Source organism: Durio zibethinus, chromosome 16 (genome assembly GCF_047325235.1).
Source record: "Durio zibethinus cultivar Kanyao isolate XHJ-2024 chromosome 16, ASM4732523v1, whole genome shotgun sequence".
NCBI lineage: Eukaryota > Viridiplantae > Streptophyta > Magnoliopsida > Malvales > Malvaceae > Durio > Durio zibethinus.
Window position 1 is genome coordinate 146,875 of NC_143177.1, and position 60,948 is coordinate 207,822.

General features: G+C 30.2%; 2 protein-coding genes and 1 pseudogene across 2 annotated transcripts; 2 read left to right on the forward strand and 1 right to left on the reverse strand.

Annotated features, from left to right (window-relative positions):
- Window positions 1–13,909: 13,909 nt before the first annotated feature.
- On the reverse strand, window positions 13,910–17,821 carry LOC149514172 (S-adenosylmethionine decarboxylase proenzyme pseudogene; annotated as a pseudogene).
- Window positions 17,822–35,163: 17,342 nt separating this feature from the next.
- On the forward strand, window positions 35,164–39,207 carry LOC111293658 (putative receptor-like protein kinase At5g18500). The gene is made up of 8 exons (XM_022886507.2): window positions 35,164–35,419; window positions 36,110–36,755; window positions 36,863–36,967; window positions 37,157–37,279; window positions 37,364–37,534; window positions 37,729–37,858; window positions 38,176–38,388; window positions 38,613–39,207. The coding sequence occupies exons 1-8, from the start codon at window positions 35,323–35,325 to the stop codon at window positions 38,736–38,738; spliced, it is 1,611 nt and encodes a 536-aa protein (XP_022742242.1). The 5' UTR covers window positions 35,164–35,322; the 3' UTR covers window positions 38,739–39,207.
- A 10,530-nt stretch (window positions 39,208–49,737) lies between these two features.
- Window positions 49,738–60,175, forward strand: LOC111298605 (pleiotropic drug resistance protein 3-like). Its single transcript, XM_089745048.1, has 24 exons — window positions 49,738–50,155; window positions 50,531–50,654; window positions 51,079–51,161; window positions 51,639–51,723; window positions 52,390–52,549; window positions 52,678–52,754; window positions 53,411–53,464; window positions 53,566–53,656; window positions 53,798–54,099; window positions 54,179–54,460; window positions 54,564–54,877; window positions 55,174–55,334; window positions 55,431–55,534; window positions 55,777–55,930; window positions 56,022–56,156; window positions 56,297–56,370; window positions 56,466–56,798; window positions 56,905–57,195; window positions 57,360–57,443; window positions 57,571–57,704; window positions 58,047–58,274; window positions 58,599–58,770; window positions 59,369–59,623; window positions 59,832–60,175. Exons 1-24 carry the CDS (start codon window positions 49,752–49,754, stop codon window positions 60,096–60,098), a joined length of 4,368 nt encoding a protein of 1,455 aa, XP_089601174.1. The 5' UTR covers window positions 49,738–49,751; the 3' UTR covers window positions 60,099–60,175.
- The last annotated feature ends 773 nt before the right edge of the window (window positions 60,176–60,948 follow it).

Consider the following 60,948-nt stretch of genomic DNA (forward strand, 5'->3'; position numbering starts at 1 on the left):
AATAAAAATAGATTTAATAAAAATAAAGTAAAAATAATAACAATAACAAACTAAATTTTTGAAGAAATAATGAGGTGCCACGTAAACACCCTCACCCTCCTTCAAAATCTACAACTTTAAAATTATAGGTATATCTTTAGCAAGGTTCTTATCACTATTATGGTTATGCTAGTGGGAATGAAAATCTTAATTATAAACTAGATAAGGAAAGGTTGGAGAAGATACCCCATTAAACAAGATTATGTGCAAATTAAATGTCTAATAGTAAAGCATTTCTCAACAATCTTTTTTAAGGCAAAGAAATAATTAGTCATAACTAATTGAACCAATAAGAATCGATTTTATTTGATGAATTTGGGTTAATTTAGTTGATTATAAGGTTTAAGTCATTTTAATTTTTAATTCGAGAGGTTTAATCGATAGGTTTTTTATTTAATACTTGAATCAATCGAAAAAATAAAATATATTTTAATAATAAAAATAAAAATATATAATTAATATGTTTAACATTACCCAATTATTCATTTTACCTTATTGTGTGAAACCCTAGCCTCCAAATCTAAATCCTTATTCTTTTATTTTTGTCATAATCTTAACTATTTAATTTTCTCACTTCGGCAACCACCACCTAATCCCTCCGCTGAACCACCAGTGACCAACCTTTTGGCATTTCCCTTTTCATTTATTGCTTCTATTTCTCAATTTCTCAAGACATAATTTAACCAATCACAAATTTAAGAATCACTTTAACTCTTTGCACCATTATGTTTTGGTTTTGTTTTCCTCTTCCTCTAGTTAGTTCGACATCATTGAAAGGCAAAGCCAAATTAAACTTCTAATCCCGCACTAGAAGGTAAGCATCAAAACGTCAAAGGCAGCGATCTAAACAACTAATTTTATTGCACAATTTGTTTTATTTGTCACAACTTATACTCACCAATTCAATTCTTACATATGTTAAACAATATTTTATTCCATTACAATTCTACATGTACTTGTAATGTCATAAGAAAGATTTTATTTTTGTTGTAAAAATATAAAATCATTCTTAACAACCAAATCCCAACAATAAAAAAATTTTGGCTACTATTTACTTTTGTTGGAAGAGAGTTGGTTGTTAAAATGAAATCGATAAATGAATTATGACTTAGTGTTGAGTGAATAGCTATTTCATCTAATTGGGAGTTTGGGCATTTTGATGAAAAAGTCAATTGGGATAAATAACCAATCAAATCGTTGAATTAAATAGGTTTGGTTAATTGTTGGTTTAAGGTTCTATAATTGGCCAATTCAATTTGACTACCACCAAAGATTAAGTTGGTTAAATTAGTTTTCAAAAATTTTGAATAGATGAAAAACTAAAATGACCATTTGTATAGCCTTTTTGAATTAAACTAACATGGAACACTAAAAAATTTGGTGTTATAAACTAAAGAAAAAAAATTTAACTTCAACCATGCTTGTAATTGGATAGGAATCATTGCTAAGTGGGCAAGAAAAATTCTTAGCCACTAACTACAAATAAAACCACCAAAAGACAACAAGAATATAATTTAAGATTGGAGTATCCTCAGGTTTCCTTTAGCCTAACTTTTAATTATGAATATTCCTATTGAATAACTAAGAAAATTAAGGTTAATAATTGGATTGCATTTTTTAGGTTCATTTATAATAAAAGGAATCAAATCTATATATGCTATTAGCATAGAATCCAATACAAAATTAACTTGTATTTGTACATGATTAATTTCTCATATTAAGAAGCAATTAGGTAATAGTAGGCCAAGGCTTGTGTATCGAACCTAATACTAGATTTAGGATTCGTTAAAATCATGTGGATAATGGTCTATTGGCAAAGGATCGATGGAGGCAAAAGTAGAACATAACATTTTTTGTATGTACACACACACACACACACACACATATATAGATTAATTAAAATTTGATTATGATACACACCAATTAGAAAATGCAAAGCACATTGTCTAAAGTTGATGTTTGTTTACTTTGGAATAAAAAGTTGACAACACGTTTGACTTGATTATTTATACAAACACTGACACAAAACCTGTAATTTTTTTTAATGTTTTCTCAATATTTTTATGCTATGCTTTGTTGCTCCTCTCAATCTAATTGATTTTTTTTTACATACTCTGTCAGTTTGTAAATAAAAAGTAAATGCAAGTCATCTATTTTGGGTATATTTTTGTAACTATACATCCTATATATTCTTATAAACTAGCAGCATTACAAGACAACAACATAAATTCATCTATTATTTGTTTATCTAAAACCATGATTTTTGTTAGTTTTTTGAGGATGTGATATTTACATAAGTAATTCTCTTTTTTCTTGTGTAAATCTAGATGAAAAATAATTATTATGTGTGCAAAAGTAGCTGCTCATGTCAAATTAATCTTTACATAAAACTTATCTCAATAATATATAGCATGCTGCTGGAGGTTTCCATCTACAATAAGAAGGGTAATTATGGAAAACTTTTGGTCTTCATTTGTTGAGCCACTAGGAGAAATTTATTTTGTAATACGTCATGTTTTACACATTTTTCAAGCATTAATTGAAACTTAAAGGTACATAGATTGAACAAATAATATGTAATAATTATAGTTAAAATGTAACTACTAATTAAACATTTAAGATAAGGCTATTTTATGTTAATATTTTCTAATCCTTACTGTAGAAACAAATAATAAGCATCCTTTTTATGCATTTTTATCTCTCCTTCTCTCATATATATATATATATAATATAGTACTATAATCTACTTGTATATAGCTTGCTAGTTAGGAATAGTGTTAAGGATTTTATTTATGTAAAACTTCAAAAGATTCATTATCATAATCAAATTATATTAAGATTATCAATCTCCCCTTTAAACACACTTTTGAACACTTAAATCCTAGAGAGTTTTTCTATCTTGTTTCATGTCTTTTTTACATACTCTGTTAATTTGTAAATAGTAAGTAAATGTAGGTCATCTGCTTTAGATATATCTTTGCAACTACACATCTTATATATTCTTATAAACTAATAGTACTACAAGATAACAACATTAATCCATCTATTATTCGCCTATCTAAAATCATGATTTTTGTTAGTTTTTTGAGGATGTGATATTTACATAAATTGTTCTCTTTGTTTCTTGTGTAAATCTGGACGAAAAATAATTGTTGCATGTGCGAAAATAAATAACTACTCATGTCAAATTAATCTTTACTTAAGACTTATCTCAATATATATAATATGTAGCCCTAAGCTTCTATTTGAAATAAGAAGGCTAATTGTGGAAAACCCTTTGGTCTTCACTTATTGAGCCACCAAATAAAATTCATTTTATAGTACTTATTTTACATATTTTTCAAGTGTTGATTGAAAGTTTAAGGAATATAGATTGAACAAATAATAATAACTATAGTTAAAATGTAACTACTAATTAAACATTTAAGATAAGGTTGCTTTATGTTAATATTTTCTTACTCTTGTTGTAAAACATTGATAAATATCCCTCTAAACATTTATATATATATATATATATAATATAATACTATAGTCTGCATGCATGTAGCGTGCTAGCTAGGAAAAATGTTAAGGTTTTTTTTTACCTAAAACTTTAAAAGATTCATTATCATAATCATATTATATTAAGATTATCAATCTCCCCTTTAAACACACTTTTGAACACTTAAATCCTTTGAAGCTTTACAATCTTGTTTCAAAATTTCTTTCTCAAGTAGAGACTACAAGGATGAATAAAGTATTATTCATCCTTTGAAGATTAAATAGAGCCCTACAAATTAAGGACCACAAACTAGAAAATAAAAGTTTGATCAACACAACACAACACAATATCATTGAAGTGAGCAATAAGATTCAAAATCTATTGGAATCAATGGCTCATCACCTTAGAGCTAGATAGGTTCCAAAACAAATATGACATAGTAAAAACAATCAATAGAAAAAAGAATTTTATTTTGGTGTGCTCATAAAGTCATGCTATTTTTCTTCAACTATACGTATGTAGGTCATTACCCTATTCCCACAAAGCTGACTTATTGAGATGTATAATGTCAACATTTATATATCCAATGATCTTTCATTTTTTATCTGATGTGAGATTGAAGCACCTTAGTTACTCCCTCAAAATGCTTGACATGACATTCTCTCTCATCTGGTCTCGTAACACTCTTATCACAACTGCCATCCTGCCTACTTTTCTTTAGAAAGTTTGGCATGATCAGACTTTGTCACCATGCCTTATCTCAACACTTTGTTAAGTGACCAAATTGGCCCACCCTGCCTAACCTCATTAAGGTGCTTGGTGTGGAGTCAGATGAGTTAAAGGTTGGCTCTCATACCACTTGTCATGCGGTCATTACCCTTTTTCTGTAAAATGGGCTTATTAAAATGTGTAGCACCAATGCTTATATGCCTAGCAACCTTTCCTTCCATATTTGATGTAGGATTGAAGCACCTTGCCTACACCTTTAAAACACTTGACATGACAGATGCATCAAATAAAACTCTTAAAATTCATGGGCACCATTTTTCCTAAACCATCTTTTTGGCTTTAAGTAGTACTCACTTTTTACATCTAATGTTAAGTGGGAGGTGTGAGTGTATACCTTTAGTTAATACAAGGCATGAAAAAGCCACAATAAATAATCACTAATTTGCATGCCATAGTTATAAATAAAATCTTGATGATGATAATTGAAAAAGAAAAAGAAAAGCAATAATAATTTTATCCTTAGAAGCAATTCAACACAACCATAATTATTTGAGTGTGAGTCTTTCTCCTTTTTGTTATATATCCTATATATAAATTTTACAGATATACTTAATTAGGGAAACTCTACAAGTGCACAGACCATTCAAGTAATAATAAAGGTTGAAAAGCCTATATATCAATCCTATAATGATTAGTTAAAGACATTCCTAAGCTAAGTACTTATGATCCTCATATCCTTCTAAATTTGGTTTAATCAAACAAAAAAAATGCTATTAAACTAACTAAAAAATAATCAAATCAAATAAAATCAAACAAAACATGTAACATAAATATAGTATGGTGTAAAATAGTAACATGTAAACTAAGTAAAATAGATGCAAAAATAGTAGGTAAAATAAAATGCAATGAAGTAAACATGATTTAAAATGTAATTCTAATCTAAAGTTTGAAAATAATGAATGCAATAATCAAAAAAAACTTTTGCTAAATTTAAGTAGGAAGTTGTAAACTGAAAGGTAAAAGAAAATATTTAAAGGATAAAACTTTTGTTGAAAATTTAAATTTAAATCATATAAAATTTTATGATTATGAACTGTAAATTGAAAGAACATTGCAAGAACACTATGAGAATTCAATTGAAAAGCAAAAGCTAAGAAGAAATTGGAAGATTTAATAAAAAAGAATGAAAACCAAAACTATAAGAAATCTAGAAACTAAACTTCAAGCTAAAGATTTGAACCTAAATAAAGCAAAATCAATAGAATATAAGGTAAACCTTAAAAGAACATTAAGAAAACTAAGAAGAAACTAACTTGAAGAATGAAAATTGAAAGAAAATGCAAGAACTAATAAGAAAAAGCTAAAATAGAACCTGAGTTGTTATAGCATTTAATTGAGTCAAAAAAAGAAAAATTCAAATTTAAAAATGTCTAGAGAACATGAACTAAAACATAGCTAAATCAAGATTCAACAATGAATTTTCTACAAAATTTAATAAAAAAATCCTCAACAAATTAAAGAAAGAATAGTTCAATGAACTAACAAACTAAACAATACACTAAACTACAGAAAACATAATATGTTCAACAATTTGCATCCAAACACAACAAAATGTAATGAAATAAATTGAATCAAGTATGAATCAACAAGCAAACAAATAAAACAAAGGATTTAGAGTGAAAAGAAGGCAAACAACTCGCCAATGAAAGAGTAGTTCCACTCTAAACTTGCTGGATCAAAACTAGAACTGCACTATCACTGCATCTAGCTAGATATTCCAAGCTTGATTTGGAATGTTGTGGTGCGATTTTGAAGCTAAATTTTTAATGTTGTAATTAATTAAATTAGGAAACTATGCAAAAAAATGTCAACAAAAACAAGTGAGATTTGAATGAGATATCATAAAAAATCACAAGTAGGTTAAAACTAGTATATTAAAAAATAGATTGGAGTATCAACAAAAAATTAATAGATTTGAGCTAGAAATCAATTAATTTTGTAAGTTTAATTATCAAAATCATAAAGAACGCTAAAAAAATACTTGACAAAATGTAAAAGTGCAATGAAAATCAATAGAAAAACATGAAGATCAAGGGTTATTTGTTTGCTAAGAAAATAAAATGCAATAAAGGAAAGTGCTAAAATTAAAAAACAAGAAAAATAAATTCTTAAGCTAAAAGTCTCCCTAAAATGGCTGACTCCACTCATATTTATAGGCATGTGAGTGATGAATGGAATCTCAAAATATCTCTTCAAAAAATCTACAATGAGGTGAGCTTCTAGAGACTTATTTCTTATTTGCTTCTACACTTGGTGCATGGCTATTTGTATGCTTCTTTGTTCTTTCTCAATTGCATGCTTTCCTAATGCATTTTTTCACTTTCAAAAAGTCCAAGTTATAGCCAATGAAAGCATTTTGAATTGCCAACTCAACTCATCTTTTTGGTGCTTTTAATCTTAGCTGATTCCTTGCACTTTTGGTATTCAATTCATGCAACATGCACATCCAAGCATTTTTCATTCATCCTTCATATTTTTTTTTGGCTTTCTTTTTCACAAAAAAATTTCCAAACACTTTATTAATATATTTATCCCATAAAATAATATAATTTATTCTAAAAGAATGCAAGAAAAATTAAGGAAACTTTCTTAATGTCAAATTTGCTTATTGATAAAGGAAACTTCCTCAATGGCAACTTAATTGTTTTATTATTATTATTATTTTCTTTTCATATTTTCCCTTTTTTAGTTTTTTTTTCTTCTTCTTTTTTTTTAGTTAGATCACTTTTTAGAAAGGCAAACTAATATATACATGTGACACCATGTTTCATTTTTTTTACATGTTTTTTTTTGTTTTCCAATTTTTTAATTAGGTCATTCTTGCACCAAATAAAACTAGTAAATAAAAATTTGAAGAAAAATGTCAATGAAGATATATATGATAAACAATTCATATTCGATAAGTTTCAATTTATCCTAATCTAATAGTTGCGTTTTTTAATTTGAAAATAGGTTGAGTTTCTTTTCTCCATAAAGTAAGGTAAAGTTGGATACAATTTTAGGATATTTCATCCTAACCTAGGTATATATAAATATATATTTTATTATTCATTTAATTATATATATATGTATTATATTAATAAAATTATTATTTGATACTTTAATTTAATAAACCCATCTGCTATATTCATTTTGCAACATTTTCATTTCTTTTTTTCCCATCGTTTCCTTTGTTTTCTTTAAAAAAGTTTGACTTTTTTAAATTAAATAAATTTGTAAGAAAAAAAAATCAATGGATGTAAAGTTTACAAAACAACTCATATGCCATAATTTTCTATTCAGTCCAATCTAATATGCGTCGATTTTTATAAAATACAAGATTGAATCGAGGTTTTTCCATTTTAAAAATCGGTATTAGGCTAAAGGCGAGATTAAGGCCTTCCATCTTGGCCCGAGTACATATAACTATATTTTTTATTATTTATTTTCTTTTCTTTATTAATATATATTATTTTAATAAAGTTATTATTTAATATCTTAATTTAATAAAAATTTTATATTTATACATAATTAAGATTTAATCTATCCATCCATCATTATATAAATTTTATTTATTTTCACTTTTGTTTGACCTTCACTAAGGTATCCACATAACAAGTTGTGTTTATTTCTTTTTCTTTTTTTTAAAAACTTTTTTTCGCTTTTTTTCTCAATTTTTTTTGTTTTTCATTTAGATAAATTTGTTAAAAAAAATCTAATGGAGATGTTTACGTGAAACTTTAATTTGTTTTTTTTTTAATTATATAAATTTTGTAACAAAAAGAGTTGATGAGTAGGAATGACAAAATAATTCTTATTCGATGTGCTTCAATTCGACTTGATCCAATAACAAATTTTTTTCTTTTTTGTTTAATTTTTATTAGATGTATTTTTATAAAAAAAAATAATAATGTCAATGGAAGTGTCCACATAGTACCTCAATTTGTATATTTTCTTTTGTATTTTTTTGTATTTTTTAATTAGATTAATTTTACAACAAAATGACCCAATTGATAAGGATAACAAAACAATAAGAATCCAATAGGTTTTTACCCATTTAGATTCGATATGGGTATTTTTGTAAAAAATCAATATTGAGTCAAATTGGCTAGATTTTTTATAAAGAGTAGAGATTGGTCAAAAGCAGATTTAAAGTATTCTACCCTAAGCCATCCCATAATTTATATAAAATTATATATTTATTATCATTTAATTTATATTTATATATGTATTATATTAATAAAGTTATTATTTTATACTTTAATTAAAAATATTAACATTTCAAATTCAATTTAAATATTGTTACGACACCTTAATGATTTTTTTTGGCTTTTTCTTTTTTTACCTTTTTGTTTATTTTTCCTTATTCCTTTCTTTATCTTTTTTGTATTTTTTATTAATAAAGTTATTGTTTAATATTTTAATTTAAAAATTAATATTTTAAACTCAATTAGAATGTCCACATAATGCCCCAATGAATTTTTCTTCTTTTTTTGTCTTTTTTGTTTTTAATTTTTTCCTTTTTGTGTTTTTTTTATGCTTTTTTTTATTGAATTAATTTTGTTAAAAAAAAATGAGACCAATGGAGATGTGTATACAGTACCTCAATTTGACTTTTTTTCTTTTTATATTTTTATATTTTTAATTAGATAAATTTTACAATAAAAGAGTCGATTAATAAAAATACCAAAACAATCTGTATTCAATGAGTTTAATTGATTTGATAAAAGATGATTTTTTTTTTTGAAACGAGATTGAATTGTGATGAATCAAGTATTTTTTATAAGATATAAGATTGGGGCTAAAGTGTATTTAAGTTACTTTACCCCGACTTATTTCAAGGTATGTATAAAGTATATATTTTATTGTTAATTTAAATTTAAATTTATATATATTATATTAATAAAGTTATTATTTGATACTTTAATTTAAAAAGTTAATATTTTAAACTCAATGGGAGTGCTTATGTGGCACCCTCTATAAACTCTTTTTTTTTTTAATTTTAAAGAAAAATGAAATCAGATCATAAGCTTATTTATAGTGTTTTGACTAGATCTATTTCGATGTATATATAAAAGTATATATTTTATTATTTATTTAGTTTTATACATATATATGTATTATATTAATATAGTAATTTTTTAATCTTACTTTAAGAAATTTATTTTTTAAACTCAATATACGAGGTTAACATAACACGCTCTATTAGCTCTTTTTTTTTTTACTCATTTTTGGTTTTCTTTCCATTTTTTTATTTATCTTTTCCCACTTTTCCCTTTTTTTATTTACATTTTTAGATTAGTTTTACGAGAAAAAGAAGCCAATTAATATAATTCCTATTTGTTTTTTCTTTTATTTTATCTTTTTGTTTAAATTTGATAATTTTGCCAAAAAATACGATAAATATATATGACAAAATAAAACAAATTTGGACTCGAAGTTAGACCAGACATTTCAAAACACGATAGAATAATATGACACACGATATGAAAAAAACACAAAAGTGACATGAGTAAAAATTATAGCAAAAAACATATATGGATTTAACTGAAATCACAAAATATATTTAGTATTTTTCATGTTGACACAAATTGTGGTACTTAATTTTTGTGTAAAATAAGTTATGAATACACAAATTTTCACTATTTTACACTACACAAATATAGAATTATCAGGTTTGTTGGGAATAATGACTTAAATCCTATAAGAAATTTGTTTAAAATTGGTTAGATATTACTTGATGAATAAGAAGACTTATAAAATAAGAATTTTAAGAGAAAAGAGATTTTTGATAGGCAAGTTAGTATATTTATAAATAGTGAAAGTCTCTATAAGGTTAGGTATGAGAAAAAAAAATGTAAGAGGATCTACATAAATATAATACATGGGTACACAAAGGGTATGTATTTATTTGGGTTAAGAATACTTCATAGGACTAAAAGAGAATAAGAAAGTTAATGGGTATTTATTGTAAGTGAAATTGATTTGTTGATATATTTGTAATATTCTACAACTAGTTTTTTTTTCTTATTTAGAGATGTAAGTCGGTTAGGTTGAATTACATTAAATTGTTGTCTTTTTTTATTAATTTGATTGTTTACTTATACCTCTGCTGATTTGATTATTTAATTGAATTAGGATTTTTTGACCTAACAAAATTTACCTGTGATAACATGTGGCACCTTTTTAGTTATTAATTAAAAAAAACTTCTTAATTAATTGTGTCTTATCCCAATCAAATGTTGGTTATGTGAAATGTCCTAAGATGAAATAGCTTTTTTTGGTAAATGTAAGGGAAATGAGAGGAGGTTGCTTCCTACATATAAGAACCATTATTCTTCCTTTACTCATCATTCATCACAAGTTTCATTTTTACATCAATTATGTTATGGTATTATTTCAGCAACTGTTGGACTTTTTCTATAGAATTTTTTACCTTTTGTAATTCAAAGCCACTATTACTTTCTGTTTGTGGGGACTATCTTTAATTCTGCAATATTCTTTTTATACCCATACATGCATGACATTTGACACATCCACCTTAGATATATATATATATATATAGATATATACACATGCACGATATGAATATGATCTTCGTAAAAATTAAATGGGATTTTATATATATTAATATTGTGAAGTTAAAGCAAGGACAAGATCAATAAAAAACCCGGTGTGGTATTGGTTATCTACTATCCAATCTATTTCTTTGACTGTTACAAAGTATTTACTAAACAACATTTAGCTATGGATTTCACATAACAATAAAATTGACATCTCAAAATGAAAAACTAAAAAAGTCCACATAACTCAAGGATGAAAATTATGGTACATAATAATAAATAAATGATCTAACGACAACATGAAGTTTGGTTTTTTTAGGTTAATTTGGTTTGCGGTCCATTCTGTTTAATTTGACTTTTTACCCTTTTTTTCACTCCTTCATGCTTTACTTTGTTTAGATTTGGCAATTCATGTATTCATGTCGTGTAAAATATTAAAATTTACGTATTAGTATCATATTTTAGATAAAAATTGCATATCAAAATTTGTGTGGACACGAAGATATAAAATGTGTTTTCTTTAGTTTTGCTAAACTTATAGTTATTACTAAAATTTTAAAATCATGTCACCTAATGTCCTTTATTCATATTGTAATCATGTTATATCATCGTATCATATTTTAGATTGTCAAGTGTATGTGTCTCTTGTAATCAAACTATTTTTTTTTTATTTTTTTTCTAATTTTTAAGTTACTATTTGACTAATAAAAAAACTAATCACTAGTAATATAGGTAAGGAAAAAAGATTTTTTTTTTAATAAAACTTAGATTCATTAAATAAAGTTACAACTCTCTTGTACTACAGTATCATAAAACTTATCAGGAAATCCATCCAACTAGATAAGGTTTTTCTTTCTAGCTATGGCCATCTTTGCTAGCCTATGAGCCACCCATTTGCTTCTTTGTACGCATGAGAGATTCTCCACTCAGTGAACCTAAATAGCTCCACTTTGGTATCCTTCACTAAGTTTCCTATTATAGTTAGGTTTAGTACCATATTTTCTTTAAATTGTAAAGTTATCGCAAGTGCATCACCTCTATGATCACTCTATACATTCTTAAGTTTCTTGCAAACTTTGTCGCTTTGGCCAATGCCATGCATTTAATGACTTCTAGCTCTCTGATGCCATTCATGCTCATAGAGAAAGCTTCTTTTACCATGCCCAAATGGTTTGTTATGATAGCTCTAATTCTTGTTCTATTCTCTTTTTTTTCAAGGGACCCATCAAAATTAACTTTCAACTATCCTTCCATAGGTGTTTTTTATTTATCTACCATTTTCTCACTATTACCCTTTCCTTTTCTTGAGCTTTATTGTAATTTAGCAAGAACTGATGTATAAACATCATTATAGCCTTGGCCATTCTAATTATATTACTCTTGAGTTCATCTTTCCTAACCTCTTATAATGCTCAACATATCGTTGCAAGTCTACCCAGCTTATCCTCATTCAGTTTGTTTATAGCCCAAGCTAGCCATTGTCAGACATCCCTTATCTACCTATCCTACCAATCTTCATTTGGGTATGTAAGCCTCCGATTTTTCTTCGCACGTATATAGTCCTTTATAGCATCCATCACTGTCTTTTTAGGAAAAGAGATTCATTCACTAAATGGACTTGAGCTAAATTTATATAAACAAGATAAAAGGATAAAAGGACCTACAAACGGTTTTTATTTTCAAGTTTTTTTTTAGATATTTTCAAGTGTTATCTATATGTATTCTGTGATAAGTTTCAGATTATGTCACTCTTAAGACACATAAAAGAATGTTTTCAATAATATAAAGTGTAGTAGTCTAAAGTTGTATAATGTATTCATAGAATGTTAAATTTTTAATTTTAACTATCCAATTTAAAATTTGACAATAAAAAAATATAATGCAGTAGCCTAAAAAAATAGAAAAAAAAATGAAGAAACATTAAGAAAGCTTCCAATTGTTGTGTAAGCTGCTTCAATTTCATTGGTAATGTAAGAGTTTTTTTCCCAAAATGGTGTCCTTGAAAACCTTTATTCTTTAATGAAAATTATTTTAAACTTATTTCTCTAAACAAGATTGTCTAAGCGACATCATTTCCATGTAATTTTTTATAAAATAAGATAAAAAAAAACTTTCCATTTCAATAAGAAAAATATGTCAAAAATAAACAAATTAAAACATAACCTTAAACCATCACCGCTCTATTCATCTACCTCTTAAGAAGCTAATGCAAAGAATGAACCTTCTATGTCTCCCTACTAGTCTTTTGCTTGGGGTTAAATAAGATAAAAACTCACTATAGAGGAGAAAAGTGTGACTTGTCCAGGTTTAAAGGTTTAAGTTGCAGTAATGGCAAAAGCGATAATGGTTGAGTTCGGAGAAATAGAGTTCTAGGAAGAAAGATGGGTGGCACTCAAGAGAGCTTAGTCCTAGTGGACAAGATAAATGCCAATTGCAAAATGAGGAATCATCCTCCATAATTGGTATTGCTTTTACTTTGACTCTGACTCATTACTATTTTTTGTTCTTTCTGGTATATTTACTTTTGTTTCCAGTGTACCATTGTAAAAAATAATCAATTAATTTGCAAGAATTTCAGGCATATGTTGTTTAAGGCTCGACTCTATTAGTAGAACATGGGATTAAGAAAGAGCTGATTTAAGAGATGAGTTGACGGGGTAGCCTTTCTCTTTATTAAAAAAACTAGTATTCTATCAACTTATGAACTTATAAGTTGTGTCTCAACAACAACTCTCTTTAAAATAACACTATCAAATCAAGAAACAACTATCACTTAGGAAAAAGAAGAAGAAAAAGCCGTACTAGCATGTAAAAAAGGTTTAGGAAAAAAAAAAGAAAAAAAACCCATTAAAGACAAAAAAATGCTACCACATTGGTTGGGAGATTGAAGACCCAATCTTGGCAAAGTGGCAATTATTTTTTTCCACCAACAATGTTGGGTTAAAGAAATAAGATACAATTTACTGGTGAATTTGCATCTTTAAATTAATATTTCATTTATTATTAAATAATATTAATCTATAAAATAATATAAGGTTCTTAGTTTTTTGTGCTAGGTTTGAAAAACAATTTTTTTTTTAAAATTAAAAGTAGCATTACCTTGTGCTTGATGGGTAGGATAGTGTTACTTCATGATTAATATTACTGCTGAAGTGATGATATATGTTCAAAACCTCTTTGTTATACATTGTTTTATCTCTGTCAACTACTATCTCTGTTGAATCTATATGGAATACTATTTTTGTTGACCAACAGCTTTAAATTCAAACTTTTCAGATCATAGCCCCTAACTTCAAAGCTTGCATAACTCAACCTATTTTCTGGTGTAACATAAATGGTAGAAATTGCTGCCCTTTGAATTGCATTCATTGAATAACCACAGGGATCAAACTCAAAATCACATATTTTAGAATTTAGAAGGATCTTCCTCATACTAGATTTAATGGTCATCGAAACTGCCAAACCTAATTGGTCTTTATAAAAAACTAAAGTCATTTCCCTATCCAAACTAGTCAAGCATATTTTTATAGTGTAAATAAGGCCACTGGTGATAATTGATTTTGTAGATTCAAAGTATAAATGCCATTTCTATTTATCAAGTCCACCCATTACATAAGCCTTACTGCTAGTGCCAACCTTCCCAAAATAGTTATCAAGGATAGCAATTCTTCAGAGAAGTTATGATGAGGATAGGGCTGAGCACCAAGAAAATAAAACTCCCTCAAGTATACCTTACAAAAGTTATGGCAAAATCAGTTTTAGAGATGCTACTCCATCAAGATCAGTTGCCAAGAATATTAGCAGAGACTTGCAAATGTCATTGGGATTTCTTGTGACTTAGTCAATAGGGATCTATAAATGATGACTTTGTGAAAGACTATTCAAAATGTAATTTATATTCATTTGTTTGTTGATATTGTAGCTATTAATTTGTATTAAACTTTCCTATTCTGTTTTGGGTAATAAAAATTTTCAATTTTTTTAAAATTAAGCACATATTTGCAGTTGAATAATGGGAAGTTGATAATTATTTAGGCTAAAAAATTTTAAATATTTTATGGTCCTTACTTTGAAAAAATTATGTTGAAACCAATCAAATCATAAAGTAACCTATATTTTTATAATATAATTTAAAAATAAACTAGTGAATTGAAAACAAAATCATAAAACCTTTATGAAACTATGAAATGAACTAGTTCATGTCTTAAAATGAAAAACGGTATGCTTGCTTAACAAAACTACTTGGATATGATATCTGCAATCACCCTCTTCATAATTCTTCTTAGAATTCTTGGTAATCCTGCTTATATTTGAAAAAAATATATTAAATAATTTTTAACTTGAGAAGAAAAAGAATATTACTTATGCATATCCCTTATTTCCCAGCATTACACAAATAAATTCCTTTTATCAAATTATGAAATTGGAGTTAAAATTAGAAAGTCTAGTCTCAAAGATCCATTGTTGAAAATTGTAGCATTGAAAATGGAAAACAAAGATAATATAGAGAAAATGTAAGCAAAGATACAAGCAAAAATAGAAGAAATTGATAATTTATAAATGGGGTGTGAGAAATATAAGGTGTTGGTAGATTCCATGGAGAAACAAGTTATCAAATTACGTATTCAATAAACTAAAATGAAAAAGAGTAAGAAATACCTTATATTTTATATTAAACTACAACTGCATTTGAATCTTTATGTCTTTTCAGTTGGCATGTCTTACGATCATGGCCCGATTGTTTACAAAGTTCGCAACGAATTGTTGTTCAACCTTCATTGATATCCATCTTAGTTCTAATTTGTGTAAATTATGGTCGACCTTTTTTTAAGCATCTAGGACCAAGATCTGATAATAATTACGGGATATTAGGTTGTGCCAACCTTTCACATATAGCTATCACATACGAATAGGAAAACTTATAAATTTGTTATTTTCCACATGTACATGTTCTTTTATCAAGTTAACAACTTATTTGTTATGACCTCATTGCATTCTCTCACAATAAGATGCAGTTATTACTTCAAACACTCTTTTTTGCATATCAAATGGAACAAGATCATGTGTCTTGTCCTTTGCCAAATAACCTTGAAGTTTAGATGTAACATGAGGATTGTACAAGTCTCTTTCTGCCAATGCCTCAAATGTAAAGCCCCGTGTAGTGCTAAAAAAGTTAACCATTTGATAATAGGTTAATTGCACACATGCTATGATAGGTAAATTTCGAGCCCTTCTTAGCACACTATTGAACACCTCAGATAAATTAGTTGTCATTATTTGGTAACATCAACCACCATTATGTGCTAATGCCTATTGTTGCATAGGTATCTCATCTAACCATTGTTTAGCTTTAGGATTAATCTTTTCTATCTCTTTCATTATAATATCAAACTTTAAACAAGTATTTTCAAGTTTTTATTATGAAACTTATCATTGAAATTACTGAATAAATATCGCAAGCAAAATCGATGATAAACCTATGTTTTTTGCCATCTAGAGCCAGACTCATTCACTGCTGTACAAATACTACAATGATTATTAGATATCAAACAAATCCATTTTCATTGAGTGACCTTCTCTCTAATGTAGGTAAAAAACCATCTCTAACTATCAAAAGATTCTTCCTCAGCAATAGCAAATGCAAGTGGCAAAAGTTGGTTATTAGCATCAACTTCCACTGTAATAAGCATTTTACCTTTATGTCTTCCATACAAATAAGTAGCATCAATACTTATAACTGGTTTACAATACTTAAACCCTTCAATGGAAGGTGGAAAAGCCAAAAAACACAGTGGAATAATCTGAATACTCCAATAGTAGAATCTTATAATTGCTCAAATTACCACATAACAATAATCACATTATACTTTTTAAGTGCAACAATAAATTTAGGTAATACCCTATAAGATATGTCCTAATCACCAAAAACATTTGTAATGGCCTTCTGTTTTGCATGCCATATCTTCTTGTATGAAACATCATAAGAAAATTTATCTCTTTCCTTGGCATTTAGAGCTGTAACTATAAAAAAAAGTTCAACTTTCACTTAACTTTCAATCTCGTGTGCTAATAAATTTGAGTCTAGTTGTAGGTGATCATGCTTCAACCTTTTGTAGACATATGTATGGGGGCCATCATATTGAGTAATCTTAAAAAGTCTATGACTTTTATGTTGATACGCATGAAGCATCCATTTGCATCCACTTTCCTAATTTTTTTCACCTCAATGACCATATCTTTTTTTTTTCATCACTTTATACTTTTAGTGTCTCTTGATGGAGTACAATTGTATAGCTCTTTTTAATTCTGCCTTATCTTGGAAAATTAAACCTTTCCTCAACTCAAGATTAAGATTCCAAGCAAAACTTTGGCTTTGTGGTGTCCAATTACAAGTAATAGCATAATTACCTTGATCAATATTTGTGAAGCATGGCATGTTTGGCTCATGAAGTGACACCTCTATTGTGGTACTATCGGCTTCTAGGTTGACATCTTCAAAATTTTCTTACTCCTCATGTTCTTCATTTTCTTTTTTAACTACTTCATTATTCACATTAATATCTCTGAATATATTGTTAGATTCAGAATAAACCAATTGTTCGACTGTAGTTATATTTATACTTGTATCTTTGTCATATTGGCTAATACTTTTATAATTTGAGAATCTAAAAATATTACCTATGACTGATACTTGCCTTTCCATCGTAGGTTCACTACTACTTGGAAAAAATGGATGATTAGCATGGTGGGCCTTAGCATGATCTAACAAAGTGTCATTATCTTGTGTTGACAATTGAGCAAGTGGAACAAAACTTATGGATTGATTCCTATATTCAACAGGTACAATAAAAATTGATTCCTCTTCTAAATACAATTCAACATTGCTAATAGAGGGATGAATAGATGAAATTTCCAACATGATATCTACACTAACATCATCCACAATAGGTAAGCGAATATATTTAATCATTGATGATTGCACTATTGTTAGACACTGACAAACCAAATTTAGTTGTGCTTGCTTTCTATCAAATCCTATAATACAATACATATTATCCATCAATGTGTTGAATTTCATTTTTTGCTTCAATTTAACTACTTTTAAAAGAGGACCATCATAACACAAGCCATTTGATCCTTTAATGAAGCTACCATTCCAATAACAAAAAATTAGAATTTCTCTTCCAACATTACCAACTAGCATTTGCTATAAGAAAATGGCATATTAACGGTAGTTTTATAGCAACCTTTTACTTACAAATACCATTACCTTCCGTGTTTTTATAAAACTTAAGGCGTTTATTATCAAAAGGCCACTAAATATTCAAATAGCGGCATTGTTACTTATAAACGCCACCCAAGACTTAATAAAAGCGGCGTTTCTTAACTAAAACGCCTTGAATAATTCTGCCTTAAAAATTTCAGTGAATACTAAAGGCATGTTTTTGGCAGACAATGCTTTCAATAATCACTTAATAAAAAATTGTATGAATTATTGAAGGCGTTTCTACAATAAACACCTTTAATAATTGGACCAAAAAATTTCACAGGCTTATTGAAGTTTTTTTTTATTCAAAAATACCTTCAATAAATATCATATCAAAATATTTAGATCATATGGATGTTAACCATAAGGTTGTAGGTTCGTCCCTCCTTTTAGCCTTTTTTGAGTTTTTGTAGAGATTATTTGTAATTGATTATTCTAGTTGTTTTCTTGGCAAAAACGCCTTCATCAATTGTTTAAAAAATTTACAAAGAATATTGAAGGTGTTTTTTACAAAAAAACGCCTTTAATAATCTATAGGAAAAATATAGAGCCAATTCTTTAAGGTATTTTTGGTCGAACTCGCCTTCTATAATCTAATCAATAAATTTTTGTTGCGATTATTAAAGGTAGTTTTTATCAAAATGTCATCAATAATCCATAGACAAAAGTTTGAACGGATGCTTGAAGGTTTTTTTTAGTTCAAAACGCCTTTAATATTTCAGACAATAAATTTTAATGATTGGATTATTAAAGACGATTATATCCAAAAATGCCTTCAATAACTTTTTGTTATGGATTATTCAAGGCGTTACCTATAGGAAAACGCCTTTCATAATCCATTTGATTAATTTTTAGTTGGTATTATTGAAGGTATTTTTTTAAAACGCCTTCAATAATTTATACAAAAAAGACGAGATGGATTCTTAAAGGTATTTTTTGCCCATAACGCCTTTAATATTTCACACAATAAATTTTTTTATGGATTATTGAAGGCGGTTTTGGTAAAAAACTTTTAATATTTCAAATGATAAATTTTAATGGTTGGATTATTGAAGGTAGTTATATCCATAAATGCCTTCAATAACATTTTATTAGGGATTATTCAAAGCGTTACCCATAGGAAAACACCCTTTATAATCCATTCGTTTAATTTTTAGTTGGTATTATTGAAGGCGCTTTTTTAAAACACCTTTAATAATCCATACAAAAAAGACTCGATGGATTCTTAAAGGCATTTTTTGCCCAAAATGCCTTTAATATTCCACACAATAAATTTTCAGGGTGATTATTGAAGGCAGTTTTGGTTAAAAACACCTTCAAAATTTTCTATTAAGGATGATTCAAGGTGTTTTCTTACTAAAAACACATTCATTAATCCCATCAAAAAAACATATTTGATATTGTATATGTCAAGTCAATTATAGGTTTATGCCCAGAAAACGTTTGCTGTCAGCTGTATATTAATGTCCAAAAAATATTTGGTTTATATATGTGATACTACAAATTATATTTTGAAATTTACATAATAAACATTATTGTATTTCAATAAATTGACCACACATCCAAAATTAAAACTGATAACATTACTATATTAATATACTGTTCTAAAATAATCTACTCGATAATTTATTAAGTACACATAGTGTATTCATATTAAGTATAATAATAATATTAAACTAATACCCTAATGTACAAACGTGAAGTTTTCATTCAACATGGCATGTTCAAAACATTATAACAATTTGTTCCTTATATATTTACATTTAACCAACAATGTCTAACCTGAAGGTTTATCAACATTGATGAATGATAATACATAATCACACCATTCTTTACGAACTTCATCTAGTTCCTCTTCCGTGAAGCTTTCTTTATCTCTCACTAAAAAAAAATCAGAAGTAAATGCTAAGAAATGAGAACATAATGTACCTTTTTATTTTTTTAAAGATATAATGAGTTTATGAAATTTATACTAACCTTGAATGGTGTGGTCATAAAATCATGTAACACTATCTCTCGCATAAAACGAAGGACATAATATCCACATTCAGTATCACCGAGTTGATGAGGTACTTGAAAATTAAATTGAGTTGGTTTAAGAAATATTTATCTACACAAACTTAACATAAAAGAATATATTTCACATTTATCGGTAATGACACCTATTTCATTTTTTATCTTCTTATCGAATGCAAATATTACCTTAAATTGAAAAGAAAAAATTACTTAATACATAAATAAAATTACTTATGAAGAAATAGAAGATATATAATATAATAAAGTGTAATACCTCTTTATAAAAGTTTGAATATCTGGGTTAGGCATCGTTGTTGGATTAACTGAATTAAGTAAGTATAACGTTAAGAATTTGGTGTCAATCACAATAAGCACCCAATTACGACTGAAAAATAATAATAATGATATACTCAGATTATGCATCAGATCATATTTTAGTAAGGTTAGAGTAATTAAGGTTGGAATATAGCTTACTGCATATTATACGGGAGAAAATAATAATCAGTCGATTTTTTCATGCATAAGATCACATGATTAGCATGATAAGTGACTGTGTCACTCTGCTCACTAATGAAGTTAAGGTCAATGAATCTAAATCTGTTGGTCAACTATCTCCCCTTGAGCTCTCTATATTGGAAACTGCATGATAACAATCAACACTACTAGTTAATATTACACCCTAATATAGATTACTACATATTGAATGTGCATATTTGTATTTATAAGCTAACCTCATATAAGCAATGATATCAGCAGCTGATAATTCAACCAGTTTACAAAATTCTTTAACCTCCTCCACACCAACGAAAAAAAAATGATGGTTTATCAAATAACCTTTCTTCAGACTCAATGGTTATTAAGTTTACTCCGAATAAATGCTTCAGTGAATATTTGGATAACTCATTCATGAAAGCCTGAGCAAAGGTCATACTATGAGTCCGAATATCCTACTACAATATTTAATAAAATATAAGAATTAAAACCAAATCAATCAATATAATAAACAAATTAATATTAAAATTATAAACAATATCATACTTCTTGGGTGGTAGAAAAGAATGGGTTCACTTTCTTACTTGCAACGAAAGCTTTTCCTACGGGGATGATGCTGTCAGACTGGTGTATTGGCATGTTATGCTACATTGCTGCCAACATGGACTCCAAAGTAGCAAGTCTTTATTGTTGCTCATTAAGGTATTGCTCTTGGTCATCAATTCGTTGCTATTTTTGCTCAATGATTGCTTCATATTTTGCATTTCTCATTCACAAGATTTTTTGTTGATTACCAAAAAACTTTGATGGCAAAACAAATTTACTAACCCCACGAACCCAACCAAGCCTTTCTTTAGCGCCTAATGTTAAAGATAAAAGATCTTCATCATACTGGGTTGCCAGTTCACCATATTTGACTTTGGCAACATAATCATCTTGAAAGACAATAATAAGTTATGCTATAATAACAAATCTATATAAGCCAGTATACACTTATGCATACAACCACAATGCCAATCATGCATTATATTAAAAAAGTAGTTATACATACAATCTTTTTTGCCATTTTCTTGGTTACTTTGTCTGCAAAGGATCCATCTTTTCATAGATGTCCTTGTTTCTAGACATCCCATCTGAAAACTTCTGTGTCAGAGCTCACTGATTCTTATTAAATTACTGTAATAAAAGAATTAGAATGTATGAAATGAATGTTCATAAATATTCATTAATGAGTATAAAATAAGTATACGAATACATACAAGCTCATACTTCATATTAGCATATCCCTTTCTCGCTGTCTGATGGTGATATTGTTGTTTGGCCTAAATGTCCCATTGTTGTTCTTTAATTTTCTACAAAATCAAGAAATTACGTCAATCACATATGAAGATCAAAAGCTATATTGCATAAAGACTTATAAATAATTTTTTTGGTAATGGGTTTGCATACTGAGAAATCTTTTAAAAGTCGATATTTAACAAAATTTATCCAATCTTCAACACTTATGACATCTGCATATGTCGCAGGTGGAATAGCCAATACATCACCTTCACTAGCCAATAGTAAAATATATTGGGTTGTCAATCTACTTTTAAAGTCTCTAAATGCTTTTTAGCAGATTGCAACATAATTTTTTATAATCAATTAGGATGTCAAACCGTTCCTAAATAAGTTAACACAATTAGTATGAACACATTGAATTTTAATTAAATGATCATTTAACAAATTTATGAAATAGTTGAATAACATACCATAACCGACTGCCATATATCATCTTTTAGATCATCAGAAACTCATCACCAATCGGTGTACATAATGAAAATCTTATGACGGACTATGGCTCCAATATGAGTAGCCATCTTGTAACTTTTTCAAACACAGGTTGCCCATTTTGATTGAAGTCAAAATGAATTTTTGTGTCATTCACTTTAATTTGTTTATTTGGGCCCCTTCCCTTTTTTTTTTGGCCTATAGCTGTGTCTTATAGATGTTCGTTAGAAGGAGAATAATGTTGTTTAGAGTCCATGATACCTGTAATCTTGATCATAATTAAACCAATTACACAATATGACTATCTAAATTTAACACTGTATGTAATTAAATACAACCAATACTATACTACGTACAAAAACACCATTCAGCACACTAATCAGCAATGTGTTCAGACACACCCTTCAGTAAACCACTCAAAAATACCATTCAACAAATCATTCAGCATAATATTCAGCCCCCCAATATTATACAAAACCATTTAACAAAACAATATCAGACAATAAGGTTCAACAAACCATTTAGCATATAATTCAGCCCCTTAATATCATACAACACCATTCGGCAATACAATATCAGACAACAAGGTTCAGCAAACCATTCAGCGTACGATTCAGCCCCCCAATATCATACAGTACCATTCAATAAAAAAAATCAGACAACAAGGTTCAGTAAACCACAATATTTAAGGTGTACTACATACAAATAACGTACATGCAATGAAAGGTGCTTGAACGACTATGCTTATGGTGAAGTTAATAAAAATATATAAATGCATATGTAAATATTAAGGAACCAAAAAAAATCTCTATCAAATATTATAAATAATACAGTAAACTAAAAAAAAAACTTACTGATAAAAAGAGAGGTGCGCACCATGATTTATTGAAGGTCGGTGGTGACAATAGGGATAAAGAAACCAATGGTTTGATAGAAATGTATTTAAGGGTTTGGTTTGCTTGAATAACGCAGCTTTGAATCATTTTATATACTAGCAGTTTATGATTCTGATGTTCAAGGCAGGGAAATGAATATAAAAATTATTATTCAAGGCGTTCTTCTAGAAACAATGCCTTCAATAATCTCCTTAAAATTTTATTAAAGATTATTGAAGGCTTTTTTTACAAAAAGATGTCTTTAGTAATCTAAAAAATAATTTTTCAATGAAATTATTAAAAGCATTTATCCTAAAAAAAATGCCTTTGATAATTCTTAAAAATTATTGAAGGCATTTTAAGTAGAAAATCACCTTCACTGATATACCCATGATAAGGATGGAGGGAATTATTAATGGCATATTATGTAGAAAATGCCTTCAATAATTATGGACTTCAAAAGTTTATAACAAATTATTGAAGGTGTTTTATAATAAAAAACGCCTTTAATAACCCCAAAAAATTTTAAAAAAAAATTATTGAAGGCGATTGTTATCTGCAAACACCTTCACTAATTATCTACAAAATTTAAAATGAATTGTTAAAGGTATTTTTCTTGAATATATGCCTTCACTAATCATGTTAAAATTTGTGTGACGGTATATTGAAGGCATTTTATAGTAGAAGATGCTTTTAATAATCCCAACAAATTCTAGAAAGAAATTAGTAAAGGCGTTTATTATTAAGAAACGCCTTCAATTTTTATGAAGATAATTTAAAAGAAATTATTAAAGGTGTTTGTCAGTAGAAGACACCTTTCATAATTCCAAAATTTTTTAGAGGGAAATTATTAAAGGTGTTTGTTCAGTAATTATGTATTAAGTTTAAAAGAATTATTAAAAGTGTTTTTTCAGGAATAAACACCTTTTATAACCATAGTGGTATATTGAAGGCTTTTTTCAGTAGAAAATGTCTTTAATAATCCCATAATTTTTTTAAAGAAAATTATTGATAACGGTTGTTATCTACAAATACCTTCACTAATTATCTACAAAATTTAAAAAGAATTATTAAAGGTATTTTTCTTGAATATACACCTTCAATTATCGTGTTAAAATTTATATAGTTGTATATTGAAGGCGTTTTATAGTAGAAGACACATTTAATAATCCCAATAAATTTTAAAAGGCGTTTATTATCATGAAATGCCTTTAATATTTTCATAGATAATTTAAAAGGAATTATTGAAGGCCTTTGTCAGTAGAAAACGCTTTTAATAATCTCAAAATTTTTTAGAGAAAAATTATTGAAGATGTTTTTATGGAATAAATGCCTTCTATAACCATAGTGGTATATTGAAGGCGTTTTTCCAGTAGAAGATGCCTTTAATAATTCTAAAATTTTTAAATGAAAATTATTGAAGGCGGTTGTTATAAAAAATGCCTTTAATAATTATGTACATAATGAAATGTACTCAATGAAGGTATTTTTTTGGAATAAACGCCTTCACTAACCGTTAACAATTTTAAGTTCTTAATTATTGAAGGCATTTTTTACTAGAAGACGTCATTAATGATACCAATAATTTTAATTGTAAATTATTGAATGCGTTTGTACTTAAAATAAAATAAAAGCATTAGTAATGACATTTTTCTATAATAAACACCTTCACTATCCATCTTAAAATTTGAGCAATGAAATATTGAAAGTGTTTTACACTAGAAGTGGCCTTCAATAAATTGCTCTTCAAAGAATAAAACAAATTGGTCAAGGCATTTTCCTAGAATAAAAGCCTTCAATAACCCCTTAAAATTTAAGTTGTGTAATATTAAAGGCGTTTTCAACAAAAGACGCCTTTAATAATCTCAAACAATTTTTAAAAAAAAAATTATTAAAGATATTTTTGTAGAAAATCGCCTTCACTAATATTGTAAGATAAAAATGAGGGAGTTATTGAAGGTGTATTATGTAAAAAATACCTTCAATAAATACATAAAAAATTTAGATGAAATTAGTGACAGCATTTTTTATCGCATAAATGCCTTTAACAATTCCAAACAATTCTACTACGACTTTGTTGAAGGCCCCTATAATATATTTAAAAAATATTTAGGATGGAATTATTGTAGGCATTTTTCTTAGTAAATGCCTTCCATAATCCGATCCAATAAAAATCTTCCCAAATTTAGCGCATCTAATCACCAACTTCAAGCTTCATCTTATTATTATACTAGTTCTCTTTCCATATCAAATACAATTTACTTTCCCTTTCCTTCAATTTTTAGTATTCGAGCATTGTCTTTTAGAACCCTATTTTGACTATTCATTAATTGTTTACTTTATCTTTTACTTAATTCGACTATTTCTTTAGCTTTTACAATTCAAGATTTTCTTTTTGGTGTAAATAATTTTCTCCAAAACCCACCTTATTTCACTTTATTTTAACCCCCCATGGTTTTGTAGCATAGGTAATGGTTCAAGCATGCCTGTTAGTTTTTTCTTTTCAACTTTGTTCTATTGACAAACAAAGTAAATTTTCATATAGTCTATCATATCTTATCACATGTGAGGCCTATAATAGCCTTGTTTTAGTAAAGCCAAAGTATGTTGCAAACCAAGGTAACCTACCCATGGTGTGTCATAGCATTCCCTCATTACCATCTATCTTAGACCTCCTGCTTTTGACATAAACAACCAAGGACCATTGGTTAATAAGACCCCATTTTCTTAACAAAAGTACTTGGACTTCCCTTCTTCTACTACGTTAGCAGTAGAGTTTTAACATTTATAATATCTGGTAGCTAATAAATTACTTCACAACAAGGAGTTCTCATTTTATGTAAGTACTGATCTTGTTATTATCTTTTGTTTAAAACATAGTCAACTTAAGTATTGTAAATGTTCGTTTTCATATAAATTATTTATATACATTTAGTCTGATAATGTAGCAAGTACTAAATGAATAAGAGTTGGATGCAAAAGTCAAGATTAAGTCAAGAGTACAAAGATAGAGTGGAAAATTTTTTTAATTTTACATTTGAGAATACAAGTGAAGATAGTATGATATTATCCCACATGTGAAGTGTGCTAATATCAAGTGGCAAATGTATCAAGTTATTTTTTAACATTTAATTTGCATTAGATTTCTTTTGGGATATGTTATTTGGTATTTTCATGTAGAGTTTGTACCATTAAGGTCTTTCATTAGAGTTTTTTCAACTTCAAGGGTTCTCTAACACCAACATGATCTTTTGATAGTAGATAACATTGAAGGCATGTTGTGAGATGCTTTTAACATTTAGAACTAATATTTTCATAATCTTTCACCCTAAAATAAAGGATTTAATTAGTCTAATGTTGAAATGCATGAATTTGGAGAACCTGGGATAGGTGTACATGACCAATAACCTAAAAGAGAAGCATCAAATTTTAAAGGTTACTTGAGGATGTAAATGAATAACTTTTTAAGAGATCAAAGCATTCAAGGTTATCTTTCTGTGTTTATCTTTTTCACTTGAAATGCTTATGTGGATGGACGAGAAACTCTCTGACTTTATTATTAGAGTTTATGAAAAAAATATTTCCTTTTGTAAAAATCTCTGAATCTTATAAGAAATCAAAGAAGATGATTAAGAATTTAGGTCTTGGATATGAGAAAATTCATAGTTGTCCTAATGATTACATGTTGTATTGAAGGGATAGAAAAAATAAAAAATCTTATCATTTGTGTGGTATTTCTCATTGGTGTACAAAAAATTCAATGAAAGGTTGAATAAGGATAGTGATGAGGTATGTGTAAAAAAGAAGCCTATTAAGGTTTTACGCTATTTTTCATTAATACCAAGACTTCAATAACTCTTCTTGTCTTTCAAAATTGTAAATTCAATGAGATGGCATCATGAGAAATAAACAGATGATGGATCATTAAGGCATCTTATAAATTCTTTAGTATGAAAATTATTTCATTTTAGGTTTTCAAAATTTGCATATGATCTTCGAAATGTTATGCTTGGACTAGCATCTGATGGATTTAACCCGTTTAAAATTATGAGTACTTCTTATAATACTTGACCAGTTATATTGATTCATTCAATTTACCATCATGGATTACTATGAAACAACAATCATTTATATTGTCTATGATAATTCTAAGGGAAAAAGGTCCAGGTAATGATATAAACATCTACTTATAACCTCTTATTAAAGAGTTAAAGTAATTATGGGAAGGAGTTGAGACCTATGATGCATCAAAAGAAAAGAACTTCAATATGTGCGCTGCTTTATTATGAACTATCAATGATTTTTTTGCTTATGTGAATTTATCTAGTTAGAGTACAAAAGGTTGTTATTCTTGTCCATGTTGTGTTGCACATACATGTTCGATGTGATTACCTAATGGTAGGAAGTTTTGTTATATGAGACATCATCGATGGTGAAATGATAATCATCAATTTAGATTCTAAAAACATCTCTTTGATGGAACTGAAGAGTTGAGAAGATCGCCTTTACCCATTAGTGGGTTTAATATCTTGTTAAAGTTAAAAGATATCAATTCACTTATGAAAAAATGATCCCATCAAGAAAAAGAGTAAGGGACATCTTTAAAGGTGTCTGGCCTCGTATTACACAAATTGGTGATATTCATACTCAAGTTGGTGATATTCATACTCAAGTTGGTGATCTTGATGTTCAACGTGATGAAGTAGATGATGAAGCAGATGATCCCAATGAGTCTGAATTATGCAAAAAAAGAAGTATCTTTTTTTAGTTACCTTATTGGGAATATTATTTATTACACCATAACCTTGATTTGATGCACATAGAGAATAATGTTTACAAAAGTTTTATTAGGACAATTCTTAATATGAATAGTAGATCTAAGGATGACTTAAAAAGTCGACTTGACCTAGTTGATATGGGGATTCATCCAAACCTTCATCCGAAGTTGCTTCCTAATGGCAAATATCAATTACCTGCTGCTTGTTGTAGGATTTCTAAAGCTAAAAAAGATGTGTTTTGTAAGGTTTTGAAAAATGTCAAAGTTTCAGATGGCTATGCGTCAAATATATTGAGATGTGTCATTTTGAATGAGTGAAAACTTTCTTCATTGAAGTCACATGATTATCACATTTTGATGCAAGACTTACTTCTGATTGCTTTATGTTCATCAATGTCAAACCACGTCACTTCTATGTAATTGAATTGAGTAACATATTTAAATCTCTATGTCAAAAATGTATGAATATGGAAGAGCTTGATAAACTTCAAAATCTAGCCGCGATTACTTTATGCCATTTAGAAAAGATATTTTCTCCAAACTTCTTCACTATTATGATGCATTTGGTTATCCATTTTCCATATGAAGCAAAAGTCAATGGGCTGGTTTATTATCAATGGATATATCCTATTGAAATGTATTATTTATTAATAAATTGATTACGGTTTTAATAATGATCAAGCTACTCTACTTAAAATAACATATGACTAATGTTTTATGCTATAGGTTTTTGGGGAGGTTAAAGTCTTATTATCGCAACAAATGTTATCTAGAAGGTTCTATTGTTGAAGGATATTTAATATAAGAGTGTCTGACATTTTGTTTTCGTTATTTAGAAAATGTTGAAATGAGATTTAATAGATCATCGAGATATGTTAGTATGCAACATATAGACTCTGCCTATAATTATCTTTTTGAAATTTTTGGACAACCAATAGGCAAAACTGAATTGGTGGAGTTAGATGATAAATCTTGGGCACAAGCACATTGATATGTTTTTTTTCATCATGACTTAATTGAATCGTTTCACACGTAAGTTTTTTAGCAAAAAAAATATTCATTACATTAAGCATAATTTATTATCTTTTTTTTTGTTAATACTTTATCATGATGCTTTATAGTGAGTATAGAAATAATTTGAGAGATCCTGCATATTATCAACGATCAAACCCTCGAGAGCTTGATAAGTTATTCACTGAAAACTTTCATGAATGGTTAGGAGCAACTATAAGTAATGCCATACTTCCCATTATGAGAAATCTACATAAAATGCTTACGGTATAAATAACATTAATAACATATATATATTTAATTCTACTTTTATAGGTTTGGAGAGGAAGGTTTGTTAGTGAAGAAATGAAGTGTCTTTCACAAAATCCGAATCGAATTGGGAAATGATACAAAGGTTTCATCATAAATGGATTTAGATTTCACACTAAATCCCATGAGAGATTTAAAAGTACACAAAATTCAAGAGTTTTTTTGACTTCATCAATTACCAGCATGCTAGTATTAAGGACACAAATCCTTTAGAGAGAAATGTTGACTATTATGGCATGATTAATGATATCATTGAGTTGGATTATTATGTCAAGTGAAAAGTTATCTTATTTCGGTGTGACTGGGTTGATGTGAATAATACGAAGGGTATTAAGAAAAATCAGTATAGATTTACACATGTAAATTTTTCTCGATTAATTCACACTAGATAACAACTCATCAATGAACCTTTTGTTTTTTCGTCTGAAGTCAAACAAGTATTTTACTCTAAAAATCCCAAAGAATTGGGTTGGTTTGTTGTGCTTCGAAACACACCTAGAGACTTATTTGATATGGGATTAGATACCAAAGATGATGTTGAATATGAAACTGAATGTTATCCTTTTACTGAACAAAACTTGAATAAAAATATCTCCAGTACCTACGCTCAGTAGGTCCGCGAAGATGTTACTGAAAACATTTATAAACCATGAAATGGTGCATCTATAATTTGTAATTCGAATGTTTAAGACATAATGTAGTAAATAATTGTATGTAATTAGTGTCACATTCGCTATTGTATAATTATTGTATTCTAAATCATACATTATCTTTTGATTTAATTAAATTGATATGTTCTTTATATATCGTAGGTTTTGATTTCTTAACTTCTCAATGTCTTTATATATGTTCTAAACTAATATCTTTTCTATATTTGCTTTTATGATGTAGGGTAACGACAATGTAGAGGAGTAGGTTGAAAGGAAAATATATTAGAGATATTAATTCAAAATCGTCTGCGACACTTATAGATATTGGTTATGGACTGAATCCTTTGAAGGGAAATGAATGTACTTCAGATCTAACTCTGTCACTTCTAACCTTTCAACTGATATTGGATCTGGCAATACGAGAGGTCCAGGTTTAGATAGTACTCTATCAATTGATTATACTTTAAATTTGAATGCATGTATGATATACTCTAATTTTAGAATTCGAGTATAATGATAAAAGTATTGTGATTTTACAAATTTATTTTTTATTTGTTGCAGTTGATAACAATAGTCAACAGAGGACCAAAGGTCGGATAACTTTGAAGGAATTGTTTGCACTACCTCCTAACGAGTGTATTGTAGTGTCTGTAAACTCTGATAGGTAACCAATTGGTGAAGAGGCTCAACTATTAGCTAGATTTTTAGGCATGCTAGCCCATAATGGAATGAAATTGCCTATTCATTATGAACATGGCATAAAGATCCAAAAAAAGTTAAAGTTGATGCTTTAAACTTTATTGAGGTATTAGTATAATTAATTAGATATAAAAAATTTTTTATTTTACATTTTGTTTACTTATTCAAACTTTTCTTATTGTATTATTACAATCAAGACTTGTACTTAAAATATCAACTTTATTTGTGCTTAAATCATTGGGAAAGAAATAGAAAGATTATAAGCATAGTTTGAAGAATAAGTATTTCGATCGAAATACTATTGTAGAGGCGATGATGAAAAATCTACCCCGTAATGTGATTAGGTGGTAATATGAATAATTAGTTAGATTTTGGTTCTCAAGAAAAGGAGAGGTACTAGTTTATAACTTTGTATAGTAGAATGAAATAATGAAAGTGTTTTATAGTTTGAGTTGGTAATATTTGTATTTCTATCATATACGCAATTATTTTTTATGACAAAAAAGAGAACAAATTGGGATTGGTAGCAAAAAGCAACAAAAATATAGCCATATAAGTGGATCAAAAAGTTTTGCAAGAAAGCAAAAAAGAAATAATAAGTTTATGATAATAAACTTATTTCAATGAATGAACTTTTTCTATCATTAAAAGGTAAATATGCAAAATAATAGTTATTGTTCTGTTTTAATAGTTTTGATAGTTTCATTACATGATATTAAACTTATCGAAAGTTTTGAACTTAGTTGACACAGGTGATATGTATGAAAAAATTATTGTTTACATATATTTAGGTAAAAATACAAAATTGTTGTTATTGTTGTATTTTAATAGTTTGGATAGCTTTAATACTTGATATTAAACTTGTCCAATTGATTGAACTTGATTTCTACGGCTGATATGGGAGAAAAAGTTGTTGTTTATGTCTGTTTGGGACTATTTATGCATATAAAAGTCAAATATACAAATTAAACTTTTGGATGGCTTTCAACATATTGAATGGCTTCAATCCTTGATATTAAACTGGGAGAAAATAATTAAATTTGGTTTTCATGATCGATATGTGTAAAAGCCGAAAATGCTTTTATTATTTGCTTATGTTTAAGATTATTATGTTGTTATGAGGCCAAAATATAAATATATGAGATTAAAATTATTCGAAATATCAATACTTGATTGACAGGCTTGATATGCATGAATAAGTTACGCTTGATATGTATCCTATCAAATAAGATATATTATTGTATAAGAGAATGAGATGGGGGTACAATTGGATGTATGAAACTTTTTCGCATAACACATAAAAAAAGACAGATCTTATATAAATATCGAAACATAAAAAATTGTGGTAATTTGTATCATCTATTTTAACAGAAAGTAAATATTTACTCTTTTTAGCATATTATCAATTAATCATTAAATTTAATAGTAGTATATGACAAATTCATAGGAAAAAGCAAAAGAGAAATTGGCTGTTGAGATTGAAGTAGCATCTGATGGTTCTCTTAACATGCAAGAAATGAAAAATCAGATATTCATAGAAGTTGCTAAAACAGAAAGGCATGGATGGGTCCGAGGCCTTGGATTGGGTTCAATACCATCTACCTACTATGGATATAGCTCTCAACAAATTATATTTTTAGCAAGTCAGTCTTCGCGAGATATTTCAATAATGAAAGGGGAGTTGCAAATTATGCAATAACGTTTTCAGCAACTGAAAGTAGAAAGAGAACAAGTACATACCAAATTTGAAGAAAAACATGTTATAATGGAGCAAGAGCGTACAAAATTTCAACAGTTGCATGATTGATTCGATCATGTTATTAATTTTATGTAACAATAATTTTTAGGAAATGATCTTGGTGCTCTACCAACTCAGGAATTATATTTAGTAAATATTTAAATTTTTAAATATAAACAAAGCTTATAATGAAGTGTTAAAATTTGTATGGTATTATTCAGTAGGTTCTTAAGCACGCTAGTGACCAAGGTGAAAATTTTTCTTCATTAATTGTAGCCAACAAAATGTATGCAGTCATTTATGTCATATATTTTAATTTTTATTTTGTTAATGTATTAAAAATATTTGAATGTTATTATACTAATTATTAAACTTTATATTAATTAGATGCATATTTAAACGTGAATTAAGTTTATATTAATTTCAGTTTATGAATTTAAGCTCTTTAATGAAAATAAAATTTATTAACAGAAATTAAAAAAAAAATATTTTTACATAATGACGGTGTTTGTGGTCAACAATGTCGCTAAATGAATAATTTAGTAGGTTTGTATCATAAAATGCCACTAAAAGTAACGACGCTCTGACCAGCAAATGTCGCTAGTTAAGTGACGTTTTTATACAAACGCCATCAAAGCAACGACGTTTTTCTCATAAAAACGTCACTAAATTAACGGCGTCTCAAAGATACAAATGCCGTTAATATAGAGGTATTTTTAGATACAAACGCCTCTACAATAGTGACGTTTTCAGTTACAAACGTCACCAAAGCAACAATATTTTTTTCATAAAAACTCCACTAAATTAGCGGCATCTCAAAGAAAAAAATATCGCTAATATAGAGACATTTTTAGATACAAATGCCTCTAAAGTAGCGATGTTTTCAGTTACAAACCCTATCAAAGCAACGATATTTTTCTTATAAAAATATCACTAATTTAATGGCATCTCAAAGATAGAGATGCTGCTAAAATGGTGGTGTTTCATATATAAATATCGTTAACATTGAGGCATTTTTTTCAAAAACGTCGCTAATAACCAGCACTCTGAGTGATGTTTTTTACAAACGTCGCAAATCTTTTAGTGGCATTTATAAACGCTGCTAAACGTTAAAAAAAATGCCACTAAAAACCTAATCCCCTATAGTGATTGAAACAATAAAAAATTATTATTAGCTCAAGATCATAAATAATAAGAATTCAATAATATATAAAATATACCATCTACAATTGCTTTGGATACAAAAATAAACAATTCAAGTAGAAAAGCCATTCACTTTAACAAGCTATTTACGACATAAGAAATTTAAAATCAACTTACTTTTAATTCATAAAATGCATTTAAAGTTGTATTGCATATATCTCTGATTAGAGATTCTACCTATAATTAGAAATTGTAAACAACAATATAAACTAAAAGTATGACTTTTCATTCATTTATGAAAGAAGTCCATAAACAGGCAATATTCACATGTTGATTAATGCTCGTTGCAAACTTTATGAAATATTAAACTTTAGTCACAGGTCGGACTCAACCTCCAGGCTCATATGGCTTCAAAACTCGGTTATGGATTCATCCAACATCTCAGATCAGTCTAACTATCACGGTTCATAACCTTGCGAGGTATTGTTCACTTCGATCCCCTCTTGGTCTCATGGTTTTGTCTTATAAAAGGTGCCTCACAAAAAGAAGGTAGTGTGACCCTTTATATTCTATGACCAACTCTAATACACAGTCAATGTGAGATTCATGGCTCTTTCTTAAGATCGTGACATCCTCATTCACTCTAATGAAGGCCCACCATCCTTAGTGGCACATTGTTAGTACCCCTAAAACTGGCTCTGATACCACTTGTCACAGGCTGAAACTTAACTTCTAAGCTCATGCAACGATAGGAATCAAGCATGGACTTATCCGACATTTCAGATCAACCTAACTATCATGGCTCACGCCCTTATGAGGTATTGTCTATTTCGACCCTTCCTTGACCTCATGATTTTATCTTACAAAAGGTGCCTCACAAGGAGAAAGTGGTGTGAACCCTTATAACTTATGATCAACTTTAGTACATAATTGATGTAGGATTCATGGCTCATTCTTAGACTGTGACATCAAGTCTTATATGGCCTAGTCATAGAGAAAGCTATGTCAGCGAAGATGTCCTTAATTATGTGGTTTATCTTAGCTCAAGTTCAAATTTTGAGTTCATCAAAATGTATGATACTCTTACCAAAAACAAAAAAAAAAAAAGGAAAATGATGCAATAACGACAAACAAATTTTTCTTTGTAAAAAAAAAAATTGATAATAAAAAGACTCTAAATTAAAATGACCGAATAAATTATGGTCTATACATATAAAAATAAAGCCTATTAATATGAATTCTACTAATTTTGCTTGCCTAATCAATATGGAGGTTGTATTATAATTTAACGCCATAACTCCAAAGTTTAAGATTCTTATAGAATCAAAAAAATTTTAAAGATAAAAAACAATTCTTTTAAATATAATTCACTTTACAAACCTTTCGTGCTCTAAAATTTTGTAGAAAAAATTATGCTTTATAAAAAAAAGTAAAATGTAGAAAGAAAATAGTATTTACAGTTTATAAGAGATTATAATTCAGTAAAAAAAAAAAAACCTTACACGTATGATGTTTCAATTTATAAATATATTGATTTATTTAAATTTTTATTTAAAAAATATGATCTATGTCTTTCCTCATTAACTAACTCTGACAACTCCACATCTTCTTCTTACCACCCAATACCCCAAATCCAAGCCCATTTCCCAGAAACCTGGACACATGGAAACCCTAGAAAAATACTTTCCTTTTGGCGGTGCAGCACCCTGTTTTCTAGCCCCTCAATGTGCTTCCCTTTGAGGTTTACGCCTTTCTTCTTTATAAACACCCACTGTTGTAAACTTTGCTCTTTTTTCCTTTTACCAGCTGTGTCTCAACAAGGTTTGTACTTTGTTTTGATTCATTTGCTTGTCATTGCGTTTATTGGCATCTAATGCTCAAAGTTTTTATTTTTTGATTGATCCTGTCGAGTAATGCTTGAAATTCGTTTTTTTTTTTTTTTGTTGTCGTTGGAAATATGATATCTGGTTCAGTCTGAATGGTTCATTGTGTGTGATGATTCGTCAAATGTAGGGTGTTGGTTGGAAGTGTGATGGTATTTCTATTTCTATTTGATTTTGATATTTGTTTATTGCTTGAAAAAGTTTTGGTAGTCGGTGGACTTTGATTTAAAGAAAACTCTTTGCTTTCTTTTTACCTTCTGTGTGGCTGAAGGGTCTTTCTTTGGGTTCGTTTTGGGAAACTTGATTGTGGTTGAAGGTGTGATTTTCTTATCAATCTGTTGTTCCTTGTCTTTCAATACTTGCTTTCTCACCGTACTTGTTTACTGTGAAATATGGGATATGCTACCATGTATTGGATGTGATTCTTTTACCCTGAAACTCAATAGTTTTTTCTTTCCTCTTTTTATGAACGTATATTCAGTTTAATATCTTATGTGATTAGAAGGGAGGTTTGATTGGAAAATTGTCATAAATCCATTAATATTTTGAATAAGTGCAAAATATAGATCAGTTTTTTATTATTAGATGCAGATTGTGGTTTTAAATTCTTTTAGTTAAACATTTTCAGGCATCTTGGTGATGGTGAAAATGGCATCTGATCTGAACAGAACTTTGTCAAAAACATACATTGGTCTGCAGTTGTGGGTGCTTATTGTTATTGGCTTAGGAGTGGTTTTTTTAGTTATCCTTGGCATATCTCTGTGGCTTAGTTTCCGAAAGATATCCAGAAGGGCTAATGACATTCTTCCTTTTAGGCAAGCACCTTATGTTTCAGAGGAAATTAAAGAGATAAGAGTTGACCAAGTGTCGGCGAACAAGGATGGTCTGAACACCCTTAACAATAAATTCAGTTACCGAGATTCAGAGAATGTTTTGTTTAATGTAGATAATGGAGATGATAGTGGCCTGTATGGTTCCTTTAATCATTTGGAGAAAAATGTTAAAGGATCTCAACCAGGAAAAGAGGAAGGCACTGGGCCACTTTCCACATACAGGCCTTCTTCACATCCTTTGACTGCTCCTTCACCTTTGTCTGGCCTGCCTGAATTTTCGCACCTAGGCTGGGGTCATTGGTTCACTCTGAGAGACCTACAGCTTGCAACTAACAGGTTTTCAAAGGATAATATTATTGGTGATGGCGGATATGGAGTCGTTTATAGAGGCAATCTGATTAATGGTACCCCTGTAGCTGTCAAAAAGCTCCTTAACAATCCGTATGTTGCGGAGAAGCTTATTTCTGTGAAAGATTAAAGCTTTTGCTTGTGTTATGCTGTCCAAACCTTGTAAGATTAGCTGATAATTATTCTATGTTTATTTTTAGGGGACAAGCTGACAAGGATTTCCGGGTGGAAGTTGAAGCCATTGGTCATGTGCGGCATAAAAACTTAGTTCAACTTCTTGGGTACTGCATTGAGGGCACGCAAAGGTAAAATGTTGTTTTATGCACTCCCCTATGATTTGCGCAGTTGAGGGGGCTGCTGTGACTTTGTTTCCCTGTATGTGAGTTAGTTAAAGAATTGTTACCTCTATGTGTCAGTGTTCTTATAATCCAGTTTGCATAGAAAGGAAAGAGATCTTTATTGATGTTTTATAAATTTTCTGCTATAAAATCCAGGATGTTGGTTTATGAATATGTCAATAATGGCAATTTGGAGCAATGGCTCCGTGGAGATATGTGTCACAAGGGATATCTTACTTGGGAGGCTCGCATAAAGATTCTTCTTGGCACTGCGAAGGCGTAAGTCTGCCTTTAACTAAATCTTGGTTGTTAATGCTTAACTTGGCTTTAATCTCATTTGTTGCTCAAAATTAAATGTTGCAGGTTGGCTTATTTGCATGAGGCTATTGAACCAAAAGTTGTGCATAGAGATATAAAATCGAGTAATATATTGATTGATGACAATTTTGATGCTAAGATATCTGATTTTGGTCTGGCCAAATTGCTAGGAGATGGGAAAAGTTACATCACAACGAGAGTTATGGGTACCTTTGGGTGAGAATAATGCCTTCTTTTACAATCAACTGCCTTGATTTTTTCAACTTTCACTAGTTCATTCATTCTCCTTTTTAGGGTTTAGGGTTTTCACCTCTTTTTGTTTTTACCCTAAGGAGTAAGTTGTATCATTGAAGAAGCTGAAAAATCATTGGTTAATTTAGTCTTTTTCTCCTGCTTGCTCGATTTTCCAGTTATGTTGCTCCAGAATATGCCAACTCTGGCCTCCTGAATGAGAAGAGTGATGTTTATAGCTTTGGAGTTGTGCTCTTAGAAGCAATTACTGGAAGATACCCAGTAGATTATGGTCGCCCTCAGCCTGAGGTACAGAGGAACATTTCTTTATTAGTGTAGGTTTTAAAAAGGCTTTTATATGCTGTGCTTATCCTGAGGAGTTATTTGTTGTTATGAGATGCTTTCATCTTCTGTACTTGTACCAGATAGATGTTTGCTTTGAAGTCTTTAATTCCTATGTGCCTGAAACATATTTGCTTAAAATTACTCTAAAGCTCTTTGCAGCCTTGATTATCTCATGATGTCTGATGCTTGTGTTTATTGATTCTTCCTATCCAACTGTCCAACTATTAAGGACATAGCACAAAGTTCTTTTGATGTAAATCTGTTGCACCATGAACTCTCAGGTAAATATGGTTGAGTGGCTAAAGATAATGGTTCAACTCAGACGCTCAGAGGAAGTAGCTGACCCTAACATAGAGACTAGACCATCAACTAGTGCTCTTAAACGGGCTCTTTTGACCGCTTTGAGATGTGTTGATCCTGATGCTGATAAAAGACCAAAGATGAGTCAGGTTGTGCGCATGCTTGAATCAGATGAGTATCCTATTCCTCGAGAGGTTTGATTCTGATACTTTACAATATTCAGTTAATCATAATTACTTTGCTTTGTTACTTAAACTTGTGGAAGTTGCGTTGAATTTCTGACAAAATGATGATAATACCCAAATGCTTGAAGTACCATGCTAGAGGATAGCGAGTTCTTGCTTTTCAATAAATTGTCTGATAGGAGTTTATGGTCTGTAACTTGACTCCTAATATGTATCCTGGATGAAATTTTCAGGATAGAAGACGCCGAAGGAATCAGGCAGGGAATTCAGATGCTGATCCCCAGAGGAAAAACTCTGATGCTGATAGGAGTGATGATCCAGATTCAAGGCTGGACAGCAGAATGCACCAGAACCCCTAGACTTGGTGGAAAAATGGTTTTAGCTGCTGAGAACAAGGGCAACCATCATCCTCACATTTGTTAATATTCTGATGCCTTGAAGTGGCCTATAGTTGATATCGAAAACATGCCTCAGATGCAGGCAACTGATGGATTTTGGAGCTTTGAATTGCATATCTACTTCTAGATTCCAGAGAAGATTAGTTTGTGTCCGGAAATGGCATTGCCATGAGACACCGCAGCCACTAGATTTTCTGTACATATCTATATGAATTCTATATAATTTTCCCCCGTTCATTTGGTTTAGGTATTGTAGTTAGTTTTATGAATTTTTTGTTGCTCTAATGGAGAAAATGAAAGAAAAATGCTGGTAAGAAATCTGATTATGTGAGTACAGGGATGGCAAGTACTCTACACTTGTTTCCGTGTGATAGTTGTGTAAGCATTGTTGAAATACTAAAGCAGGTTGAGGTTTTGATTTGGAACTTGAAGTGCATTTCTGCTGAGGTAGCAATAATTCTAGCTGAAAATTATGACAATGGTGCATCACCTATGGGGGTTCATGTGCCGGAGTGGGTTTGCGTTTGCCATGTGCAGAATACAAATGAGTCAAAAAACTATTGTTTGTGGTGGGAGTCGCAGCAGATGTACTATTTTTCTGGTCCTAACTCAAAACCAAACCCAAACCCAAACCCAAACCCAAGCAGTTTTTGTGGTCAACTCACTGAATTGAACAGTAGCACTGGCCCGCTAATTATCAATTTCACATTAAAGTTAGACCTAGACATTTTTGTTCCGTCAGTGAGGGGACAAGAACAGAATGTTTTCTATGTGACAGCCAGCTAATGTGATGATTTCATTTGCGGGGGAGGGCTACAGGAAGTGCACATGACGTCCATGTTCATGGGATGGCATTGAAAACATGGTCTTAGGCCCAATGACGGGACCATTTCCATATCAGTTTCCGAACTTGTCCATTTTGCGAGTTTTTCCAAGTGTAAATTTTTATTCGTTTGAGTGGATTAAAATATTTTAACCCAAATTAATTAAGCAAGTCTTTCTAAATGTCAAACTTAACCTGTGTAAGTGGATTAAAATATTTTAATTTAAATTAGTTATGTGTTAATTTTTGATTTAAAGATAAAAAAATGTTAAGACTTACGTTGGAATAAATATATATTTATTAATTTAAATTAAATAATAGTTTTAATTTTAGTAATTTAATTTAAGAATACAAAATTATAAAACTTATTTTAATATAAGTGAATATATAACATATACCTAATACTGTCATGTGGTTGGTTGTAACTAATAGAAAAAATAAATAAGAGAAAAGAAATAATAGATAAAAATTTTAATTTTGAGGCCTGAAGAACACTTTTTAAAAGGTAATTATATGTTTAGGATATAATAAAGTCTCAAATTCTTCAATCTGAAGTTGTGAAAATTATCATATTGAAAAATTTATTTGTAATAAATGAACAAACATAAATATCTATTCAGATGGTTATGACTTTTTGTATAATTATGGCATGAATAATAATTTATTTATATTCAAATAGTTTTGATCATTTGTCATATGATAATTGTTTCTATTAAAAAATAATTATTTAAAATATGAATAAAATTAATACAAAAATTAATTTTATTTATCAATAATTAAATCTTTCTATCCAATGTGAGATACACTATATTCTAAACTACTAACAATCTTCTATTAGTTTAGAATGTTGGTGTTTAATTTTTTTCTTTTCACACAAATAAATATTATGAATACAAGAAGATATCTCTTGATTTAAACCTTCAATTAGTGTATATATATTAGAATTTTAACAAAGTTGATGGTTTTTACAGATTAAACCTTAACTCCTAATGTAAGAATTGAAAATATAACACATATAATACTTATTTATTCTTCTGTCAAAGGTTTATAATCATTTTTAGCACTATTATAACCATGTACTTATCCTATTTATAAACATTTACAAGAGAGACCATAATTCTTCTTGTTGAAGCAACACCTCTTCTATCTTTATATAGATAAAGTTTTCATTATGTCTCCATTGCTTTAGACATTTAAAACTTTAGTAAGAGCATAAAAACCCATTTTCTCTACGCAATGGATCACACTAGTTTTTAAAATTTGAATGAATTTTACTAGTGTTTAATAGACATATAACAATAGCTTATTTTTACTCATTAAACTTTGTAATTAAAGGTTACTAATTCAAAGTTAGATTTCCATTAATGATGTCTAATAGTAAGGGTTTAAATCCATTCTACTTGTAGTACTATTAACCAAATATCTTAGAATTCAATTTTCTTTTATGGTAAATACCTCCACTTAAGATTAAATCTTTAATATAATCACTTTAAGCTAATATGTCCAAAACTTTCATTTTACATATCATTTATATGCTCTAAACATTGTTGCCTCATTCTTATTATTTTATGAAATAGTTGGTTTTGGTTGTGGCCATAATTCTCTATTCATTAATTTCAACCATTTTATTTCCATACTTTTATACATTTTTAAACAATTATACTTCTAGTATAATTGGATAAACTCAATAAATAAACTAAACAATTTTAGTCCTTTTAAGATTTTTTAAGGACCTTTTTATGATTTTACTTTAAGTGTCTAAACTTATTAGCTTGTATAATTTGCTTATAAAATTATACTAAAATCTTACAACACTATACTAGTAATTTTTATTTTTTTTTATTCTTATCATCCCTACCATGTGCAAGTATGCATTCTTTTATTAAAGAATGTCTCATTAAATTGTTCAAGATATCATATATATTTAATCAAAGTTGCCATTTCATTTATCTCTTCACTATTTGGTGATTTTTTTTTTTTTAAGTAAGAGGCTTTCAAATCCACTCTTACTGAAACTAACTAGCAAATATCTTAATATTTCTATAAAAGTTTCAAAACTTTTATATTTTAACTCAATATAGGAGTTTATTTCAATAAATAGAATTTAAATATAATTATGATTCTATAGTCTCCTTTAAACTTTTTATGTCAATTCATAAATACTTATATGAATTTATTTCATCATGGACATTAATAATAATTTTTATTACCATGAACAAAACCATTTTCATCAACCAAATGGATCAAATAACATTCTTTTTGCTATTATAAAAGTTTCAAATTCATAAGATTTTTAAATCACACATGGCTTCCAAAGTAAATATATTTTAAAATATCCACTATATAAAACCATAAATGATAAATCATTTGTACAATTCATGAATTAGATCATATACATAACAAAAAATTACCATAATGTGATCAAGATTGTGGTATCAATTTTGACTTATGGCTATTTTAAGCCAATCATAATAGTCTACATCATACTTACAAATCATGTAGATTTGGCTATTGAAGTTATCTTATTTATAATGATGATTTTTAGTAAAAATCAACTATCTCAAATGTTATTATGAGTTTTCAATGCATATAGTAATTGCCTAATGGCCAATTCTAAATTCATAACTACTGAAAGCTCTAAACTTGATTTCAAAATTTTATGAGAACTTTATTTCTCTACCATTGTGTAGCCTATATATCTCTATTAGTTACCACTTTTAATTGCTCATAACATTTTAAAATATATAATAAATTCAAACTTTACTCATATGACCAATATGCCTATATACAATAAAAGTCTTTAGTATATTTAACTCCAATTTCAATACTTTCACAATCATTTTATGACCAATATATTCATATCTAGATCACTATATCAATGCAAGTCATGAAACATGAATCCAAAGAATCATTTGCATAAAATAGTATAAATAATAATTATAATATAAGTTCTACTAATATTTCATGCAAAATTTTATGATAAATTTGCATTGGTAAAATCATTGATTAGCTAACTCTAAGGCTTAGGACTTTCACAAACCAATATTATTATCTAAGCCTTTGCCATTGTCATGAAACTATTGAAAACCTTGAAAACTTGTTCACTTTTCATTTTGATAGCTTGCATAAGGCCATTTTTTTTAGTACAAGAAGCAAAAATATCTTCATTATCTTTAACTAATAATGTATTAATTAGATGATAACATTCTATCTTTATATTCCATATCTTTTTTATATGTATAAGAAAGAAAATTTCATCCCATTCAATTTATTTTCGTAATATATGGTAAACTGTACCAATGTTTTCCACGTCATCACAAAATGAAATTAAACACATACATGTATTAGTACCTTTAGAACATTAAATTTGCATGTTCTTTTCAAATTTATAAATATGACTAATTAGACATTGATGAACATCCTTCAAAATGCTAGTAACCATCAAATGCTTCAATATTTTTTAATGGCATGCCTTTTCGTTTAATCAATATCCCATATGCAAAAAGCAACAATGCATTTTTGTAACCATTGATTAGCTCTTTGATGACTATTTATGATTTTCACTTTGTGATTGTTCATAATAAAATTTTATTTTATACATGTCATATGCCTATATTTATGATAATAACAATTATTTAGTTTATTATCCACCAACTAATCCATGAAACACCATATCTTAATAATAATTATTCACATAATCAATTTAATTTTAATTGGTTTTCATGAAAATTGAACACTAGTTAAAATTTGAACCAATAATAAATTTAAAATATATATTTCCATATTTGATTGATAAACGACCAACAAAGATAAAACCATACAAATAGCTTGACTTAACTTATTATCTCAATTTTGGTGCCATGATTTAATAATAAAATTAATATTGTAGCCAAATCTTATTTTCTGCATATATTCTCCACTTACATCTAATTTCTCATGGTAAATTCTTTTACTCATTTCTGATTGTTTTCATAGAAACCATGGGACAATTTGCCTATTTTATATATAATTAAGCTATGACAATTAAACAATTGGTTATTCCATTAAAACCCAATTTAATTCGTTACTTGATAACAAGTGATAATATTTTTGTCATAAATCAATTCATGTCTTTCTTTTTTATGTTTTCAGGCTATTTTTCATCTCAATCTTTATAAGCATAGATTTTTCAAATAAATATAATACAATTCATTAAATCCAATTGTGGAGTCAATTTCAATATATGCATAAATTTATACAATGTAATCAATATTTTGCATATTATGGTTTGACTTTACATATTAATGAAATAAATTATTAACGTGTTTATTTCATTCAATCAATCTTTTTACCAATAATTATGCAAAAAATAAAATACATACCTTTAATGAAGATCTTTATAAAAATTAATAGTTTGGTCTATAGAAACATTAGTCATTTGACACCTTGAGCCTTCTCTACTATTGATCTCCAAATCTTGCCAATTTCTTTTCTTTATATCTTTCTCATGGGAAATATAAATTACTCATAATACTTTTATATTGTTAGAAAAAAAAATAAGATAAGAGAAATAATAGAAAAGATTTTTGGCTTTGAGGAGTGAAGAATATTTTCTTAAAGGCAATTATGCCTTTAGGACAATAAAGCCTAAAACTATCTAATCAGAAGCAATAAAAATTATTATATTGAAATATTTATTTATAATGAATGACCAGATATAAACTTTTATTCAAATATTTATGACATTTTGTATAATCATGACCTTTATGAATAAAAATTTATTTATATTCAAATAGTTATGATCATTTATCATATGATAATTGTTTCTATTCAAACATAATTATTTAAAATATGAATAAAATTAATTCAAAAAATAATTTTATTTATCACTAATTAAATTATTTTATCCAATGTAAGATGCACCACATTCTAAATTACCAACAGTAACATTATTCATGATATGTGTGAGCTTATAAATTTGAAGTTGTAAGATGTTGGGTTTCTTAATGAATGAAAGAATTATGATTCTCTGTAGATACAGTTAGCATAATATATGATGATAACTAATATGTTTTTCTAAAACAACGGGTTTTTTTTCACTATCAAATAACAGCCTAACTCTTTTGTTTGGCTTCACCTTTAGTCAATCTAACATGGTTTAAGACTTTGGATAAAGAAAACAAACTAGAGAGAGGAAAGGATAGAAGTTTCTCCTAGTCCAATCCGATCACCCAAGTCCAAAGAGAAGACATTAAAAATAACTGTGTACTAATTGTTTATGGACTACACTTACCCCTCACTTTTGACATATTGCATGTTGACTACACACAAGATTAATTTCTTATTAGCCATCACGGAGTTTGTTTTGCTTGACACCTAAGTAATTGTAAGGATATGTTATGTTATATATTTTAAATTTTAAATTTATATTTGTGAGATTTTTTTATAAGATAAAATTATGAAAATTTTAAATTAAAATAGGTAATGTTTTATATGTTGGATATGGATTTTCATAATGATGTTAGAGCAATCATCAATTAAACATTAACTTTAAAATTTTAGGAAAACTAAATACTATAAATAAAATTATTTTTAAATTTTTAATATTTGATGTGATCTTAATTATGTATGATTTATGGGAGTAATAATAGAGTTGAGAGGAAGAGGCTATGGTCACACTTGCTATCTTTAAGAGGAATAATTTTTGATAGTCCCTAGATCCTAACTAGTGATTTCAATGTTATTGCATACCTTTCAGAGAGTTTAGATTTCAATGGCTTTAAAATAGCTAATTCAGAGATGAAAGAGTTACATGATTGCATGATTCAACTAGCATTGTTTGATAGTGTAGTAATTGGGCCTCTATTCATGTGGACTAATCATCAGCAAGAAAGCCATCTAGCAAGAAAGTTGGATAGGGTATTAATAAATGACTAATGTCTCACTACATTTACAAAATCATAGGTGAAGTTCTTTGCTCTTAAAATTAGACAATTGTGCTGCACTGATAAAACTTAATATGGCTTGGTATTCCCCTCCCAAACCATTTAAGTTTTTTAATTTTTGGACGAAGAACTAAGAGTTTAAGAACATAGTTGAAAAATCTTGGAAACTGCCAGTGACAGGAAACCCATTGTCTAAATTGCACAAGAAATTAAAAAGATTGAAGCTGGAGTTAAGAAAATACAACAACTTGCACTATGGGGATGTAACAATAAAAGTGGGGAAAAAAAAAGAGGTGCAGGTTGTAAAGATAGAAATATTGACAACTACTCCAAGCATTGAAATGATTAAATGAAAGCACCTTATCCGAAGAGTTAAATGAGTTAATGGAAGCTGAAGAGAGTTATTATAGGTAAAAATCCAAGATAACTTGGATACAAGAAAGAGACCAAAACATAAGATTCTTTCATAAGATGGTTACGGCCAAACAAAAAAAAAGCTCGACAAAAGTACTTGTTGATGCTGAAGGGAATAAACTAGGAAAATTTTCATAAATTTCCAGGGAAGTAGTATCATTTTTTCAAAAATTGATTGGTACACCTGATAAGAAAGTTAAAGTTTGTTCACAAGAATTTTTGACTAAACTTCTTCAAACGTCAATATCTTCTAAGGATCAAAATACACTCATAAACCTAGTGTCGAAAGAAGAAATCGTAACTATTATATTCTCTATGAATAGTGAAAGAGCTCCTAGTCTTGATGGATACATAACCCATTTCTTCAAGCAATTTTGGTCTATTGTTGGTGAGGATGTTACAAATGCTATATTGCATTTTTTTCTACTAGGCATATACTTTTTGCATTTAAATCAACCATTATCACATTAGTTCCAAAGTGTGCAAATCCAAGTACGATTAGAGATTACAGGCCCATATCATGTTGTACTATCATTTACAAGTGCATTACCAAGATTTTAGCAAATAAGCTTAAAAATATCATGCCAAATATCAAAGCAAAAGTCAAAGTGCTTTCATAGAAAGGAGGAGCATCACAGATAATGTGCTTATGGCATAGGAGATGGTAAGGGGATATGGTAGAACCACATAATCCCTAAGGTGTGCTATAACTATTGAGTTGCAAAAAGCTTTCGATACATTGGATTGGAATTTTATCCATAACATTTTGGCAGCCATTGGATTGCCTTCAAAATTTATAGGCTAGATCAACAATTGTATTACAACCCTAATGTTTTCTATATCACTTAATGAAAGGCTAGTGGGCTATTTTCAAAGAGCTAGAGGAATAAGGCAAAGGGATTTACTTTTTCCATATCTATTTGTTCTAGTGATGAATATGTTATCAATAATGCTAGATGAAGCTGTTAATTTTAGAGTGTTTGCTTATCATCTTAAGTGCAAAAAAATCAAACTGACACATTTATGTTTTGGGAAGGATTTGTTGATTTTTGTAAATGGAAACAAGGATTCAATCATTGGTGTCAATGAGGTTATGCAAGCTTTTTACTTGTTTTTAGAGCTACAACTAAATTACGAAAAGAGTGAGATACATGCCATAAGAATAGGCAGGAAAGAGATCCAATCAATTCAACAAGCCGTAAGATTCAAAGTGGGCTTACTCTCTGTTAGATATTTAGGAGTCCTACTAGTCACCAAAAGACTCATTGCAAAAAATTATGCTCCATTGCTTGGGAAGATCACGGTTAGGATTAAAGGATAGACTAGTAAGTACTTATCTTATGCAGAAATACTACAGCTATCCAGTCAGTACTCTTTAGCTTACATAATTATTAGTGTAAACATTTTATATTGCCTAAGCATGTGTTAAAAAAGATTAATCAGCTATGCTCTAGCTTCCTTTGGAAAGGTCAGAAAGGGACTGTTAGAGGAGCTAAAGTCAGTTGGGAAGTCGTTTGCCACCCTAAGTCTGAAAAATGGTTGGATATCAAAAACACACTAACTTGGAACAAGGCATGCATGATAAGGAATATTTGGTCTATTTTCTCAAAAGCAGGATCTATATGGATAGCTTGGATTGAAGCCTATGTCTCGAAAGGCAAAAGTATATAGTAAGTTAAACCACAGCAAGGTAATAGTTGAGGCTAGAGGAAACTACTTCAACTCTGGACTATTGGACGCCAATTCATAAAATAGGAAAATGGTATTGAGGTGTGGCTTGTCCCTAGTAATAGCTATTTTATTATAGTGGTTTGGAATGAGATAAGGTCTAAGCAAATGAAGGTTGAGTGACACAGACTAATCTGATTTCAATATCATATCCCAAAGCACTCGATGATTGCATGGATGACTATACTAAATAGGCTTCCAACAAAAGATAGATTGAGGAATTAGAGAGTGGAGGTGGATGAAAGGTGCTGCCTATGTCAACATGGGAAGGAATCCAGGGACCACTTATTTTTTAGTTTTGAATATGCAAAAATGGTGTGAAAAAAGGTATTACAATCATGCAAGATTGACAGAGTATCGGGGAATGGATTAAAGAATTGAAATGGGCAACGACAAAGATAAAAAGCAAAGCACTGATATCAGTAATATTGCACATTTCTTGAAATACTCATATATACTATATATGGAGAGAAAGGGATTGTAGATTATTCAAGAATAAAAAAGGAACAGAAGAACAAGTATATGAGCTGATTAAGGAAGCTGTTAGCGTTCGATTACTTGGATTGCATTCGATTGTTGCTGACCCAATCAACAAGGTTTTGTGTGATACTTAGAATATAAATAAAACTATATTACATAATAGTTAGAATATGATTTGATTGTATATATGGAGTGTATGTATTATAGCAATTTTATTGCTTTTTTGGATAAATAAAATACAACTTATCCAAAATTTTTTTTTGTATGATTCTATATTAGACTTGACACAAATATTAAATTTTAACAAAAAAATTTGTCACATATTAAATCTAAATTTATATTTATAAAATATCTTTTATAAAATAAAATTTCCAAACTTCCTAATCAAAACTTATAATTTTTAGTGGTATCGCATGTTGTTAGAACCTGCTCCTGATATACGAATTAAATGTACGTTAAAACTGAAGGGCAGATGTTTGATGAGTCCATTTATTGACACGTACGGTCTCGCTAGTCTTGCAGGTAAAAGCAAGATCTACCGTTGCTGATGGTTAATATTGGATATCATACAGACTGCGACACGCAGATATAAACTATAATATGTTAATATGTTCAACTCAAAGAAGGTGCCTATGTCATCTGAGTGATTGCAAAGATCTTAAAAAAAGTTGTTGATGACGTAGGCTGCAGAAGCTGAAATTCAAGGGAATAAAATTTTCCAAAGTTTTTGTGCATTATTGCTCAAACGGAATGATCCTCGCCGGTCTAAATATTATATGATGCTTTTCTTAAAACTTAAAACTTTTTAAGGTTGGCAGTGATAGTAAATAATGCGATTTTTTATTTTATTTTATTAGATTTAGATATTTATAAATTAATAACTATTATAGTTGAATAAAAAAAAGTCTACTATTTATGCTAGATCGATAAAATTTGAATAATAATATTTAATACCCTAATCGTTTTAAATTTTAATGAATAATGTTGAGTATTCGAAATTGTACCTAAATTTGTTACTTATATATGTGCAAAATATATAAAATTTTCTGTGTTGAAGATTCAAAACTTAGAGAACAACTTTTATTTGTTATTAATTATGAGAGAATTTAAATTTTAAATTTAATTTTGGTTAATTTTTATATTTTAAAAATTTTTTTAAGTAATAATATATTTTAATGAATTTAAATATTTAACTGATATTGATTATTTAATTGAAGTGCGAGTCGAATAATAATCCTAAACTTAATCAAATATTTTAACGGATTCCCTTAACTTAAAAATGGACTAAAATACTAATACTACCATTCCTAAAAGTTTTGTTTCTTCGTAATATTTATTTAACAGTCTCTCTAACGTCAACAAATATGTAAGGAATCAAACTGGCATGCAATAGCCACAGATGCTCATCATACAATTCATTTTTGCTCGCAGCATTTTCAGCCATGATCCATGACGCATTGCATTACCTCATCAACTTCCAGTTCATGCCTTTCAACATATCAGACTAACGATTCGAGGAGAAATATCTGTATTTATACACTCACATATGCACTCCTCTCTTTCTTGCTCTAACTACTTTCCATGAATTTGAAATCCTACCCTAAAATGGCTCAACTGGTGGGTCCTGACGAGATAGAATCTTTGCGAATTGAGTTAGCGCAGATCGGAAGGAGCACCAGGTCCTCGTTCAGAAGTCATGCGTCAAGTTTCCGTAGTGTGATTTGTGCACATCAAAGTAAAGGTGACGATGACGATGATGATGATGATGAATATGCGTTGCAATGGGCTGCAGTTCAGAGATTACCGACGTTCGAGCGGATTACTACTGCTTTGTTTGACGACAAGGAAGAGAATGGAACGTCAGGCAATGGAAATATCAAAGGGAAACGGGTTGTTAATGTTACCAAACTTGGAGCTGATGAGCGACACATGTTCGTAGAGAAGCTCATCAAACAAATCGAAAATGATAACCTGCGGTTGTTGCAGAAACTCAGAGACAGAATTGACAAGTAACCATAATCCTTTCTTTTGTCCTTGCTCACTCTTTGACACGCATTTACTTCCATTTTAAATACATAGCTATATAACTGTTTGGAAAGTGGTAGGACTGGCAAAAATTCACACAACCAAGAAAAGAGAAGATTTATGGATGAATCGAAACTCAAAATATTAAATACAAATTATACTAGAAATGAGACACATTCATTTATAGTTAATTATATTCATAGATTATTAGATTCAATTAATTAGATTCATAGATACATAAAATAAATTTAAGTTGAATTTCTAGTGTAACTAGGTGAAATAGATATTAGAATTTTTTTTTTCTAACAAAGAACATGTCGCTACGTTGATTCTGATTTACAACTGAATTTGTTCTTCAGGGTAGGGGTAAAGTTGCCAACTGTGGAAGTAAGATATAAGAATCTCTATGTCGAAGCAGAATGCCAGTTAGTTCATGGCAAGCCTCTTCCCACTCTCTGGAACGCCACTAAAAGCATGCTTTCAGTGAGTACCCGTGCTCATTAGTTGGATTAATTTCTCTAACTAATCATAGATGTGGAAATCATCCTTCTTAGCTTTTGACGTTTCAGAGCTTACAAACTTTTTTCCTTCATTATAAGCGCGATGATTACAAATCCTGATATGGCTCAAGCTTTCACAGAAGGCAGTGTTGACTATTCTGCTTTTATTTGAACCCATGAATCGTTGAATACTAATTTTTCTTAATAAGCATTACCAGGCCCAACTGTGGATTATATTTATACCATCTAGTAACCTAGTTTTTTAGTTGCTATGCTCTGCCATAATCAAACGCCCTGGGGAGTTGATCAGTCCTTTATCACCGTGAACCCACTTCAGAAATTTCAAATCAGGGTGTTTTCTTTTTTCCTTTTTAAGTTGTTAAGTTTCATTTTTCCTGTTTGTGCAGGGTTTGATCAATCTGTTTGGTTCAAAACAAGAAGTCAAGATAAACATCCTAAAAGATGTCAGCGGCATCATTAAACCAGGAAGGTAGACCCATGGTGTGCTCAGAAGTTGATAAGTTTTTTAGTTAATCCTATAGCCAGACATGCTCGACGAACTCTTTCTCTGATGCCCTAAAATATCTGTGTTCTAGAGGGAAAGTTATAGTGTCTGGTTGTCTTTGCCAGGTTTGGTGCTTGTTGATGGAATGAATTGACATTTTCACGGGATAGAATGACCTTGATTGAGCTCAAAGCTGCACTATATACACATTGACATTCATGCATAAATTATGTATGCTTTTGTTTCTGTTTTTTCTTCACTAGTGATCATACTCTAGCTTTTCCTACGGCCAAGGTGGTTTTCCCTTGTATGTTAAATCATTTATATTTGTCATATATAAGGAATAAATAAAGGAAAACAAATTTTTTTGAAGGATAGAAGGAGTTACTTTTCTGCTTAATTGAGTAAAACATTCTGCATATCCTACCTGAGTTGACTAAATCTCATTTATTTTCCATGCAGAATGACTTTATTGCTTGGCCCTCCAGGATGTGGCAAAAGCACATTACTGCTGGCGCTTTCTGGGAAACTAAGCCATTCTCTTAAGGTCTGCTGATTTTAATGTCTTCTTAGAAAATTTTTGAAGTGTTAATTGTTGCATGAGCATGATGCAGTTACAAATTGAAAATAAAAGAGTCTACGGGGAAAAAATAAGAAAACTTCTAGGTATAATTCACCATATTTAGGCCAAAGTTCACTTTAAGAATGTTCTGGAGCTTGGTTCAGCCCTTCCGGTGTTTACTTGGTATCTCAATGTTTGTATAAACTGAATTCAGTAATTCTGCATTGTTCTTACAACCCTAAGAACCTTGGAAAATGTTAATTTGAATTTGGTTGGTTAGGACTTGGGTAACTTCATAACTTCTATGCTGCATTTTTCACAAAGCTTCCCTGAAGTAAATACATTTTAGGAGTTTCTCATGAAAAACATACCATCGCCCAGTGTGACTATGATTCTGCTTGGCTGTTGGACGTGTGTTCGTCTTTTTCCTATGGTCATATTTGTTTGTAGATCTTGGTTCACTGGTTTAACTTGTTTTCCTAGAATTACTCTTCTGTATGTGCATAGCTGAATATTTTGCAAACTATAGGATTTGAATGACATTACCACAGGGTACTCTACGCCACTAGTGCTTAGTGGGATCTTGATTACCAAGCCAATCGTGCGCTTGCTTATAATTTTTTTCACTCTTTACTCCTTGTTCCTTTAAAGGTAGCAGGGGAAATAACTTACAATGGTTTCAGACTAGAAGAATTTGTTCCTTGGAAAACCTCCGCTTATATAAGCCAATATGATCTGCATACCCCAGAGATGACAGTTAGGGAAGTACTAGATTTTTCTGCACGATTTCAGGGAATAGGAAGTCGAGCTGGTAAGAGCTCCTTGATAGATATTACTGATGATTTTCATGTAAATATCTTTGTCTTGTCAGGTTCTCAACCGGTACTGTTTCAGTAATTTTTAGTGTGTGTTGTATTTAAATTTTTCATGTGTACAAAGAAATCATAAAAGAAGTCAGCAGAAGAGAGAAGCAGGCGGGAATAGTCCCTGATCCTGACATAGATGCTTACATGAAGGTAACCGTTTAGCTTTCTTATTTTTTCGAAGGTCATAAGATTTCTTGATAGCAAAGGCAATGTTCCATAATTTACTGAAATATATGTACGATCACTGTGTTGCACCTTGTAGTTTGTTCAGAAATCAGAAGGGAGTTTTTTTTTTTTGCCGGGGGGGGGTACACTTGAACTAGGCCAAAGTGGGGAAGAGGGAAGGGAGAGATGGGATTCTTTCTTTTACAAGCACGAAATTGATAAAGGAAGAAGATTTAATGCCTTAAAATTAAACTGTTAGAATTTGTCTTCTCTCATCAATTCATGCTGGGCACAGTGATATGTATGCTTTAGAGGACTTTAATCCTGGATAAGAAGTTGATACTTTGTTGCATGCAAAGTGTATTTCTTGGCATGATGCACCATGAGATTGGCATCTTATATTATGTTAATTTCCTTCGTCACTAACTGAAGAAAGCATTAAAGTAAGGTTCAATCTGCTTTTTACAAATTAGCTTTATCAAGGATCGGAGTCTCTGTTACAGTTTTACTCATAAAAGGAGAAAATTATTGTTTTAATTCACAATTGAGAAAAATTTCTCACAGTTTTCTTAATGCATTATATACTTCTCAGAGTGTTTTGTATTCTACTAGTCTAACCATTACTTAGAACTATTTGACAGGCAATATCAGTTGAAGGTCAGGAAAGTACTCTCCAAACAGATTATATTTTAAAGGTAGTTCGCCATTTCTCTTTTATAGAGCTTAATATTTTAGTAATTTCTTCTTGAAACATGGCTGTACAAGCACATCTAAAAAAGAAAAAAGGTATTTTCAGATTCTTGGACTAGACATCTGCGCTGACACCATGGTTGGGGATACCATAAGAAGAGGTATCTCAGGTGGTCAAAAGAAAAGATTGACAACAGGTAATGTATGTTTGAGGGTAGACAAAGTAGTTTATGGCATTCGGTCATTTTTTGGCAGGAATTCTGTTTTTTGTGCTGTTGTGGAATTAATTGAGCAGGGGTTGAGTTGGGTATGATTATTAAGTTTTTCTCTAAGTGCAGGCGAGATTATCGTGGGGCCAACAAAAGCTTTGTTCATGGATGAAATATCAAATGGCCTAGACAGTTCAACCACTTTCCAAATCGTGTCCTACCTTCAGCATCTGGTGCATATTAATGATGCTACTGCATTGATATCACTTCTTCAGCCTGCTCCGGAGACGTTTGATCTCTTTGACGATGTTATTCTGATGGCGGAAGGGAAAACTGTGTATCAAGGCCCACGCACTTACATTTGCAAATTCTTTGAGGACTGTGGATTTAAGTGTCCGGAAAGAAAGGGCATCGCTGACTTCCTTCAGGAGGTATGCTTATGAGATTCATAGTTGTCTTATTTCCATGTTTTCATTCATTTCTTAGATGGTTTCCCTTTATCTGGCTCAGGTAATCTCAAGAAAAGATCAAGCGCAGTATTGGTTCTATAAAGAGCAACCTTACAGTTATGTTTCTGTTGACCAGTTCATAAAAAGATTCAAAGAATGTCATATTGGCCAGAATTTAGATGAGGAGCTCTCAAAACCATTTCACAAGTCTCAAAGCCACAGAAATGCTCTATCCTTCAAATCATACTCCCTGAATAAATGGGAGCTGTTTAAAGCTTGCTCAATGAAAGAATTACTTCTAATGAAGAGAAATTCTTTTACTTACGTGTTTAAAGCTGTACAGGTAATTTACTTCTTGTTTTGCTTTGTACTTTCGTCATTATGACCAGCTTACATGGTTACCTTTATAGCTGAAAGCAATATTATTGGATTATTCCTCTCTGCAGCTTGTCATAATTGCTTCAATAACAATGACAGTTTTCCTGCGCACTCGAATGGCTGTTGATGCCATCCATTCAAGTTATTTTATGGGTTCTTTGTTTTATGCCCTTGTGATACTTCTTGTTGACGGGTTTCCAGAATTGAGCATGACTGTTTCAAGAATTGCAGTATTCTACAAGCAGAGAGAGTTGTGCTTCTACCCTGCTTGGGCTTATGCGATTCCTGCAGCAATCCTAAAATTTCCACTTTCACTTTTGGAGTCCTTTGTGTGGACGTCTATGACTTATTATGTCATAGGCTACAGCCCTGAGGTTGGAAGGTCAGCAGCATTTAGAAAACTTTTGTTGTTAAAGACAAGCTAAAGTCATATACTGGCAATGTGGCACAATGATATGGAAGTTAGCCAACATCTAAACTAAATTCATGGGTGCCGCATTAATGAGTTTAATCATTTAACTCGGTATTAAGTGACACTTTTAGACATGGATCAAATTCAAGAAAACCACAAGTGAATTTAACTTCTGTGTTGACCACTTCTCCTTCCCTTAGGGCTAATGTTAGAAATTTTAAATTTCATATATGATGTAATTTGGTGTGTGTTATATTTTTTGTTAGGTTCTTCCGCCAATTCCTTCTATATTTTGGTGTGCACCTAGCATCAATATCCATGTTTCGCTGTATTGCCTCGCTGTTCCAAACTATAGTTGCTTCCACAACAGTTGGTGCTTTGGCCATTATGATTATTTTACTGTTCGGTGGCTTCATTCTCCCGAGACGTAAGATTTCTACAAGCTTTTTTCTATTTAATGTGAATGATATTTATTCAAATAAAAGCTAAATTTTCTGTTAATTCCCACTTTTATTGGTTGCAGCATCTCTGCCTAGTTGGCTGGAATGGGGATTTTGGCTTTCTCCTTTGACGTATGGTGAGATAGGCCTAACTGTGAATGAATTTCTTGCTCCTCGGTGGGAAAAGGTAATGTCTAGCTGTTCCAAAAATCACAGTTTGGATTTCTTAAATCTCTGTTCGGATTCAAAAAGCAGACGCTAACAAGTGTTTGGAAATATATTCCTTTCTATATTATTTAGATTATTTTGGTGAAACTACATTCTTATGTTTATCGTAAGATCTGATTAGAGGATGATTCTGATCCTATCAAACTTCAACACTTATTCATTTGTAAGTGGATATCACTTTCTATTCAATTGTATTTACAGGTAATGTCTGGAAATACAAGCTTAGGGCAACAAACTCTAGAAAGTCGAGGATTGGGCTTTGATAGCTACTTTTACTGGATATCAATTGCAGCATTATTTGGGTTCATGCTATTTTTCAATGTTGGTTTTACCTTTGCTTTGACTTTCTTGCAGCGTAAGTTCATCTTCTGCTAATCAGTAGGCTCTTTAATAAGCAAAACATTTTCTGCATATGTACTAAGCTATACATTTATATATGCATTCAGCTCCAGGAAAGTCTCAGGCTATTATTTCTTTTGAAAAGTACTCTCAACTACACAGAAATAAAGAAGACAAAGATAGTTTACAAGACGAAAGTAAACCCACCGTTGATCAAGGAAATATTTCAGGATCAGGAAGTGGTGAGCATGATAATAGAATTCTTATTGTCCACCACATCAGATATGTCGATTATGTATCTTTCATGGTATTAAATCTTAAGTGCGGATATATCATATATGTCTTCCCACTTGTCTTACTGCTGTTATTTGCAATTACACAGGACAAATGGCTTTACCTTTTGAGCCGTTAACATTAACGTTTCAGGATGTGCAGTACTATGTAGACACCCCATTGGTAGATATTTTAAAGCTGGTTTACACTTATCTTTCATGTAGTTGTCACTTGTCAGTTCTTATTCTTAAGTTGATAATGTCATTATTTTGTCTCAGGAAATGAAAGAACGAGGTTATAAGCATAAAAAGCTACAGCTTCTCTCCGACATTACTGGTGCATTCAGGCCAGGTGTTTTGACAGCATTGATGGGTGTCAGTGGAGCAGGGAAAACAACTCTTATGGATGTTCTTTCTGGAAGGAAAACTGGTGGTTTTATTGAAGGAGATATTAGAATTGGTGGGTACCCAAAGGCTCAAGATACATTTGCAAGGGTATCAGGTTACTGTGAGCAAAATGATATAAACTCTCCTCTAATCACTGTGGAAGAATCACTAGTATATTCTGCTTCCTTGCGCCTTCCATCTCAGATTGATTCAAAAACTAAGGCTGTATGATACCCTCTTCAGACCATGAATGAACAATTTTTTTTTTTAATCTGATGCTGCATTTGATTATTGAATTGAATTCTACAAAAACTTTCCTACTCCTCCTCAGGAATTTGTTAATAAGGTTATCGAAACTATAGAGCTTGATGGGGTAAGAGATACTTTAGTAGGCATACCAGGAGTCAATGGGTTATCAACTGAGCAGCGGAAAAGGCTGACCATAGCTGTGGAGCTTGTCGCCAATCCATCTATCATATTTATGGATGAGCCTACTTCAGGATTAGACGCAAGAGCGGCTGCAATTGTAATGAGAGCAGTGAAAAATGTTGTTGAAATGGGAAGGACAGTTGTTTGCACCATCCACCAACCAAGTATTGACATATTTGAGGCATTTGATGAGGTAAGAGTAATTTGTATACATTCTCATTTTTTTTTTTTTAAAAAAGGGATTAACGTGAAATTTTAGCTTGTCTTCACACCTTCCGATGAGAAGGTTACAAGTTCTGACTCCATTTTGGGAAAATGAGAAAAAGAGAAAAATCATTTGTATTCCTCTTCTTGCAGTTGATTTTGATGAAAACTGGGGGACGGATTATCTATTCTGGCCCGCTGGGTGAAAGCTCCAGCAGGGTTATTGAATACTTTCAGGTCAGTCATCTTTCAGAATTATAACAGTTGTAGTTTCCCATTATTGTCTGAGATGGAATACTTGTGGTCTCTGAGAAACACAATTTCAGTCCTGAAGCTGTTAGTCTTTCTCCTATTATTGCTATAGAATGTCCCTGGAGTGCCCAAGATTAAAGATAACTATAATCCAGCAACATGGATGTTGGAAGTTACTACTAAATCAATAGAGGCTGGAATTGGTATAGATTTTGCGCAAATTTATGAGGGCTCAACCTTGTATAAGTAAGTAAAGATACTATTATACTTTATCTTCTGCTTTTAAGAAAATTACTGGGTTTTTTTTAAAAGCATAAAGAAGGGAATCAACAAACGCTGCAGCTCTTTATCATAAATATGTATCAAAGCAGGATTCTGGATCTATGGTAGGTTGTTTCTTACATTTCGCTTGTTGAAAGTTTACTAGGAAAAAGAAAACAAGCAAAATTTTTGCCGTGTAATATTTCAAGATAATGTAACTTAGAAAATAATTATCAATAAAATGCATAGAGCTTGTAAATGATATTCAACTTATATGGCAATCTTAAATTTAGCCTTGCATGTGACTCTTTTGGTATGTCACTGTAGGGAAAATAAGGAGTTGATTAAGCGGTTGAGCTCACCGACTCCTGGTTCAACAGATTTATATTTTCCGACTCGCTTCCCTCAGAATGGTTGGGAACAGTTCAAAGCATGCCTGTGGAAACAGTTTTTGTCTTATTGGAGAAGTCCTTCTTACAATTTGACGCGCATCATTTTTATGTCTGCCTCGTCTCTGCTGTTTGGCATACTATTCTGGCAGCAAGGAAAGAAAATGTCAGTAAATACAATTTTATTGATGCAGACATTTTCCTCAAAAAATTGAATTGCACTTATTTATTTTACATTTATTTATCCAAATGATTATTAAATAGTAAATTTGCTTGCTCTCTCTTTATCTTCCCTGCAGGCTCATAGCAAGCAGTAATGCATTTCCAAATGAAAACTATTTTCTTCTCTCTGTCTAGATACAATCATTTCTATTATGATTGGGAAACCTTTGCAATGAATCTGGAAATTAATGCTTATGGCATTTAGTTGAATGAATTGAATATACTATTGGGAAAGGACTGGTTTCATGGTCTGTTTCTTCTTTTGTAGAAATAACCAACAAGACCTGTTCAATATAGTTGGTTCGATGTATGCTGCCATAATTTTCTTTGGCATAAACAATTGTTCAACAGTTCTACCACTTGTTGCAACAGAGCGTGCAGTTTTTTACCGGGAAAGATTTGCAGGAATGTACTCTTCATGGGCCTATTCAATGGCGCAGGTTTAAACTTCTCGCAAAAACTTTTTTAATATTGTCTCACTATCAAGCATTTAAAGATAGGTAATGTGACTGTCTGCAGTCCACACACCCGTGAAATTGGTTAACTCTTTAAAAGAATCCAGTTACCACCGGCAGTTCAATTATTTTCACGGATCTTTCGGTCTTGGAAGACCATTTTATTTAGATGTTGGAATTGGCCACTAAATGGTTGCAAATGGATCAGATATATGTCTTATATGTTTTGTTTGAAATATCAAGTTTGTGAGATTTGTGCAAACTCATGATGTTTTAATGGACAGGAGAAGGCAAATATTTATATCCTTCGGTAGGAATCCAATAATGAAGATTGGAGTTCTAATTAACATTTGTAGTAATATGTTTTGGTTATTCTCTGTTAGCTTTAACTTCTGAGAAGCTTCTTGTTTGGGGTTTTGTAAAGTTGTTGAGAATTTGAATCATGTTTGAGGTTCAACTAAATTCCAGTCTAACAAATTCCCTACTTCCTCAAGAACTTTCATTGCTTTGCAAGCGTATAATCAGGGGCTTTTGTACTGGCTCTTCTTGATTGCTCCTAATGACTTGGTTTTTGATTTTGTAGGTGCTTGTTGAGATTCCATACTTGTTTACCCTAGCAATTATTTATATCGTCATCACATATCCAATGATCGGCTACTATTGGTCGACCTATAAAATATTTTGGTCATTCTACAGCATGTTTTGTTCGCTGCTATACTTCAACTACTTGGGGATGATGCTGGTGTCACTGACTCCAAATATTCAAGTGGCGTCCATTGTGGCATCATCTACCTACACGATGATGAATTTGTTTTCTGGATTCATACTACCAAAACCAGTAAGCTTCTAATTTATGAAGTTTGTGCAAAATAGCATACAAAATTTTTAGTTGATGATGGTTTGTGCATTGAGGAGAATCATGTCGAACCTGGCCATTCTCATACATGAAACTGATAGAATAGATAAAAGATTCTAGCTGATCGTGGCATTGTTGTGGCCAAATATGGAAAAATACCAACTCAATCTGTGCCTTTTTCTTCTTGCAGCAAATACCAAAGTGGTGGCTGTGGCTGTTTTATTTATGTCCCACGTCTTGGGCACTTAATGGCATGCTTGCTTCGCAGTATGGAGATATTGAAAAAGAAATAATGGCTTTTGGAGAAACTAAGACGGTTGCTGCTTTCTTAGAAGATTACTTTGGTTTTCACCACAATTTTTTAGGCATGGTAGCTGTTGTTCTATTTATCTTCCCTGTTCTGTTTGCTACCCTTTTTGCTTTCTTTATTGGAAGACTGAATTTTCAAAAGAGGTAGGTGTTCTACTTCGACTGCTGGTATACGATGGAGTTAAATGAATAATAGTAGTAGATATTTTTATTCACTTTTGTTTCTATATATTGTGTACATTTATGGGTCTATCAAGCTAAACCAGGTGAGAAAATTACTTTATGCCAAAATCAAATAAGAAAGTCTTAGAGTGGCTGCAGAGTGAATTAATTACCAAAACCGAAAGAGTGGGAACATCCTTCCGCGAAACGTGAAAGCCGATTACGTCTATTTTATGACATGAATAACTATTGCTAAAAACCAGACCAGAACAACACAACAGTGGAGCTAGTTTAGTTTGCAGTTCCAGCAGTGCACTAGATACAAACATATATGTCACCATTGTATTATTAGGTAAAACATGGTGATCCTGTTTCTGAAGGAAGTTCTAAAACGTAAATATTCCATATTCCTTCCTTGCAATATTTCAAGCTGAGTTGACTCGCATTGCAAGGAATCAAAATTAAATAATGATAGACGGCGACACACCAGGTCAAACAAAACAAATTATACCTACCACCATTTTTTCTTTAGCACTTGGTTTCTTGACCCGCCAACTCTGGGCATATGTAGCGTAGCTATCAATGCCATGTTTAGAGAATAACAGTAATAGAAGTTTCTCTTACTGATTTGAAACTAAAATTCTGAATTACCTAATATTTTCCAAGTTGTGGTTGGATAATTGTTACCGAAATGATCCCTTTAATACATGGCACTTTACTCCTGGTGAGGTGAGGTGTATGCCCTGAAGCCTTGCAAAAGAAGCCAACTGCTGAAAGGTTTGAACTTTGGACTTGGAGTAGTTGCAGCTCACCACAGGGATTCACAGCATGATACT

Bases quoted from the DNA above. Each gene is read 5' to 3' on its own strand.
- LOC111298605 (XM_089745048.1), top strand. From the start codon at position 49,752: ATGGCTCAACTGGTGGGTCCTGACGAGATAGAATCTTTGCGAATTGAG. The intron at 51,724-52,389 runs GTCTGCTGATTT...GTTCCTTTAAAG, and splicing joins AACTAAGCCATTCTCTTAAG to GTAGCAGGGGAAATAACTTA. The intron at 58,275-58,598 runs GTCAGTAAATAC...CTTCTTTTGTAG, and splicing joins TGGCAGCAAGGAAAGAAAAT to AAATAACCAACAAGACCTGT.
- LOC111293658 (XM_022886507.2), top strand. From the start codon at position 35,323: ATGTGCTTCCCTTTGAGGTTTACGCCTTTCTTCTTTATAAACACCCAC. The intron at 35,420-36,109 runs GTTTGTACTTTG...AAACATTTTCAG, and splicing joins ACCAGCTGTGTCTCAACAAG to GCATCTTGGTGATGGTGAAA. The intron at 36,968-37,156 runs GTAAAATGTTGT...TATAAAATCCAG, and splicing joins TGCATTGAGGGCACGCAAAG to GATGTTGGTTTATGAATATG.